The sequence below is a fragment of the Balaenoptera acutorostrata genome, chromosome 5, assembly GCF_949987535.1.
Source record: "Balaenoptera acutorostrata chromosome 5, mBalAcu1.1, whole genome shotgun sequence".
NCBI classification, from domain to species: domain Eukaryota; kingdom Metazoa; phylum Chordata; class Mammalia; order Artiodactyla; family Balaenopteridae; genus Balaenoptera; species Balaenoptera acutorostrata.
The window spans coordinates 78339138-78398663 of record NC_080068.1 but is presented as its reverse complement, the minus strand read 5'-3'; the positions used below and the strand labels follow the sequence as shown (position 1 = coordinate 78398663).

The following is a 59526-nucleotide window of genomic DNA, read 5'->3' as shown; positions in this document are numbered from 1 at the left end:
TCCCTTCCCCATCCTGCCTGTAAAAGTCTTCCATTTTGGGGCTTCCCTGGTGGTGCAGTGGTTGACAGTCCGCCTGCCAATGCAGGGGACACGGGTTCGAGCCCTGGTCTGGGAAGATCCCACATGCTGCAGAGCAGCTGGGCCCGTGAGCCACAACTGCTGAGCCTGCGCATCTGGAGCCCGTGCTCCGCAACAAGAGAGGCTGCGATAGTGAGAGGCCCATGCACCGCGATGAAGAGTGGCCCCGCTCGCCGCAACTAGAGAAAGCCCTTGCACAGAAACGAAGACCCAACACAGCCAAAAATAAATAAATAAATAAATTTATTTTTAAAAAAAGTCTTCCATTTTGTACAGCTCCTTGGAGCCGCTTTTTATTTGCTAGCTGGGATGCTGTCTGATTCATGAATTGTTGAATAAAGCTAATTTGATCTTCAAATTTACTCAGTTGAATTTTGTTTCTTAACAGTTCAAATCTCAGCTCTGGTGAAAACTCTTGAGGAAGCTATTTAACCTCAGTTCTCTCATCTATAAAATGGGCTAGGGACTTCCCTCGTGGCTCAGTGGTTAAGGATCTGTCTGCCAATGCAGGGGACATGGGTTTGAGCCCTGGACCGGGAAGATTCCACATGCCACGGAGCAACTAAGCCCATGTGCCACAACTACTGAGCCTGTGCTCTAGAGCCCGCGAGCCACAACTACTAAAGCCCGTGCGCCTAGAGCCTGTGCTCTGCAACAAGAGAAGCCACCACAATGAGAAGGCCACGCACCGCAGCGAAGAATAGCCCCCGCCCGCCACAACTGGAGAAAGCCCGCACACAGTAACAAAGACACAACGCAGCCAAAAATAAATAAATAAATAAACTTAAAAATAAAATAAAATGGGCTAATATTTGTATCTTCTTTGTTGGGTCATTGGGGAGACTGAATGCAATATTTCTCTAAGCACGATATGCATATGGTTTTTCTGGTGATACATTTTTTAATGTAATAATTAAGCCACATATAGATAACTATCACGCCAAACGTGTCATTTCACAGGTCATATTGCTTAGGGCAAGGCTAAGTTAAAAAAAAAAAAAGCAATCCAATTTAAGTCTATTTTGATAAAATATTAAACATGTGATGTGGAGATTGCAAGACATGGTAGGGAGGGAACCCTGGGCCAGTATGAAAGCTGCTGGGAAGTGACTCCTTCCCCACTCCTCCTGGTTAAGGAGGGCTACTTTGGACAAAGAAAACCTGGGAGACCCAGGTTGAATGGGAAGGCTGGGTTCCTCTGGGGCCCTGGAGTTAGCTGCCCTGTGGAGTCCCTGGAATTTCACCTCCCACTGCTGCCCTCTCTTGGTCGTGGGCTGGCTCCAGTGCCCTGAGTACAAGTCAAAGTTGACCCAGGGCGATCTAGCACCCAGCACCCATGCACTGCCCTTTCTGGCCCCTTTCTCACCTCTTCTCACACTGTTTCTGGAACTCTCCCACCCCCATCAGTCCCACCCCACCTTGGCCTACCCTCCCCAGTGTCACTGTCTCCCCCAGCTAGTCACAACAACTACCCTTCCCCAGACTCGTTACAAATCAGCAGAGGACCTTCTGATTCTCAGGTGTGAACCACCAATGAGCTTAGCTTTCCCAGGGGACATTTGTTTTAAAAGAGGAACTGGTTTAGACTAAATGAAGTCAAATTGACAAGAAGTGCAGTGGCTGTATTTTTGGGATGGGGATCCTTCTTTGGCTCTCACCTTTCTTTATGAAACATACCCTTCTCTTTAAGTAGGCATCTAGATCCAGGAAATGAAATCCTTTCATTTCTTTCCGAGAAATTCTACAACAAGCTTTCAAAATAGTTTTACTGCTGGTGTAAAAGTTACATTATTTTGCTTGAGACTAACAACCCAAAATAACACTGGTTTAAAAAAGATTTTAAAATATTTCTCTCTCATGTAAATAGAGGCAACCCAGGGCTGGTATGGTGGGTCCCTGAACACCAGGTTCCTTCTGTTTTGTTTTTTCACCCTCTTCAGTGGGTGGTTTCCACCTTGTGGCCCAAGATGGCTGCTCCAGCTCCAGACCTTGGGTCGGCATTCCAGTCACTGGTCAGGAAGGACGGTCCAGAGAAGTGTACCCTCTAGTCCTTTAAAGCACTCACCACCTTCCTTTACATCTTGCTGGCCAGGACTTGGAAGTGAATTCATTGTAAAGCATACTAGTAAATGTGACATTTTTTTCCTGAGCAGCCTATGCCCTGCTAACATTTGGTATTTTATTACTGAAGAATGGGAGACTGGGTTTTGGAGGCAATTAACATCTCTTCCATAAGCCTATTCCTAGGGTTGTGAGAAATGTTCAGACCCAAGTAGGAACGGATCCCAGGACTAAAATTAGGCTCTCATATTTCTCTTCTGCCATTGTGAAAATGCCACTGGTGCAAGGGAAAATGCTTTAGACCACAGCCAGGTAACTGAGGGTCTAGTTCCGGCTCTGCTGCTAGCCAATGTCATGGCCTTGAGAGAGAAGTCTAACATTCCAGGGCCTCAGTTTCTCTAAAATAAGGTTACATAATTTGATCTCCGGGGTGCCTTCCTGCTGTAATATTATGACTTCATGTAACAGTGTCTTGATGTCTGTAATCAAGCAGTTAAATAGAAAATAACATATGCTTTTTTCTTTCGTCTGTGATCATTAAATGCTGTGGGTAATTAAGGATAGATTACCAATTGTTGGCCCCCAGATATCCTTTTAACCTTGTCATCCTTCCACAAGACTCCTTCCTGCAGGAACTGGCTTGAGATGGAGTTGCTGGCCAGGAGACCCACTTTATTTTCCATTGAGCTTTGGAAGCTGGAGGGCTAAAGCCACCGACAAGGAAACTCATGGTTGTAAAGTTTCTGTTTATATCCGGTAGTAGTGGCTGCAATTACCCATCTCAAACCGCTGGGACAGGAAACATATGCAGCCAATTGATAAAGAGGGTATCTGCTGAAAGCACGCTGATCTTGAGGAAATGGGGATCTCAAGGCACCTGGATTAGCCACAGACCAGAAAGGGGCCCTTTTAGTGTTCCTTTCAGTTGCTAAGACATGCTATGTTTGAAAAAACACCTCCTCCGCCACCCGGATGGAGAAAAACATAAGCTGCCATTGCTTAACTTCCTTACACATAACCAACCAACACTAGCATCTGTGTCTTAATACATGGCTAATCTGCAGACAAAAATGCCGCCTTGTCTGCTTCTTGGGGCCAGAAAGTGGACCAGTTCACTGGTTGGTCACCAGGGCTATGAGATATTACTTTTCTAGCTCTATGTGACATAGTGGATGAGCTATACATGGTGGCAGGAAGAGGACAAAATTGGAGATCCAGCCAGGAAATGAGGCACCAGTCTACATGCCTGTTGGGCCCTCAGCCCCAGGGAGCCTTGCTCCTGACTTGAGAGAAACTCCCCAGAGACTGGCCTGTCTCATGAGGAGGACGGGCACTCCCACATGTAGCATCTGGAATCACATCTTCCTTTTGACTAGGATGAAGACTCAGGGTCAGGAAGACAACTTTGCATTTTTGGTGAGCAGGACTCGAAGAGGGGCCAGCAACACTTCTCTTCCATTTGGATCTACGTATCTTTGTGAAGGGTCTCTTCCTGCAATGACAACCCTTAAAATCAACCATTGAAATAAGCTGAACCCCAGAATAACTGTAATAGAAGATGTTAAGCTAATATTTTTAAATATAATGAAGCATAGTCAATGTTGCATAGCAACATTTTGCAAGCATAGCAATGTTTTGTTGCTCTTATCAAAAGAGTAAAATGCTTTTATTATTATTTATTATATATAATTTTATTATAGAAATAAATAAATAAATTTAACTTAGCTCATTAAAATGTCCATATTTAGTGTATGTTCTATCATGTAAATAATAATATATTAATAAAGTATACATGTATGTAACTAGAAATAAACAAATATACATAAATGGAAGAGGATACATGTTCAAAATTTTAATCAACATGTGTAAAGATCAGAAAAGTTGGAGACATAAAAGCAAAAATAAACAAGTGGGACTGCATCAAACTAAGAAGCTTCTGCACAGCAAAGGAAACCATCAATAAAATTAAAAGGCAAATTTTGGAATGCAAAAAAATATTTGCAAACCACGTATCTGATAAGAGGTTAACATCCAAAATATACAAAAAACTCATACAACTCAACAGCAAAAAACCAAAGAATCCAGTTAAAAAATGGGCAAAGGACTAGACATTTTTCCGAAGAAGACATACAAATGGCCAACAGCTACATGAAAATGTGCTCAACATCACTAACCATCAGGGAAATGCAAATCAAAACCACAATGAGGGACTTCCCTGGTGGTCCAGTGGGTAAGAATCCACCTTCCAATGCAGGGCACGCAGGTTTGATCCTTGGTCGGGGAACTAAGATCTCACATGCCGCGGGGCAACTAAGCCCGCCCGCCACTACTAGAGAAGCCCATGCGCCGCAACAAAGAGCACGCGTGCTGCAACGAAGCAAAGACCCAGCACAGCCAAAATAAAAGCAAACAAACAAAACAAACAAACAATAAACAACAACAAAAAAACCCACAATGACATGTCACTTCACGCCTGTTAGGATGTTATTTCAAAAAGACAATAGATAACAAATGCTGGAGTGGATGTGGAGAAAAAGGAACGCTTGGGCACTGCTGGTGGGAATATAAACTGGTGCAGCCACTATGGAAAACAGCATTGAGGTTCCTCAAGAAATTCAAAATAGAACTACTATATGATTCAGCAATCTCACTCCTGGGTATATATCCAAAGGAAATGAAATCATTATCTCAAAGAGATATCTGAACTCCCATGTTCATTGCAGTATTATTCACAATAGCCAAGTTATGGAAACAACCTAAGTGTCTGTTGATGGATGAGTGGATAAAGAAAATGTGATATATACATATATATATATATATGGATTATTATTATTATTATTATTGAATATTATTCAACCTTTAAAAAGAAGGAAATCCTGCTATTTCCAGATTCATCCCAGGTATTATGCTAAGTGAAATAAGCCAGACAGAGACAACATGGTATCACTTATATATGGAATCAAATAAATAAATAAATAAGGTCTCAGAAACAGAGAGTAGAATTGTGGTTGCCAGGGCCTGGGGAGTAGGGGAAATAGGGGAGGGATTAGTAAAAGAGTAGCAACTTTAGGTTTAAAAAAAAAAAAAGAGCAAAAACAGAAATTCTGGAGACCTCCGTAGACCATAATACTAATTCCAGGGGTAAAGCTGTTGCTTTTGTCACCATCTGTTCCCTCTGCCAGCAAAGGTATGTTGTGAGTGCAGCAGTGTAGATTCAGACCCGCCACTGGGAGCCCAGCTCACTGAATATATAAGAAGTTCTGTCCACAAGAAATAAGTGATAGTACGTCATCTAGTGGAATATTATCAACTCCTAAAAAGAACAGATCAATTTAGGTTGATGTAGAAAGATGTCCAAGATACAATAAGTGAAAAAAGCAAGTGGTAGAACCATGTATAGTGTCAAATAAACAAACAATATGTATGTTCTTCTATAGTCATAGAAAATTTCCGGTAGCAGTGGTTACCTCTAGAAGTGGTACTAGACAGAAGAGAGACGGAAATTTATGTTTTAATGTACTGTTTAAATGTTTTTAAAAAAATCATAAATAGGGAGTTGCCTGGCGGTACAGTGGTTGGGACTTTCATGGCTGAGGGTCCGGGTTCGATCCCTGGTCCGGGGAGCTGGGATCCCGCAGGCCACACAGTGGAGCCTAAATAAATAAATAAATAAATAAATAAATAAATAGGGCTTCCCTGGTGGTGCAGTGGTTAAGAATCCACCTGCCAATGCAGGAGACACAGGTTCGAGCCCTGGTCTGGGAAGATCCCACATGCCACGGAGCACACAACTACTGAAGCCCCGCGTGCCCTAGAGCCCGTGCTCCACAACAAGAGAAGCCACCGCAATGAGAAGCCGGCGCACCACAACGAAGAGTAGCCCCCGCTCGCCGCAACTAGAGAAAGCCCGCGCGCAGCAACGAAGACCCAATGCAGCCAAAAATAAATAAATAAATTTATAAAAATAAATAAATAAATAAAAAACCATAAAAGGTTCAATTTTTTTTTTTTTAGGTTCAACATTTTTAAAAAAGGTTTTAAAATGATCAGGCTTCTTGAAACTCCTTTTACGATTTTATCCTAAGGAAATATACAGTAAATGTTTTATACCAAGGTGATCATGACAACATTTATTTTAATGGTGTAAGACTGGAAATAACCTAGATGTCTAGTATGAAGAGAATGGTTAAGTAAATAATGGAAAATGGACTGTAATATAATGCAGTCATTTAAAAAATAGATTTTCTGAAAATTTTAGCCAGATGGGGAAATGCTGACACTATGTTAATTGGAAAAAAGCAAGCTCTGTGTAAATTCAGTATTGTATCAATGACGTTACAAACGCATAGGAAAAAAATAGCCTGGAAGAAAATATTCCCAAATGACAATAGTGATTGCCTCTGATAGTAAGATTATGGGAGATTTTTCTCTTTCTGGACCTTTATATTTTCATATTTTCAATTTTTGTGCAATGAGCAGGCATTATTTTGTAATGTGAGAGAAAAAGAAAGTAAAATACTGAGAAAACCATTACATGCATTCCTGGCATGAGTCAGGAGCTGAATTTTCATGTTTAAATTAGTTTCAGAAACACAGGAGTGGTTTCTAGGCAACCTGCTTGGGAAATCATGTTCCTTTCCATTGTTGCTGGAGTGTGCATGAGTGTCTCAAAGAAAATGTAAGAGATGAACCCTTGCGAAAGCAGTCTCCTGCAAGGAAAAACAAGCTTTGTCATGGAGACTTGAGTTATTGTGACCCCAGAGACACATAGGGACCCGAGATATTTTGGGGTTTTTTTCTGACGAATGAGTGCTTGATTTTAATGAGGATTGCCATAGGTAGGTAGAGTAGGATAGCTATTCAAGCCTCTGCAAATGGTGTGGGAAATTGGGGTAGGGGATGGGGGTGGGGAACAGGAGCCCAAAGCAATACCTCAGGTAGATGGCTTCCCTAAGAATCCAGGGCTGTGGATTCAGACAGTGGTGAGGCTTTACAAGAAGGATTGCAGCGCAAGATGTGAAAAGATTGCCTCGTCATCCGGTGAGCCATTTACCGTCATTATAGACAATCCTGCTGAGCCAAAGGGCTTTTAATCAGGAGGAAACACTGAAAAATGGAACCAGAGCTAAGAAACCCTTGGCCCAGTCTGATGGGCCATGGAGGATGGGCTGAGTCAAGAATGATTTTTTAGCTTTAAGGGAGCTGTGTTCTTTACAAAGAGTTTGTACAAGATGCAGAAGGTACTGTTCTCAGCCCACAGTGTATGCTTTGTGGACCTCAACCACATTTTTCAGCAAGAAAACAAAAGGCATTCTGCCTGCTAAATGGGATCAGAGCTCAGTTTCTTGCTCCTACACCCCCTAGTGGTTGCCTTTTGTAATTACAAAAATTAAGTGAGGAAGTAAATAGCAGGCATTTGGGGTAATGATAGCAGTTGACTAAGGGTTAGTGCCTTTGCCCTTGGCTCCCTCTAGACTTCATCAAAGCTCAAGGGGGAAGCTCTGGCCTCAGGAGGTACAGATCCACTTCCTAATAGAAGGTGGGCCCAGAGGGCAGGAATCCTCCGCAGTGGATGTTAAGAGCGTATTTTTGTCTCCAAACTTGTGAACCCATGTCCTGAAATCCACCTAGTTGTGGTCCACTGGGTCTGGCCACCTCTCCTTTAAAGTGACAGATACCTGGAGGGTAAAGGAAGAGGGGGACTAATATTTACCTACCCTTCCTCATGTGGTAGCCCTTGAGGGCAAGACCCTTTTCTTTCTGTCTTTGTACTCCAGGGCTTAGCACATGTGTTTGTGTGAAATGTTTGTGGTCTTGAATGCTATATGTAGCCCATGAGGTAGATAATACTACCCCTGTTTTTCCAATGAGGAAACTAAAGTGCAGAGAGGTTCAAATATGCCCAAGATATCTATCTAATAAATGGCAGAATAGAAACTCAAACCCCAAGTTCCTAGGGATCTGCTCTTTTCTTTCTACCAAGATGCCCCCTCCTGCCACCTCATGCCCTCTGTCTTGCTGGTCCAACCTGTCAGGTGAAAGCCCCACTGTCTCTGTCCTTTGAGTCAGTCCACCCCTGGGGGCCAATGTCTTCCTTCTTCTCTGAACTTCTCATTTGTCAGTGAGTCACCCCTTTAACTCTCTTACTATTATTCAACTTTCCTTAGAAGTTTGTTTTTTTCTCCAAACAGTCCATAAGCATCTTGAAGGATGGGGTAACATATTAATTTTTCTGTAAACTCTCTGCCCAGCATTCAGTAAATATTTGCAGGAAGAGTGAATTTAACAGCAGAGTGTTGGTCAAAATATACCTCCTAGGGCCTGTTTGTACTAGGAAACTAGCAAAAAATTTTAATTTTTATCTGAAAACATTTATTCTCATCAAAAACACCTAATTAAGTGACTTTTTACCCCCCACTGAGGGGCTTGCAACCTAAGATAAACTAAATGCAGATCTCTTTCTCTAGGAGCTTAGAATCTTGAGCACATACATAGCTGGGCTGTTACAACACTGGATTTGGGTCAAAGGTGGAATCTAAATTCACTTAGACTCTTCTGTTCTAACTGGAATCTTTTGGTTCCCAGGACAAATACAGGGTCCTGCTCTGACAAGCTGGGACTCTGATGGACCTGGGAACAAGTAGCTGGCTTCCCTGCCAGATGTATTTATCGCATTATGTACTGCAATATACCCAGCTTTGTTTCATCTTCCTCCTATGGCTGCCCTCCAGGGAGTCATACCTGGTACAGGTACATGCATAGTAAGATTAAGACCCAAAGCACTCAGCTCCCACTGTCCTCCCACAGGTGACATCAGACAGCGCCAGTCCTCGGGGAAGCAGGCCAAGACTGCCAGGGGCAAGTGTGATGTGGGAGGATGTCAACTGTCATATATTTCATGAACATTTATTGGGCACCTCTTTTATGCCGGACACTGGGGATATGGTGACAAATAGGGCACTTTAGAGGTGCTCAGTCTGGTTGCAGGGACAAACATGTAAACAAACAATTGGATACATATTAGAATAGAAGTGCTTACGAGAAACCTCAAGAACACAGAGGAAATAGTACAGAATTCTGCCCCAGGAGGTTGGAAAAATCTTCATTGATTAGGTGACTCTCAAAATGTCTTGAAAGAGAAGTTGTTCACTGGTTGGCAAAGGCAGGATGAGTGTTCCAGGCGCAGGGAACAGCATGTACAAGAGCACGGAGGCAGAAGGAGTGTAGGAAATCCACCTCATTATGAACGCTACACGGAGATGGCCCGAGATGAGTCTGGCGGGGAAGGCGCTGAGAATATGAAGGTTCTCATCTACTTAGGGTGGGGCTCTGGCTCCGTCCTATGGATGATGGGGGAACCTGGAAGGATTTCAAACCACAGGGGGTATAACACAGATTTCTAAATACCTACATAATGTGAGGGCAGGACTAGAGGAGGCAGAGCCTGAAGTAGAGGGACCAGCGTGAGGCTGGCAATCACAGAAATCCAGGCCATACTACCCTGTCTGTGCCAGGAGAGATAAGAGAGGCAATGTGGCCTTAGCTGATGGGACTGATGAAGCCTGGTGACAGATGGGCTGTAGTGGTTTGCTAGGGGGGAGTCTAGGACACTCCCACATTCCCAGATGGGAATGGTGGCCCCATTCACCTAAATCAGGAACACACGGCTGGGGTCGGAGAAGAAGGTGAGGGGAGCGGGTGAGTTACATTTTGGCCACGTCTAAAATTGCATGTGGGACGTCCAAGCAGAGCTGCCTAGTAAGTGGTTGGTATGTGGGAGTCTGAGCTCCAGGAAGATGCTGGTTTCTGACGGAAGAAGGCTGGATCAGGCTTCTCTCTCTGCAGACATTCAATAAACATTGTTTTGAGAAGCTAATTAATGATTACAGGGCACTGGGAAAACAGAACGATGTTGCAATGTAAATGTGGATGCTCTTACAGTAATGGACGGGTGGTTGCAGAAAAGCTCAGGCTAAATAACACTAATTTTTTCCAGCTATAAATAGACCTTCTTCTGCAGTTGGGGTTTTCAATTCCACAGTGAAAAGAAATGCAGCAGTGGAAGTGAGAAAGAGGGGCAGAGAGACAGCATCTCGTGCCTACTGGGTACACATGTTAGCAAGGTCCAGCCACAGTGGATAAGGCAGGGATCTGATCTGGTGCCAAAGAGCTTAGAGTCTAATATCCTAGGTTCAAGTACTGATTCCTCAACTAACTGGCTAGGTGTCTGTAATAGATTATCACATGTGCAGTAGATGTTTACTAACTGCTTTTAGAGATACAGTCACAGTTTTAAGCTCCTTCAAATCTCACAACAGCCTCATGGTAGGTCCTTTATTAGGTTTCTTTCGGGGATGAATAAACTGAACGCAGAGAGTTTAAGTGACTTACCCAAGGCCACTCAGCTAAAAAGTGGCATTTCCAAGATTTGAACCCAGACAATCTGGGGCCAGAGTCCTTTCAGAGGCAATTAACTACTGTGTTATGCTGCCTTGCCATGTAAAAAAGAGCTTTGCAGAGCTTTCAGTTTCTTATCACTGCATGGATTTTGTAAAGGGCAAGTTGCATAATTTACATTAAGGCCTAAATCATAGGTAAATGTTTTCATTGTGTTCTCCCATAATTGTTCCTTCAAGGAAGCAGTGTTCAATGATTTGTCCCAGATCTTCTTTTCGGAGAAAGCTCTAGGGGTTCCTGTCATTGTGTGACTTTGTGTTTGCAGACCACAGCAGGGTCCCTGAGCAGCATGACCATTCAGCAGTAGAGACCGCTGTCTATTAAATTCAGCGTAATCATAATGGCCATGGGCTCTCGAGTCAGAGACACTTTGGTGCCATCCCAGCTCTGCCACTTGGGTGTGTTACTTAAAACTCTCCAAGCCTGCTTCCTCGTCTGTTCATGGGATAATACTAATAACTCCGTAGGGCTATGAGGATTACAGACAGTGTGGTAAGGAGATCCCTATCTAGGGTAAGAGTCATTAAGTGCTCTAAGACACAAATAGACATGTGAAATGGGGGAAGCACACATTCTAGGAAAAAGGAACTGCAGAAGTCTTGCTTTGACAGGGAACTTGGAGTGGCTGATACACTAAAAGAATCAGCAAGGGGACTTCCCTGATTGCACAGTGGTTAAGAATCCACCTGCCAATGCAGGGGACACGGGTTCGATCCCTGGTCCAGGAAGATCCCACATGCCACGGAGCAACTAAGCCCTTGCCCCACAGCTACTGACCCCGCGTGCCTAGAGCCTGTGCTCTGCAACAAGAGAAGCCACTGCAATGAGAAGGCCGCGCACGGCAACGAAGTGTAGCCCCCGCTCGCCACAACTAGAGAAAGCCTGCGCACAGCAACGAAGATCCAACGCAGCCAGAGGAAAAAACAAAAAACAAAAAACGAATCAATGAGACTGTCTCGTAAATTTATTAAGCAATTAGCATTCTTTTAATTATTCAACAGTCATTATTTCTCTCTCTATAAGACGTATATAACTAACAAAGCAAAACTTATGATTTTAAGAAAATAATTTTCCCTAAACATTTAAGCGTGATTCCAAGCCTAAATTAAATTCTTTCATCCATTTAATTAAAATCACAACATGACACACTGGATTTTCATAAATGCATGAAACGCCTTAAAAAACTGACAAAACACACACTAAGTATTGTAATGGCTACAGAAATAATCATGTACAATTTATTTAAAAATTGCTACTATCAAGAATTTAAGGTTGTTTGTTCTCATCTCCATTGTTAGCCATATTTTAATTCTTATTTTTATTTTATACCTTCCTGGAATTTCTATTTCTATACCAATTTATGGTGGCAATAATCATACACATCACCCCTCCCCTACCAATACCAAAAAAATTCAGACGAGCCAAAGTTGCAGATTCTGAGTTATCACATGATCGATTCTTAGTGAGGAAACTGGACTCAATTCAAACCCTCACAATTAGTCTTTAGGTTGAGCCTTTTAAAGACAATCAAGTCTCATTTCTGATGTCATGGAACTTTTAAGTCCCTTTTAAGTTCAAAGAGATTCTGAGTTTTGGAGACCAGAAGCAGGCATTCTTTAAAATGTTCACAATCAATATTCCCCATCCCATTATTCAGACATTATAATATATTGATCTGGTCTGTTGCTGTAATTGGCAACTTAGACATGTTTTATATCTAAAGCATGTGCATTATAATGATGCTCATTATAATGATAGCGTCATCTAGAACCTTTTGCTATTTTAAGTGTGGTCCATGGCCCAGCAGCATCAGCATCATGTGGACAAAGAATCTCACTTCAGACCAGCAGGCTTAGAATCTGCATTTTAACAAGACCTCCTTCTACCTTGTGATTTGGTTGCACTTTAACATTGAGAAGCCCTAATATAAAGAATTCATCTACCTGGAGATGATGGATCAAGTCTGCAGTTGGCACTCCTCTTTGGGTCATGCAATTCATTTATCCTCCTGAAACCCACTATTGCTCCCCCTCTTTTCTTACAGTTTGAGACTTTATTTTAACTGCTAAGATTTTCTACTACATTGACCAAGAGAAGTTGGCCTGGGACTGAATCTGAGGAATCCAATATTGAAGGAGCGGGGAGATGAGGACAAGTTGCCCAGAAATCTAGGAAAAAAACCAACAGAGTCATGGAAAAGGCCTTTCAAGGTCATAATATTTGTCAGGTTCTCTTATCACACTGACGAGCACGTAGTAAGCCCTCCACAAACATCAGACATTGTTCCTGTTGTGATTATTAGTAGCAGTAATTAAAAAATGAAGAACAGAGGCTACGTTGGACAAGCTGGGGAAACCCAAGAAGCATCATCACCGAGATTTCCCATAAGAGCAATATTTCTGGACGCTTTGAGGAAGGATCTATGGTCCCTCTAGGGTGTTGAATGAAGAAGGGCTGATTTGTAGAATAAACTCAGAAAGAAATTAAGGTCAGAGGAAATAGTCTGTTCACTGGAGTGTTTACATTTCTTTCTGAGGGCAGGGTGAGTGGTGTGAAGGGAGAGAATGATAACACGTCTAAGTAAACTGATTTTTAACGAATGGCATGACTTTTCCACCACTTTGTTTTCTGGACCTTGATCATAGCATTTCATGCATTTTTTAAAAACATAAGCAAATGGTTTGAATACTGTTTTCAAAATTCCCTGCCCAAAAGAAGTGAGATATCTAGTCCTACAAACCCCGTGAAGAGTTGGTTCCTCTGAGACCTGATTGTGCTCTGTTAGAAATTGATCTGGCTAAGAGACGAGGACAGAATAACGCAGGAACATTCTAGAAAGTATATTGATTAGGACACACGAACTCTAATAGTCTATTTCATATCTTAAATCTGTTGGTAGGGTGTATTATCATAAGCATTTAGCTATTAGTCAGAAATCCTAGATAAACAGATGGATCGCTAAAGATTTGGCATTTGACACTGTTACATTTCAAGCTGTTTTTTTGTGCCATCTCTTTAGAGCTGGTTAAAAACCAGATTTCGTTTATGACGTCATCTTCAAGGCCCCGTGTCCGGACATGCGGGGAGTTTACAGCGACACCTGGTGGCTGGAAAGGTGAAGTACCCTGGCTTTGTTAGAAAAGGATAAAGGATAAATTGTGTCTAAAATTTGGTTTATTTTTGTGGTAGAGAATTTCATTCATGGTTCCAATTCTTTTTGTAGGATTGCAGTTACGTATTTAAAAAATGGACTTTGATTCTTTTAGATTATTTTTATAGCCTCCAGCCTTTCTTTCCTAAAGAAACCATCAACCAGGTGAACTGACCAGTACCATCAGCTAGTCTAGATCTACCCAAGGCCAGGACTAGGGTGATGCAAATTTAAGGAGGTGGTAAAAACGTCAGTAATGAGTATAGATCACATTCTAATGCAATAATTTAAAAAGTCAAAATTAATGCCAAAAATTCATTATAAACAAAAATATCAAAATCGTAAATACAGGATCAGTATTATTGATTTTCCCTTTTGATCCCATGCCCCAGTATGGCTCCAAAAGGCCCTGAAAAGAGGCAATGAACTCGATGGCTTAGCCCCTGACAGGGCTCACACATGTTTAATGAATGCACGGCCACCACTCCCACCCCGACCCATGGTTTCCCTGTCCTTCCTGGGTCTCTCCTTGTCTCCTCTCATCCTGGTCAAGGGTAAGGAGCCTAGGTCAAGGGCAATGATGGAGAAGAAGAAAAACCAGAAAATAGAAAACTTAAATGTGACCCTGGGGAAACAAATTGGGAATGGACTCTTCCATTTCTCCTGTTTTCCTTTCCAGCACCCTCCTTCATCTGCTTCTTCCAAAACCTGCTTCTCAGGAACAGGGCCTAAATTACTCATTCACGCCTAGTGGCTCTCTGCTAAGCGGGCCTGAGCCGATGAGACTCAGACACTGAGGGCAGGTGGGAATGGAGATGAAGGAGGACATTGCACCAGTGAGAAAGCCCCTCTCACCTCTTTTTGGGTTTAACACGCCCCCACCAGTTCCTATGCACCAGGACCAGGGCAGGACATGGGGGTGGGGTTGTTGAGGATCTGGGACCTCGGGGCCATGTTGCTTCTCAGGGGTGCACGTCTGTGGGAGATGTCGGTAGCTAGAAGAGAGTCCCCCTCCTGCATCTTCCCCGCTTGTCTTTCACGTAACTCTGCGTGGTCATCAGATAGACGGTGACTGCGAATAGCAGGAAAAGATTATGCAACTGGAAACACACAAGCCACTGTGAAAAGAGGAAATAAAGCCAATGGGCTGAGAACATATTGGGGTGAAAAAGGATCAGAAACTGAAGAACAAAGAAGAACTTCAAAAAAGCCCTGAGAAGCAAGTGGCCTTGACAAGGAGGCTCAAAGGGTCTCATGGATGGGGCTCCTCAGCACACAGTGAAGACGAACCCCCAAAATAAGAGGAAGCCAGAAGGTACTCACCTTATACAACTGTGTAAAGTGTTATGGCTTTCAAATATACCTCCCTGGGGGATTTCAGGGAGAAGAGCATGCGCCCTCTGACAAAGCACAGACACCAGAGCCGGCCCCAGTCCCCAGATCATTCACCGGGACACATCGGATACCCTAGATCAAGTATCAGCTGTTCTCCTGACCCAGAAAACTGCACATCCCTTATCACCTGCTTGCGACTCTTCGTGAACTTGGCTCCTCTGCTGGCAACGTAATGGGTCTCTTTTTACCAGTAGAGGTTTTGCTGACTGCTGGAGCCCATGTGGTTCAGCAGGGGAATCATATTGACATTTATCAAGACCCTGCTATACACCAAGTATGTGTTTGGCACTTTATCTGTTTCCTCTTTAATCCTCACAATAAACCTTTTAAGTAAATATTATAATTATCATTTTTACAAATGAGAAAACTGAGACTCAAAGAAATTCTGTGACTTGCTCAAGCTCACATAAATAGTGAGTGGTGGTCCCAAGATTTGAACCTGGGCCACAGGACTCCTTCTGTGTCTTTATGTTCTTTCTGTTGCATTAGGTCAGCAGAGACATGGGGGAGATGCCTCCCTGCCCTCCTCCTGCATCCATGGCAGATGCTGCTAATGATCTTGGTGGCCGTTCCCTCTGATCTAGGATTAGGTACGAGGCACAGGCTACATATAAAGAAGTTATGATCCATGTTCTCAAGGAGTTTGCTTTGACATAGGTTAAAATATAATACAGCAGTAGACTAGCAATGTAAGGCTGTGAATAACACAAGTGCTAAAAAGATTCTTGTAAGCTTATAAATCATAGGAAATATATCCACCATCCTTTGTCTCAAAGCTGACGTTTTCCCTGCTTTCTAATTCCTTGGATTTCTTTTCTCATTCTAGATATTACTCATTTATTCAATCAAAAAATGTCTTCTCTGGGTCTAGGAGTACAGCATAGAACAAGACCAAGTCCCCGCTCTCAGGGAGCTTAATTTCTAGTAGGAAGACAGACAATAAACAAGCGAGTGCACACAGACATGCACATACTTCAGCTGGTCATAGTGGGATGAGACAGTAAAGCAGGGAAGATGGGTAGATTGGAGTGGAGTGTTGTTTTATGTAGGGTTGTCTGGCAAGGGACTTCTGATAAGGCGGCATTTGAACTGAACCAAGAAGGAAGAGAGCGAGGGAGCCGAGAGGATATGGCCAAGGGCACCGCAGGCAGAAGGAACAGAAGGAACAAAGGCCCTGAGCAGGAGTGGCGTCGTGTTTGTGGGATGGCAGAGGCCAGCCTGACCGGAGTGCAGTAAGTGAGGGGAGAGGGTTAGAGATGGAAAGCTGGTAAGGATTTGGGCTTTTACTCTAATTGTCACTACGGGGAAGTGAGGAGACTTGTCCAGCCTCCAGACATCAAGCAGGGCTGCTGTGGACTCTCCAGTTCCCATATGCTTCTGGCTCTTCAATGGGGCTCAAAGACTCCTTTTACAGAGTGGAGAGGACTGAGCAAAGGGGTGACATGGTCAGACATGTGATTTAAAATGGTCACCTGGGGTGTGTCTCCAGCACCACATGGAGATATGGCGCTCACGCTTCCTGTTTTCCAGGAGGTCCTCCTTCCTTCCCTTCTGGAATCCCTTTTGTTCTGATTTCACCTGCATTTCCCCAAGCCAAGTGGAGTTGGGTACAGTTGAGGGATAGGGGTACCATCCTAGAAGCAGAGCAGGGCTCTGGGTCTCTACTTCGTGATGTTGCTGGAGCCCCGCCTCCAGGGTCTCTCCGTCTCAGTCCTGGGGACCCAAGGGGGTCTCACGTGTACTTCTGAAACATTGCCCTGCTGTTCACTGCTCTCAGCCCCTAGCCTGGCTGTTGGCCACAGGTTCTATCACCACTGCATATGTCACCCCTATCTGGGGACTCTGATCCCCTGCCCAGGGTCCTCTAATGGTCACTATGTGGAAGTGAGGAGACCTGTCCAGCCTCCAGGCGTCAAACAGGGCTCCTGTGGACCCTCCAGTTCCCACGTGTTTCTTCAGTGGAAAGGCTCCTTTTATGTGGGAGAGCTCCCTCTCTGGGAATCTGTACGGGGCTCCTGGGATCCTGCACTGGAAGACAGGTGGGATTTAATGGAACCAGCTGGGCTGCACTCAGTGTCGGCCCTGGCCTCCCCACGCATCTGCCCACATCAAGCTTTTGCATCGTGACTCTCTTTTCCCTTCAGGCTGTGCTCTGTCTTCATCTGGGATGCTGACCCCTATTGCAGTGCTTGAGCCTGGTTAAGTGGATTTAAGGGTTTGATGACATATATCAAGGGTCAGCAAACTCTGGCCAGCCACCTAGTTTTATAAAGAAAGTTTTATTGGAACACAGCCATGCCTATTCATTCACATATTGCCTTTGGCTGCTTTCACAACACAACAGCAGAGAAGAGTGGTTGCTACAGAGACCATGTGGCCTGCAAAGCTGAAAATATTTACTATCCGGCCCTTTACCTAAAGAGTTTGCCAACCTCTGTAATAGATTTAGATCTGCCAGCTCTCACAAAGCAGAAAAGAAGATTTTAAAAGACTGCTACAAAAACATGTAAATAATTAAATCCACAGCGGATTGACAATAATATTAATATTGCAGTGAAAAAGAAGACAACAAGACAATGGCAGGACTGATGTTCTCCCACTCATAGTACAAACTGCTTGTCAGATAAAATAATATCCTCTAATCAGTTCTGTCAAGAAGTTGGTGGAGAGAGAGAGAGAAGGGCAGGGGGCAGGGGTAGGAGAGAGAAATGGATAGATAGATAGGTGAATTGTGGCTACAGGTTACATGCTCAAGTTTTAATGCTGGGGTTGCATTTTCCCCCTTTAATCATCAACTTGTTTAGCACTTTTTATGGTCAAACACTGTTCTTAGGGTTTTACCAAGCTCAATTTGTATCTGCTTACCCAACTCAAAGCAGAGCCAATCTACTGACACAAGGTCGTGCTGAAGAAATGTATAACGTTTATTGCAAGGTGTCAAACAAGGAAAATGGGCAACTGATGCTCAAAAGACCTAAGCTCCCCAATGGCTTTCAGGGAAAGGTTTTTAAGAGCAACATGAAGGGTGAGGGTTGTGGGATGCCTAATCAGCTCATGGACATTTTTCTGATTGGTTGGTGGTGAGGTAACTGGGTGGTATTTCAGAAGTCAACATCATGAGCCTTCTGTTTCCAACCAGTCTGGGGTCTATGTGCTGGTGGTCAGCATGCAGTTAATGTCTTCCTCCTGGTAGGGGTTTTAGTACCTGCAAAACAACTCAGAGATATGGCTCAGGATGTTGCCTATAGCCCTTGAGGAGCAACTAAAGATCCTTGACTTTGTTTTATGGCTAAACTTTGTCTTGCTTGATTTCTTTCCTTTTTTTCCTCATTTTCTCACTTCTCTCATTAAATTTGCTCTTTGGAACTCATGGAAGGCCTAGGAGGCTATAGCTTTTCTACAAACAAGAGGCAGGGACATAGAGGGGGAGCGTCTATCCCTGGGAAGGCCCTGAAAGGTACCGCTTGGTTTCAAGGGTTTCACGTATGTTAACTCATTTAGTTCTCAAAACAACCCTAAGAGGCAGATACTATTATAATTGTTCCCATTTTACAGATGGAGAAACAGAGACACAGAGAGGTTAAGTAATCTGTCCAGAGTTACACAGCTAGGAAGTGGCAGGAAGGCTTGAATCCAAGCAATTTGACTCCAGACTTTATGTTCTTAAATTCTACTTTATACTGCTTTTCTTGATTATGAAAACAAAGACAAACTGGAAAATGTTCAGAGAGTATAGCCTCAGTGGGTAGTAGCCCTTCTGGCATGATTTGACATCTTAGCTACCAACCCTTATCCCAAACCTTGGTGCATGGTAAAAGAATTGGAGATTACTCCTTTAAAAAAGCTCTGATTTTTTTAATTTCGAGACACATGCCCAGGATGAGTCCATTAGAAAGTAACGTGAAATAGGGCCTCAGAGGCCCATCGGGGAACCTCCTGAGATTTCAGTGAGTTGGGAGGCATTGGTTCGCAGGTGCCACAGCTCTGAGCACCCAGGACAGCTCTCCTCTGCTAAGAGCTTGGGTTCCTAGGGAGGCTGAGGGTCTCTGGCTTGGCTCTCAGTGGAGTTGTCATCCTGTCCTGTCTACCCCCTCTCTGGGTGGACCTCAGACTTTTCATCTGTAAAATGAGGGAGATCAGCTAGATGGTCTCCATGAGCTTTTCAAGGATTAAAAATATTCTGATTCTAGATTTAATGAAATGGAGAAAATATCCATGCCATATTAATTTGTAGGGGGGAAATCCTTTACAAAGCATTATGTTTGACTTTTGCTAAAAAAATACATGTAACAGAATGAAGGTATGTGTGCTCTTCACTCCTTTGTCTTTCCCCCTCCCTCCCCCTCTGTTACTGGGGAGAGGGTCTTTTTTTTTTTTAATTTATTTATTTTTGGCTGTGTTGGGTCTTCGTTTCTGTGCGAGGGCTTTCTCCAGTTGCGGCAAGTGGGGGCCACTCCTCATCGCGGTGCGCGGGCCTCTCACTATCGCGGCCTCTCTTGTTGCAGAGCACAGGCTCCAGACGCGCAGGCTCAGTAGTTGTGGCTCATGGGCCCAGTTGCTCCGCGGCATGTGGGATCCTCCCAGACCAGGGCTCGAACCCGCGTCCCCTGCATTGGCAGGCAGATTCTCAACCACTGGGCCACCAGGGAAGCCCCAGGGGAGAGGGTCTTTTGGCAAAAATTTCACTAGGATTCTCTGTCTGGCAGGAGCTCTATTCCAAACAGCAGAAGCACTGCCATCCTTCTCCTGGAATAGAGCCAGGGATGCCCCCAGAAGGCATGACCTCGATGGGCAAAGGGTTCTCAGCAGCTTCAGCCAAAAAGGGTTGAGCTGGGACCCTGAGGGAGGGAGAAGGTAGGAAAGGATGGGAGACCATTCAAGGTAGATCCTGCATGAACTACAACGCAACACCATGAGAAGAGGAAAGGAGTATTTAGAAGCACCCTCTGCGCTTCTTTGTACTCATGATCTGCATGGAGTGAGGCAGCGTTCTGCTACTGACCTGGGTCCCTCCAGATCTCACAGGACATGACAACACAGTTCCGTGACCGTTGAAAAAGGCGGCTGCCGCATGAACACTGTCTGTCTCTGCCTGGTTGGATTCTTCTGGGTGACCTTTCTTTTCCTTCATTGTGCTTTTCTATACTTTCTAATCTTGCTACACTAAACATGTATTTCTTTTTTATTTTTTAATTAATTTATTTATTTATATTTATTTTTTGGCTGTGTTGGGTCTTCGTTTCTGTGCGAGGGCTTTCTCTAGTTGCGGCGAGCAGGGGCCACTCTTCATCGCGGTGCGCGGGCCTCTCACTGTCGCGGCCTCTCTTGTTGCGGAGCACAGGCTCCAGACGCACAGGCTCAGTGGTTGTGGCTCACGGGCCTAGTCGCTCCGCGGCATGTGGGATCTTCCCAGACCAGGGCTCGAACCTGTGTCCCCTGCATTGGCAGGCAGATTCTTAACCACTGTGCCACCAGGGAAGCCCAAACATGTATTTCTTATACAATAAAAATTGTGTTTAAAAAATATTAAGATCTTACAGAATGTCTCTAATAGCCTAATATTATATTTTGGGAATAGACAAGTCCCTCAAGATTGGTCCATAGAGGAGGATTTGGCTCCCAGCGACTCTGAAATGGCTGGAATCTTTTATTGTGGCAAGGAAGGCTGCTTCTCAAAAGGTGCAGACATTGAAAGGGTTATTGTGCTCTCTAGAAATTTTCTGAATTGTGGGTCCCTTTTTTCTGGCCAGAGTATATTCCCTCAGATGGTGATACCACACAAACTGTGGTGAAATGCTGCTCAGAATTTCTACCCACGAGCTGGGGAAAGGTAGCTGCTGGCATGAATATCATGAACTTCCCAATTTAAATAGTTTAGGGCTCTGTGAACCTGAATTAATATGCCAACAGATATGACCATTCCTGTTAATGAGCTCTCAGGAAATAGAGTGTACTCTGGAGGTTCCAAATTTCTAGATGGCTGAGGTTTATTCAGAGTATTTTCATTGTCTGAACCCATATTTTAGAAAATCAGTCTAAAGCATACCTGCCTGTTTTTTAGCCTTATTGAACTCTAAGTGGTGAACTCAATGGATTACTTCTTCCATTAGTTTCCTACAAGCTACAGGACCACTATGTTAAAGGTCTCTCTCTCTCTCTGTTTTTGTTTTTGTTTTTGTTTTTTGGTGTGTTTTGGAGCTAAGGGAAACAGTGATTGGGTAAAAGTGCACAGGTCCCAGGGAAAACACCTAGTGGTTGTTTTTAGAATGAATTTGAGAGGAGTTTGCTTTCTAGTCATTAACATCTTTGCCCTAAAAGGCAGAATATCCCCCTCAAAAGTATTGGTTTAATTTGGTTTGTGTTAACATTGACAGGTGAGCATCAAGTGTTACCATTTTTTTTTTAAATTTCAAGTGACCAACTGAATGAACTGAGTTAATCAAAAGCAATCAGACTACCAGAGATGATTACTTTCGAGGCAGGTTTCAAGCAGCAGCTGCAGTAGCTAACACCATGTGTTCACTGAGCACTTATTCCCAGGGGCTGTTCTCAGTGATGTGAGGCATCAGAGACACATAAGACAGAGCGTCTCTCACCATGAGAAGGAGGAGAGGCTGCGTTAGCGTGGGGAGCACACTGGGCTGGGGTGGGGTGGCCTGGAGTCTGTCTCCGGCCAAGTGCTGCTGGAAGGAAGCTGTTCTAATCTCTAGACATCAGTTTCCTTGGGAGAAAATGAGGCCTTCAACTCAATTTCAAAAGGACCTTCAGCCTCTGAGATTCCAGAGCCGATGGCTTTTTGGAGGAGGGAGGCCTGTGCATGGGCACCGGGAACTGTGTCATTTGATGAGTGAGTCAGACTCAGGGCGTCAGAAAAATAACGTCTTCACAATCAACACAAGGGCATAGGCAATTAGGAAATGCACTTAGCTGACGGCTTGAGTGTCTGTTCCATTCGGAGGATATATTCCTGAAGAGGGAGAGGGTGACTCATCAGACGGCTGTAACTTGATGAGGTACAGCTCTCCAATTTCCTTGCTCTGATTCCAGGCAACTGAATGATCTTAATTTGGTTTCCCAAGGCAGTTTCCCCAGGCGAGAGAAGGGACAGGCTGTGGCAACTGGAAACTGACATTCTTTTGTGTGAGCAAAATTAGATCACATATGAGAAATGACTGAAATGATAAGAAGTAGCATTCAAATGCAAAGCATCCTTAGTAATATCATCATTAGTTATGAATCATTTTCGTGCTGATTTGGTTAGCCTTTGGACTTTTTTTTTTTTAAGAGCTAGTAAACACTGGGTGACTTGGTAAATATAGAAATTCTGTATCTGCAAAGCTGATCAGAGGTGAAAATTACTAACATTTACATAGTGCTTTACAATTTACAAAGTGCTTCTCTATACAGTATCCCAGTAGCTTTGGGAGACAGGGAATATTATTTTCTCAGTTTCTAGTTCAGGAAAGCTCTGTATTATGAGGGAGGGTTTGGGCTGGCAGTCAAACCTAGGTCTTCCACTCCTAATCCAAATCATAGTGCTGCTGCTTCTGAAGCAAGTGAATGCTCTTCTGCCCCCCATCCACCGGCATACACACACACACACACACCTTCCTGTACGAGATCTGTGCTCAGTGGGACAACTGAATGAGTGGTGAGAAGCAGAGAAGAAACCCAAATGCCAGTTTATTCTGGAGACTGTGGAACTGCTTCTCTTTCCCTCTTCAGAAGCCACTCAAAGTGCATAGGGCCTTTCCAGATGGCTGTCCCATGGCTGGGTCAGTTCAGCTTTCCTTAGTCCCCAGCTGAATCTTCTTGCTGCAGGTGTAGAAAGTGTCCTGTCTGCTTAGGTGGAATCTCAGGGAGTGTCGGACTCCTACCTCTCTTCCCCTGAAAGTTTGGTTTGGATATTCCTGCTGAAGGTAGCTAGGGATGCTCAACCAGGGTGGGGCCCCCAGAACAGCACTGCCTGACCTAACCCACCTGGGGCTCCTGACTTCTCAGCTACTGGAGCTGCCAGTCTCAGATTACCAATGGGGAGGGATCTCAGGACCTAGGGCCCTCCGTGCACTGCAAGCCTGGGCTCTCTGCTGTGCAGAGACAGCGGCAGAGTGGGTGCTTTGTGACCAGACCCTTCCCATTCACAGAGAGAGCTGGAAGACTTCACTGCCTGGCTGGGAATTTACAGAGGCTTAGGAAAAAGATGAACTGGCCCCACTTCTGCATCTCCTTTTGCTGGATTTACTTTGCTGCCTCCAGACTGAGAGGTAAGAGGCTGGTGGGCGTGTAACCATTGTCGCTCATCTGGGGCCACTTCTTTGGGTTTTAGGGTGGGCCAGGAAAAAGAACAAATGTTCTAACTGCAAGGAAGTACTTTGTCTTCTTACTGACTCATACTAATCCTGTAGGGTGGGCCAGAAAAATAACTCCCATTGACCTAGAGCTTGTCCCTAGCTGATGCTAGATTACCCCCAACGCTAGTCCTTGGACTGCTGTTCTTTGCCTTGAAATATACATGACACTGAAGGTTGATCAGGTCCCTCTTTTGAGCAGCTGGAGAAACAGCAGATGGAAAATATGCTCAGAAGTTGTTTAATGACATTTTTGAAGATTATTCCAATGCTCTTCGTCCAGTAGAGGATACAGATAAAGTCCTGAATGTCACGCTCCAGATTACACTTTCTCAGATTAAGGATATGGTGAGTAATATAGTGGTAACTCTGAAATGTTTAGAATGAAACTAACAGTGCTTTTCAAAGGAAATGTCTGAACTGGGAATTGGAGAGAAAGTGAGAACAGAGAGCTCTGTGTGCAAGCTGATGGGAGAAGGGAACTCCAGGGGAAGAAAGCTTTCTACAAAATTAATTTCACTAAATTACCTAATCCTGGCCATTAACACTAACAGTCTTAGATTATCTAAAGAAAGTTGGTTACACATTACATGTTCCATCTCTATGAAATGTGCAAAATCAGCAAAAAACATAGAGACAGAAAGCAGAGTAGTAATTGCCAGGGGCTGCAGGAATGATGGGGGAATAGTGATAGACTGCTTGATGGTCATAGGCTTTCTCTTTCGGGGTGACAAAATGTTCTGGAAGTAGAGAATGGTGATGGTTCCACAACATTGTGAAAAAACTGAAAGTCGCTGAACTATACACTTTAAAATGGTTAAAGTGGTGAGTTTCATGTAATGTGAATTTTATCCCCATTTTTTAAAAGGTGGTGTTTTTTAAAAAAAATTAATTTATTTATCTTTGGTTGCATTGGGTCTTCGTTGCTGAGCGTGGGTTTTCTCTAGTTGCCGCGAGCGGGGGCTACTCTTCGTTGGGGTGCACAGGCTTCTCATTGCGGTGGCTTCTCTTGTTGCAGAGCATGGGCTCTAGGCGCGCGGGCTTCAGTAGTTGTGGCTCGTGGGCTCTAGAGCGCAGGCTCAGTGGTTGTGGCGCACGGGCTTAGTTGCTGTGCGGCATGTGGGACCTTCCCGGACCAGGGCTCAAACCCGTGTCCCCTGCATTGGCAGGCGGATTCTTAACCACTGCGCCACCAGGGGAGCCCAAAAGCTGGTGTTTTAAGATGACTTACCTTATATAATGCTTATATGTGTTTAATTACACGAAGTTATGAAACTTGAAAGACTTTTCTTTGGTACATTATCGATGTTTGCCGACTTTTTCATTCAAAAGAATCATCGGTTGATCCATTTTCAGAGAAATTTGGGCAGTTGATCCATGCAGAGATCTGATGATTTAAATATTTGTCCACTTTACATTCCGAACACTAAATCACAGAAAAAAACATGACCCTGGCAGTCAATCAAGGGGATAGACTGGAAAATTTCTCACTTACTTATTGGAAATAGACTAGTGCTCTTGGAATTCCTGTTTTGAAGATGAGTGTTCTAGAGATAAGTGCATTCGGTTGAGGTGTTGATGGGATAACGTTATATCTGGGTTCATTGTGCAGGATGAAAGAAATCAAATTCTGACTGCCTATTTGTGGATCCGCCAAATCTGGCACGATGCGTATCTCACGTGGGATCGAGACCAGTATGATGGACTGGACTCCATCAGGATCCCCAGCGACCTGGTGTGGAGGCCGGATATTGTCCTGTATAACAAGTAAGTGCAAGTCAGTAGTTTCTCAGGAATGAATTTATTGATGTAACAGAAAGTAAACATAATGGAAAAGGAATGTTTAAAACATGCATGAAGTTAAGTCTATTCATGTTCCTAGTCCCTGAAGTGAAGGTCATAAAACCTCAAATAGGGCTTCCCTGGTGGCGCAGTGGTTGAGAGTCTGCCTGCCAATGCAGGGGACACGGGTTCGAGCCCTGGTCTGGGAAGATCCCACATGCCGCGGAGGGGCTGGGCCCGTGCGCCACAACTACTGAGCCTGTGCGTCTGGAGCCTGTGCTCCGCAACAGGAGAGGCTGCGATAGTGAGAGGCCCGCGCACCGCAATGAAGAGTGGCCCCCACTTGCCACAACTAGAGAAAGCCCTCGCACAGAAACGAAGACCCAACACAGCCATAAATAAATAAATAAATAAATAAAAATTTAAAAAAAAAAAAACCTCAAATAATAAAACAATAGGTCATAAAATCTTAGAGTTACGGCCCCCTTTTCAGATGAGAGACTGTATTAGAAGCCATGTTAGTTTTCTAGGGCTACTGTAACAAAGTAGCACATACTGGGTGGCTTAAACGACAGAAATTTATTGTCTCACAGTTCTGGAGGCTAAAAGTGCAAGGTAAAGGTACTGGTAAGGTTGGTTCCTTCTGAGGGCTGTGAAGAAGACTGTTCCCTGTCTCTCCCCTAGCTTCTCGGGTGGTTGCTGGCAATCTTCAGTTTCTTGACTTGTAGAAGCATCACACAATCTCTGCCTTCTTCTTCACATGGTGTTCTCCCTATGTGTTGTCCGTGTCCATATTTTCCCTTGTATAAGGACACCAGTCTTGTTGAATTAGGTGTTTACACCACACCAGTACGACCTCTTCTAAACTAATTACATCTTCAATGACCCTGTTCCAAATTAGGTCACATTCTGAAGTGCCAGGGGCTAGGATTTCAACATACGACGTTTTCACAGATGCAATTCACCCCTTAACAGTGGTGCTCCCTTGTCTAAGATCATGTATCAAAAATACATGATACTATTAAGATTAAATCAGAATGGGCCTGCTAGAAGCTGGCCTATGGAATTTGGACTTTGTATGGAGTGGAAGATGAACTAGATCATAAGATCACCAGTTGGCCTTTTCCTGGTCCGAGAGCAAGAGGCCTTGGTGAGTGGGTAGGTAAGGTTTAAGTTTCTCAAATTGCAAAGTGTGCACGAATCATCTGAGGAGCTTGCTGAAATACAGATTCTGATTCAGGAGGTGTGGGGTAGCGTTTGACGTTCTGCATTTCTATAAGCTCCAGATGGTAATGCTGCTGTTCCACGGATCCCACTTTGAGAAGGAGCCAGATAGCTGTCTCAGCTCAGGTCCAGGCGCTCCACCTGTTGTCAAAGGGGCTCCTCTCTCTCTTTTTATTCTGGAACTCAAGTTTCTCAGGGTTGGGAAAGGTTCCTCTTTGAGCAGAGCAATATGAATGAGGAGCAGCTCGGGGGGACTCTCCTGAGAGCTCAGCCTTCTATTGGACGTGAGTTTCCCTTCAAGAAGCAACTGGTAGGTTGCAGCCTGGATTTTAGTCTCAGTCCTTACTCAGAGAGCTTGTCCAAGGGTCATGACCTCATGAATCATAGCCCTGATGCTGCTGTCCATTCCCCACTCTGGAATGGCGACTCTTCCATACCCCTTCCCAAGCAAGATCACATCCAAGTGCTGGTGCTTTATTCCTCTGGTTCACACACGCCTCAACACACACACACACACACACACACGTACATAGCAGGCAAGAGAATGAGCCAGGATGTCCGTTACCTTGTCCCACGCACAGGGTGCAGGAGAGTAATCAGAGGATGCACTTTACATAGGACAATTACAGCATTCTATAAGTTCAAAATTCTCCCTGGAGAAAAACAGAATGCTGGTTCTCCTTTTCCTCCTGCTTTGATTGACTGAAGCAGTGCCCAGCTCTTACTGAAACACTTCTTTCCGAGCTGGCATGACCTAAGTTAAGTTTACCCCAGTCCCCCTTTATCAGAGAAGCCAGTTATGCACTCATGAGCTCACAGAAACCTGCTGTGGTTTTGGTAAATTTTGTCCCCATTCTCCATCCTTTCCCCCCCAGATCGCTGGCTTTGAGAAGTGTGAGTTCTGGTCCCCTTTTCTTACACACACAGACCCTTTTCACCACACTGATTCATCAACTCTTTTCTTTTCCTCTGGATTGACTCTTTAGTCTTTTTTCCCCTCCTATCATGGACAGTTCTGTTTTGGATCCTCTATTTTCCTGTGTGTTCTCCTTCTCAGTAACATCAGAGTTTTACTATTCAGAGGAAACCCTAAATGTACTTATGGTTGGATGTCATTTGCATTCCTTTAAACAACTGAAATGAGAATAGAAGAGAGTTAGAGGATCAGGCAAAGGAGGGACCCCAGTCCTTTGGGGTCCCCAGGAAGGACCCTGACCCTGGTCCTTCTAGCTGAAACCCTGGACCTGCAGAATCTTCTGCTTCCTGATATAAGTACTTCCCAGAAACTGGTACAGAAACTTGTAGACCACAAAATGGGCTTCCTGAGTGGTGGTAGGGAGAATAAAGAGGGGTATAAGGCAGGTGATCCAGTCATGTGTGATAAAGATAGTTTGGGCAGGAAGATGCTTAACATCTAGATTCACCACTGGTGCCTGAATCCATGGGTTAGACTTGCTGAGGAGTGATCAGGATGGTCCTGGGCCTGGAAGCTATTTCATAGGAGGAGCAGTCAAATTTATTGATGCTTAGTTTGGAAGAGAGAGGTCCTTAGGAAGACTTGATGGCTGTCATAGGCAATCATAGGAAAAATAAGGTAGAGAAAAAAGAGAAAATTCCTCCAGAGGACAAAACCCAAAACAATGAGTAGAAGTTAAAGGGTTTTTTAATTGCATTTTAATGCAATTAAAAAAAAAATAACTAATAATTTGAATAATGAATTTTCCCAAGAGGTAGTGAGCTCTTTAACAATATAATGACTCAAAGCAGATATTGGCTGTTACCAAGTCAGTAAAGGAATAAAATTGGGGCTCAGAGTTCTGGTGGGGTTGTTTATTATAGGTATATAGCCAATATAATGGTTAGTATAAGAGGGTGCAAGGATTCCTGACATTTTTAGATTAGGTAAAGAGTGGATTACAGAAATTTCAGAAGTGTGTTTATTATGAGAGAGTTTTAATGGTTGGATTTTAATGGACCGGTTTAATACTTGGATTTTAGACCTAGTGAGAAATTGGGTACCCTGTTGTACTCAGAAAGATTTGTCTACAATTTAGCTTTAAGTTCTGCTTAAGTAGCTTAGAGAATTGAAAGGATGGAAAAATTGTAAGATGAGATTGGATATACATATGTCAAATTTTATCAAATTGTATACTTTAAATGTATGTAATTTATTGTATGCCAATCATACATCAATAAAGCTCCTTAAAAAGAAAAAAAAAAGATGAGATTGGATATAAAGGAGGCAGAAGAGGAACAGGTTTGGAGAAAAAGATGATGAGCTTGGTGTGAGACCTGTTCAGTTTGGGAGACCAAAGGAACAGAGGAGACAAACAACAAAGAGATTGCAAAGGCAAGTTTTAAGCCTGGAAAGAAGGTCACGGCTAGAGCTATCAAAAGCCCTTTAAGCCCTTATAGAACTGCTCAAGGAGGGAAAGAAAATAGCTGAGGATAAAGTTGGAGAATTTCTTCATTGAAGAAATTTATGGAGAACATTCAGAAGAAATGGTTAAAGGGGTAGAAGGAGAACTGAGAGAATTGCCTCATAGAAGCCAAGGGAAGAAAGGATGTCTAGGAACAACTCACAGCGTGAAGTGCTTGGGAAGGGTTGACAGACTCTTAGAAGAGTCTTTAGATTTGCCCATTTGCAAGTTATGAGTGACCTTTGAAAGAGCACACTTTGAAAGTTGGGGAGAAGCCAAATTGCAAGAATACAAGCAAGATGGGGAAGTGAAAGCAGCATGCATCAATACTCTTGAGAGCGTGTGCAGAAAGAGAGGAGAGAGGTGGGAGGGGCCTGGGAGGAAGGGAAGTTGGTAGGGAGACTTGGGAACAGAGTTGGGAAGGGATTAGAGGAGCCAGAGAGAATAAGAGAGACCAAGAGAGGCGAAATACTGAAAGAGACTTGGAAGGAAAGAAGTCACAGTACAAGAAGAGAAGTTAGCCTTGAAAAGAAAGAGAGGGACTTCTTTTTTTTTTTTTTTTTTGATAAATTTATTTATTTATTTATTTTTGGCTGCGTTGGGTCTTCATTGTGGTGCGTGGGCTTTTCATTACGGCGGCTTCTCTTGTTGCAGAGCACGGGCTCTAGGCGCACGGGCTTCAGTAGTTGTGGCGTGCGGGCTCAGCAGTTGTGGCTCACAGGCTCTAGAGAGCAGGCTCAGTAGTTGTGGTGCCCGGGCTTAGTTGCTCCGTGGCATGTGGGATCTTCCTGGACCAGGGTTCGAACCCATGTCCCTTGCATTGGCAGGTGGATTCTTAACCACTGCGCCACCAGGGAAGCCCGAGAGGGACTTCTTTTTGACATGGAAGGGAAGATAAGGGGGACACATGAAAGACGGAGACATTGGAGATGGGAAAAAGGGTGGATTGTGGGACTGAGTAAAGAGACAAGCCTACGTCGAGGTTCCAGGCACTGTCTGGTACCAGAAAAACTGGCTGATTCTCACTGTTCTCTCCTTCACCAGCCCACACTTCTCCAGTTCTGGGGATCTGGCTTCTTACAGCCCCTGCTGGGAAAGGTCTTTCTGCTCAAGTGCGAAGCTGAAGTCAGCTCAGTCTTTGATCAGGGGAGAAGGGACTGCCTGAAGGGCACTAAGTGTTGGAGGAAACGGAAGATAAGAGGAAAACAATTTAAATAATCTCTTAGGGTCATGTTATTGAATGCTGCCCTCTCGACCTCCATTTTGAAATTTTGTCCCTGTAATTTTTTTCATTTTCTAGTTGGGAAAATGGAACCCAGTTAGAAACAGAGGGAAGGGAAAGAGAAGAAATTCGTATGTATTAGACACTTACTATGTGTCAGGCAGTGAATTGGGGCTCTACATAGTGTGGTAGACAAAATAATTGCCCTCAGAGTGTCCCCATCCCAATCCCTGAAGTCTGTGAGTATGTCACCTTACATGGCAAAAGAGACTTTGCAGGTGTGATTAAGTTAAGGATCGGAGAGGAGATTACCCTGCTGGGGCCAATGGAAACAATCTTACAAGTCCTTATAAGAGAGAGATGTGGGAGAGTCAGATGCCACAAAGGAAGCAGAGATCAGAGTGATGGAAGGAAGGAGCCCTAAACCAAAGAATGCAGGCAGCCTCTAGAAGCTGGAAAAGGCAAGGAAATGGACTCTCCTTTAGAGCCTCTGGAAAGAATGCAGCCCTGCCTAAACCTTGATTTTTGGATTTTTGACCTCTAAAACTGTAGAGATGCTAAATTTGTATTATTTTAAGACACTTGGTTGGTGGTAATTTTTTACAGCAGCAATAAAAACTTAATAGATTAGTTATTTACTTAATATAACATTTAAAAAGAAACCTTAAGGTATTATAACCTCTACTTTTACAGGTGCGTGATAGAAATGTTACTTGCTCAAGGTTACAAAACCTGACCAAGATTTTAACCCAAATCTCTCTGTGATATTTCTGTGATGTCATTGCTACTTTCTAAAGGAGAATGAGCCGTACTGATTCAATCAACCCACTTACCTACCCACTTACCTTTCTTTGTTAAATCCTTCTTCTGTGCAAGGCATTCAGTCATGTGTTGAGGGGTTAGGATTTTAAGACTCAGTCTCTGACCTCAATGAACAGTCCAATAAGGAGTGTATGTAAAATGTAAGCCCCTCATAACACAGAAATAAAGTGCCAGAGCCCTTCAAAGGTGAAGGGATTTCATCAGACTGGAGGGGCAGGCGGGGCTTCTCAGAGGTGTGGGCATCTGAGCTGTCTTGAAGGATGTATTAGATTTATACTTGCAGAAAGTGGGGCGGGTATTATAGATAGAAGAAAGAGTTTGAGTAAAGGAGAGACATTCACAGGATCTGTTAGGGTTTCAGCCTTGATTGGTGGTGTGCGAGTGAAGGAGACCAGTGGGAGACATCAGAGACCAGTAGGAGGCTACAGAGTGGGATGGGAGTAGATCATGGAACATCTAGGACACTGAACTTAGGAGGTTTGGAAGTATTTGGTCGGCCATAGGAAACCAGTGCAAGAGCTGAGCTGTAAAAAGATGTGATCAGAGAAACCAGGAAGATAAAACAAGATATTGGTCATGAAGTAATTAAATAGTAATGTCTTTAAACTCCTCCTGAGTAGCTGGGGTGATGTTTTCAGACAGTGGGCTCCTTTGCCCTCTGGCTTCTGGTTGGGTTGGGCCAATGAGAAGCACCAGTGAGCAATTGGAGGGAGAAAAGGGAGTGAGGTTAGGGCATGTGTTCCCTTGCTCTCTTCCTATAGAGTTATTATCTTTGGCTTTCTGTGTCCCTTGACAGAAAGGTATAACTCCTATCATGGTGACCCTCTTATGCAAGTCTTTCCTTCCAGATCTTGGTAATTGCACCTTCCCTTCACCTTTTCGGGCCCAGGAATGGTAATAGCTCTGCTGTTATTAGCCCTGGAGTGGTTGTCCTACACCTTATCCATACCTTTGTAAATAGTCCCTGCATTAAACACTCCTCAAATTATCTAATTTGAGTGGGCCATCCACTTTCTGCAGGGACCATGACTAATACAATTGTTCTAGCTCCAGATAGATTCTCTCTGACCCCAAGATCTCTTACACCAAGGAAAGTAGGATGGGTGAGTTCCCATCCTCCAGTTCTCACTTCTCGTATAGCTAACTATATATATTTCTCATTGTTACAGAGGGTAGGTTCAGGCATTTTCAAAATATTCATTTTGTTCTCTTCACAAGACCACGTTAAAGATCCCCTCTCTAGACCTCCATTAAACATCGAGTGCCACAATTCAGCTGTAATGCTCTGATTAGAGTGGACCCAATCAGACCATTACAGTTAACACGGTGGCACCTAAATTTTAATAAGTAGGAAAAAAACTTTTAAAACATGCCCGTTCTTTGATCTAACACACCCTCTTCTAGCAATTTAACCTAAGGAAAGAGTCAGTGGATAAACGCAACAATTTGACTGCAGAGATGTTCACTGCGGCATTGCTCGTAAATGTAAAAACTGGAAACAACCATAATGTTGAAAACAGGTGAATTGGTTAAATAACTATGGCACACCTCTGCAATGGAATGTAACTGAATACCATTTAGCCACAAAAATGAAGTTGCAAAAGAATATGAACAGATGATCATACATGTTTTTAAATTGTCTCAATTTTTTTTTGTAAATTAACTTTTTCATTTTGAGATAATTGTACAGAAAAGTTGCAAAGATGGTACAGAGTTCTTGTTTATTCTTCACCCAGTTTCCCTTAATGTTACATCTTATGTAACCATAGTACATTTGTCAAGACTGATACAATACTATTAACTAAACTACAGACTATTTGGACTTCACCAGTTTTTCCACTAATGTACTTTTTCTGTTCCAGAATCGAATTCAGCAAACCACATTACATTTAGCCATAATATATTTTGTAGGGAAAAAATTGTAAGGAACACTTGGGAAAATGTGCATTAAAATATTCACAGAAACATATCAGTTAAGGCTGTAAGCATTAGAAACTGACTTTGTCTACCTTGTGACAAAAGGAATTTGTTGGAAAGATATAGTACAGCTCACTGAATTAAAGGAAAAAAAATCAATGACCAGGCCTTGGAAAGGACAAACCAGGACTACTCTACAGTTCAAGACAGTGGGGAATATTGAGCTTTTTTTAAAAAAAAATTAACTAATTGACTTTTATAGGGAGCCATCACCAAGTGTGACTCTTTTTGGTCTTTGGGTCACTCTGCTTAAGATCTAAATTGCAGGGGTAGTGAATCACTTGGATCTAGCTCAGGTCACACAGCCAGCCCCTGGCCAGGGGTGGCTGAGGAACCTTGATCATTGTTTCATCTGCCTTACAACGGTCATGGAGAAAGAGTCGTTCCCCAAAGTGAAATAGAAATTCTGTACCCCCAAGATGTCAGGCATAAATGTTGATAAAGCAAAAAGAAGTTATATCTAGAATAAATTATTATCTCTTAGATTATGGGTGAATAATTTTTTCTCTGTGTTTTTCAAATGTTCTACAGTAAACATGTACAACTCTTTCAACAGCAACAAAAAGTTACTTTAACATTCTTGTGCCCACAGTTAACAAAATCAGGTAAGCAGAGCCCCCTGTTAGACTTTAGCCTCGTTTACTTTTTGTCTGGATGTTTGAATCATTATACCTGGACCAAGAGAGTGGCACTGGGAATGGAGAGGAAGGGGCATAAAGCAGAGATGCTTTAAAGAAAGAATCCAAGAGAACTCGGCCCTAACTATTCACAGGAAATGGAGAAGAAGGGCAAATTAGAGTTGATTCCAGACTTTCAAGCCAGGGTAACAGGAATGGTGATCCATTGCCAAGACACTGAAGTGATGGGCACAGGGCGGTGAGCTATCGGGGGTAAGGAGTTTGGTGAGTTGTCCTGGTGAGCAGCTCTCATTTTCCTCCTCTGACCTGCAGGGCTGATGATGAATCTTCTGAGCCTGTGAACACCAACGTGGTCCTGCGGTACGACGGGCTCATCACCTGGGATGCACCAGCCATCACCAAAAGCTCCTGTGTGGTGGATGTCACCTACTTCCCCTTTGATAATCAGCAGTGCAACCTGACCTTTGGTTCCTGGACCTACAATGGCAATCAGGTGGACATATTCAATGCCCTGGACAGCGGAGACCTCTCTGACTTCATCGAAGATGTGGAGTGGGAGGTGCATGGCATGCCTGCTGTGAAGAATGTGATCTCCTATGGCTGCTGCTCTGAGCCTTACCCGGATGTGACATTCACTCTCCTTCTGAAGAGGCGGTCCTCTTTCTATATCGTCAACCTCCTCATCCCATGTGTCCTCATATCTTTTCTGGCTCCCTTGAGTTTTTATCTCCCAGCAGCCTCTGGGGAAAAGGTCTCCCTGGGAGTGACCATACTGTTGGCCATGACTGTATTTCAGCTCATGGTGGCAGAGATCATGCCAGCCTCAGAAAATGTCCCTCTGATAGGTGAGTTCAAGTGTCTTACACTTTGAGTCAGCACTGTGGTAACTGGGGTTGTATCTGTATCTTTAAACTCCTAACAATGACGTCAACTTCAGACTCAGCACAGGCTGTCACATACTTCATTTGGTGTCTTCAGTTGGCATCTTTGAAAAGGGACGCGGCTGTTGGAAACAAAGCTGGTCTTGCTGTCTCCAGGTTTACTCAAAGGAGGAATGAGAGCAATATGGTTTAGAGAAGTGGTTCTCACAGTATGGTCTCTGGACCCACGGCATTAGCATCATTTTAGAAATGCAAATTCTCAGGGCCCACCCTAGACCTACTTAATTAGAAACTCTGGGGGTAAAGCCTGGCAAACTGTTTTTAAAAGCTTTCTAGGTGATTTCGATGAGCTTTTTGTTTAAGTCTAAAAACCACTGGCTTAGAGATTAAGACCCTGATTTTGAAGTCAAAGAAATCTGCGTTTGAACTCTGACTTCACTGCTCATTCTTTGATCAGCCTTAAGCGAGTTACTTAATCTTTGAGTCTCTACTTCATCATCTGCAAAATTTGTGTAATTGCTACCTCATTGTGCCACTGCTTAACACAGAGCCTGGCATATGGTGAGGACTGAGAGAAAAGTGACTATTATTATCACGTCACAAGGGATTTCTTCTTGGGGAGAGTGATAAATGTGATGGAAATGATGAACTGGATTTTTAAGCCTGCCGTCTACCCCTGATAGAATAATTCTCAACCTTTACTGGGTAGAGTAGGCGTGGGAGAGCTTGTTAAAAATGCAGGTTCCTACACCCAAAGAGGTTGTTTTTCTTTTTAAGCAATCTTGGGCAAGATTTGGGAATCTGAGGTGATTCTCAAATAGAGCACATTTTCAAAAGTTTGCAATAATGAAATGTCCCTCTACGGGAAGGAGTGTAGACTGTGGCTGCCATCGCTGCTTCCCCTTTCCTTTACCTCCCTCGCTCTGAGATCCCTCCTAACACCTTTAATACCTACTTCCTGCCACCAAGGATAACACCCAGATCCATACGTCTATCTCAATGACTTGCTGTTGTAATAGATGCTTATGAGAATCAGAAGCTAGACCTAATTTTTAGTTCTTTAATGTAATCAATGAGGAGAAATTTCAGAACACCAGGAGACTTAGAAAGCAATATAAAAGGGATATTGTACTGCCCTTTTACCCTCTCCTGTATCCAGTATTACCCAGGATTTAGACGTTACTACATTGGTTTCTCTGTTTGGAGATCTCTTCCTTGTTACGTCTCTCCCAGCAACACCTCCCCCCCCCCCACACACACACACTCATGTACACCTTTTTGATAAATAGACACAGAAGGTTCTCTCCTTTCTCATCACCACTAATAAAGAGGAAGACGTGTATTGGTACTTTTATCACCTCTCTTGAGGCAGAAATGATTGACAGTGGCAACATCTAATAATAACCCTGTTTGAGGCAAGATCAATTGACAGATCCCTCTCTCTTCTTTAGCAGTAAGATTCAAAAGCAAGCTGGATCAATTTCTGAAGAAAGATGTCTCAGAACATGTCTCAAGAATTTTACAAGCATTACTTTTTCTGTTTCTGTGATAATATGAAATGTATCTTTTTCGGAAGGGTGCACACAGATCTTGAGAACTTTATTAATAGTCACAATTTGTTATTTGTAGCACCTATGAAATAGAGTTCCAATCTCACAGAAGTGTGTTTAAGTTTCCTGCATCAAGTGTAACATTTGATCCAGGCTTTTGGCCCACAGCCTTGACAATGTTAAGAAAGATTCCATTTATTTTTAGTTTACTCAAAGCTTTTAACAAATAATAAACAGATGATAATCATTATCAAATGCATTGTCTTCAACTGTTAAGATGATTGTGTGAGTTTTTTTCTTTTCCCCCATTAAGTTAGTGAATTATATTACAGTTTTCTGATGTTGAACTAAACTCTTCTTTATCATGATGAATTATCAATTAAAGACACCGTAGGATTTAGTTAGCCAATGATTTTTATAGGACTTTCTCAAATATGTCTATAAGTGAAATGGCCTTAATATTTCCTTTCTTGCTACTTTTGGAACCAAGCCTGAATTTACTTCATAAAATGAGATTTTCTAGGCAGTTTTCCCTCTTTTCTATTTTTGGAACAACTTGTATAAGATATGAGTTATCTGTTCCTTAAAAATACGGTGAAACTCACCTGTAAAACCTTTTGGCTCTAGCGCTTTTTGGAAGGTGGGTGGGTAGAGGTATTTGGTTAATTCCTATTTCTATTCAAGTGTTCTTTCTTCTTACACTAAATTTGACATCTTATATATTCGTAGAAATTTCATCTAGGTTTTCAAATGTATTATCATACAGCTATTTGTAATATTATTTTATTGTTTTCTAAATTTCTATTCTCTTATTTTTTTCTTTTGCATCCCTTTTTGTTTCTTTCTCCCACCTCTATTCCATAAGTGGCCTCATCAAAGGTTTATCAATTTTATTACACTTTTCAAAAAGCTTGCTTTTGGTTTTGTTCATCTTCTAGGTTCTTTGTTCTACATTTCAGAAATTTGTACCCTCATCTTTATTGTTTCCTTCCTTAATTTTCCTTTTTCATGAATATTTGCTTTACGTAATCACATGTTAAAGACGGATAGTGACACAGTGTCTCCTTTCTTCCCCAATGGTAATGAGCTTTCATATTAACAAGGTCCAAAGACAATTCTGAGAACTGACCAAGATCATTCATTGTTTATTTATTTGTTCGTTGAAAGTGGAAGTTTTTCACAACATGACCTCAGCAAAAATTTACAAACCTTTTAACTCAGGGCAAGGGACAGTGCTGAAAACTTTTCCTGTATTTTCTCAGTTAAGCCTCATCATAGTCCTATGAATTAGATACTAATATTACAGTCATTTTATTAAGAAGGAAGCTGAGGGTTACCAGAATTATATAACTTGCTCTAGGTCACAAGTCTAGTGAGTGACAGAGCTGGGATTTGAAACCAGTTTTATTCAAAAGTCTATAATAGCAACCATTAGTGTATACAGCTTCCTTAGAAAAGGTGTTTGTTTCTTTTTGAGCTAAACACAAGGACAGTTTTACGCTAACTTGGTTGTTGTTATTTTCCAGGCAAATACTACATAGCCACAATGGCCTTGATCACAGCCTCCACTGCCTTGACCATTATGGTGATGAATATCCACTTCTGCGGGGCTGAGGCCCGGCCAGTGCCACACTGGGCCAGGGTAGTCATCCTGAAATACATGTCTAGGATCTTGTTTGTCTACGATGTGGGTGAGAGCTGCCTTAGCCCCCGCCAAGACAGGGAGCAGGACCAGCTCACGAAGGTTTACGGCAACCTTCCAGAGGCTAATCTGAAGACGACCAGAAATAAAGACCTTCCCAGAAAGAAGGAAATGAACAAACTCTTAAAGGATGACTTGAGGTACCAGGGTGAAAACCCGCAGGATGTTGACAGTGACTGTGCACAGTACAAAGTGCTGACGAGAAATATCGAATACATTGCCAAATGCCTCAAAGACCATAAGGCCACCAATACCAAGGGCAGCGAATGGAAAAAGGTTGCAAAAGTCATAGACCGATTCTTCATGTGGATTTTTTTTATTATGGTGTTTGTGATGACTATTTTGATCATAGCAAGAGCAGATTAGTGAGCATTTGGTGTGTGGGAATAAATCAATAAAATTCCCCTGTGATCTACTCTAATGTTCTTCCAAATTAGAAATACCTATATCTATATATACACAAATATATATAAATTAGGATTTATGTTGTCTTTACTTTTTGTTTTCAACTTCAGATCAATATTATAGCTATCTGTCAGGTTAAATCAAGCAGGAGGTCCAAAATTTCAAGGGCAGGAAAACGGAGGAAATAGAGAAGGACCCCTTTTATAACCTACCAGAGTGGTAGGTGTCTGGCTTCTAGATCACACAATTATTCTCTCCTTTAGCAGTACAGATAAAAAAGCACACTACATTCCATTTAAAATTCAAAGCAAAACAAAAGAAACTCATTTTCCCTTTAGTCCCTATTAGAACATGCTTTTTAAAAAAGGAAAATAGGGCTTCCCTGGTGGCGCAGTGGTTGAGAATCTGCCTGCCAATGCAGGGGACGCGGGTTCGAGCCCTGGTCTGGGAAGATCCCACATGCCGCGGAGCAACTCGGCCCGTGAGCCACAATTACTGAGCCTGCGCGTCTGGAGCCTGTGCTCGGCAACGAGAGGCCGCGATAGTGAGAGGCCCGTGCACCGTGATGAAGAGTGGCCCCCGCACCGCGATGAAGAGTGGCCCCCGCTTGCCACAACTAGAGAAAGCCCTCGCACAGAAACGAAGACCCAACACAGCCATATATACATACATACATACATACATACATAAAAAGAATGTAAGCAAACAAGAATAGCATTAAAAAAATAAAAAATTAAAAAAATAAAATAAAAATAAATAAAAATAAAAAAAAATAAAAAAGGAAAATAGTGATATATTCCTTAGGGTAATTTAAGTCTCACTGTTACCTTTCTCAGGCTTGGTGCATTTCAAGCCATATCTCAAATGATGGAATAAAAAATTTTGTCCCATATAAAGGTCTAAGGATCGGTGACTTAATGGGGAAGAGAGTTTTCTTTGTAATGATGATGTCATATATGTCAGTTATATTTTATATAAACCTTAAAGATGAAGTCATGTCGGCATTTACTCTTGGATTTAAATAAGATCATCAGCAAACTGGGCTTATTTATTCATTCATTCAATTATTCACCAAACATTTATTTTCTCCTACATATAATAAAGCTGCATGATTCACATCTGCAATGGGTGTCATAGCAAATCTTATGCATAAGTCTGACCCTTTTTGATCTTCACTACAATTCTACGAGCTAGGTGGGCAGGTATTTCTAGTCATCCTTCTCAGAGGAAGAAGCTGTGTCAGAGGAAGGTGGGTGTAAGTGACCTGCCTCCACATCCAACTAAGTGGCGTATAGAGCTGGGAAATAAACCCTTAGCACTGTGAGTTCAGGCCACGTCTGCTAAAACCACACTGCTTTTGGCCATGACAGATCATGATTTAGGATAGTTGTGACTGAGGGATCCTCATTCGTAATTCTGAATTTCTGCCCTAGATTTCTTCCTGTGCTTCTCCACTTTTTTCCTACTTCCAGTCAAATGTCTTCAAATTCCCTTACTCCCATCTTGATTAAAATGATCTGAGTACTACTACCCATTCCCTAACTTCCAACTCCTCAACTATTCTTTTACCAATTAAAACAAATAAACAAATGAACAGAAGTGGAGAGAGGACAAGCATTAACCTAGAAAAGAGAGGATGATATTTGTTTTAAACATATAGACTTTTTTTTCTACTCTTTTGTCTACTTATTCATAAAATATTTATTGTGTACCTACTATATACTGAGTGCTAAGTCAGCCTTGAAGGAAACAAATACAAAACATGGTTTCAACCCTCTGGTTTCTCATATGGTACTTGTAGTTCACTAGAGGAGACAGTCAAGAAAATAGAAGAATATAGCATTAAAGTGCTATCATAGAAGCATGGACAAAATGCCACAGGAACAATGATGATTAATCTGTTTGAGGGAAAGCTTGGGAAAGACTTTGTACAGATGTAACATTTGAGCTGGGCTTTGATGGATGAGTAGGTGTTTGCTAGACAGAGAAAGAAGTGAGTATTTAAAGGGATGAGAAGGAATTGGGGAAATGTAACTTAGAATCAGACAATTTTTTCTTTATTTTAATTATAGAAGTACTCTTATAAATTACAGTTGCATTTGGCAGCAAATAATAGAAAACCCAATGGACCATGACTTAAGCAGATAGAGGTTATTCATCTACACAAAAATAAATCCAGAGTTACAAAGTCCAGGGATCTTCCCATCTTTCCTTTGTGTTGTTTTAAGGCACTAAATTCTAAGTTTGCAGTAGTTTGTTACAGTAGCAATAGAAAACTAATATAGTTTCCAATGAGCGATTTTACATATAGAACATTTTCCATATTTTAGATTATTTGTCTGAGATAGATTTGTCTATAGCCAGAGAGAGGCAATCCTATTGAGCCATGTCAAAAATTTGGAATTTTATCCTAAAAATATTTGGTAGCACAAAAGGGTTTCAAGTAAGGGAGTGATAGATTCAGATTTGTGTTTCAGAAATAACACTGTGGTGGCAGTTAGAAGATTGTAGAGAAAAAAGAGAAGAGGCAGAGAGATCTATTGGAATTTTTTTTTTTAAACCAATTCAGGGAATTGATAATGAAGGCTTGACCCAAGACGGTGGGAATAAGCAAATGGATCACGTAGTATTTATGACCTAGACTAGACAGGACTTGGTGACCAGATGGATGTAGGGTTAGGGAGAGGGTGGCATTGAGAATGATTCTGAGCTTTCCATCTCAGACAACTGAGGCAAAGAGTAAAGGAGGACCAGGTTTTGGAGGAAAGAATTTAGGACATCTGAGTTGGAAATGCTTATGGGACATCCTGGTGGAGAAATCTAGGAAGTAACTGAACACGTATTTGGAACTTTGAAGAAAAGTGAAAGTTTAAAAAATGTACACTCAGGTTAATTTTTAAAGTATTTATTAAATGATTTCAGTGGGTAAGACATATGTTACAAACAGTGCAAGACTTAAATGAACAGAAATGCATTCTTTGCCAGAATTCCATTAGTTTATAATCATCCTGCATCACTAAAGCAGTTACCTTGTTATGTTGTCATTTTTCCATTCACAAGTCTGCTTCCCCAAACATACTGAGGTCCTCTCTAGTCCTAAGGCCCAGAAGCTCTGTCATTATTCTCTTTGCATCCTTTGTGATAAGGATATTCTCTTTTATTTTCTGTGTGCAATAAAGGGCATAGTATGAGGTCATTAGCCATTAAATGCTTATTGAAAGAATGAGTGAGTGAAAGGAAGTGCTTAAGAGGGTCCAGCAAAATGCTAAGAAGTTTAGACTGTGAAAGAGGCCTCATCCTATACAATACACAAAAATAAATTCCAGATGAATTCAAGACTTAGATGTAAAAACAAACACAAACTGGGACTTCCCTGGTGGCGCAGTGGTTAAGAATCCGCCTGCCAATGCAGGGGACACGGGTTCGAGCCCTGATCCGGGAAGATCCCACATGCTACGGAGCAACTAAGCCCGTGTGCCACAACTACTGAGCCTGCGCTCTAGAGCCTGCAAGCCACAGCTACTGAGCCCACGTGCCACAACTACTGAAGCCAACGCGCCTAGAGCCCGTGCTCTGCAACAGAAGCCACTGCAATGAGAAGCCCGCGCACCGCAACGAAGAGTAGCCCCCGCTCGCTGCAACTAGAGAAAGCCCGAGAGCAGCAACAAAGACCCAAAAGCCAAAAAATAAATAAATAAAAATTTAAAAAAACAAACAGAAACAAAAACAAAAGGCTTGTAATAAAATCTAGTTGACTTTCTGAATAAAATTCTCCACCTCCATAAATTTTAAGGTGTGGCGACTGCTTTGAAAGAGGAGTCCAGGGCTGCCTGAAGGGGAGGAACCAAGGGGATGGGTTTGAATTGGGGTGGTCGGCCTGCTGAGGAAGTGGCCTTGAAGATGAGCTCTGAGCATGAGAAGGAGTCAGCCAGGATGAGACTTGGGGAGAGTGACAGGTTGCAGGCAGTGGAAAGGTCAGAATTCAAGCTCAAGGGCAGAACAGAGCTTATTATTATTTAAGAAAGAGAAAGGAGGCCCTCGGGGCAGAGGTGGAATCAGCGACCTGCAAAAGACACAAAAGAGGAGACTGGCAAGGTAAGCAAGGCTGGGTCACGCAGAGCCTGGCAAAGTTTAAAAAACACCAACAACTTTGTTCATTGTCTGACTGCCTTGGTGCAATGAGGGGTGCCTGGGTTTGCTGAGGTCCCGATCTTTGTTCATTTTCCTTCTTTAGCCTTTGCGTCTACTTTTCTATCAGCTCATTGCTCAGACCAACACTTGCCAGCACAACCATGGGCAAACCTGTCAAATGGACTGTCTTGGTCAAACTGGAAACACAGGTTCCAGAATGTCTCAAGCAACATTGGTGAGGCCACTTGTACTGTCATCAACTCCAGAGGCTAGCAAAGAGCTCTCTGCCTATTTCTTCCTTCCTCTCAGATCACTCCTTTGAAATAGGCCCTGGCTGTTAAAACTCCATGAGCTTGTCAGTATATCCAAGGCTCTCTAACCCTTAAAAAATAAACCCTGTGACAAAACCTCCCTTGTCTTTGCATATTTCTATCTTTCTACTCTTCCCAGCCAAGGTTCCCCCCTCATCATTCAGGGTTCCAGCAGAACACAGATGGTGTGCTCAAATTTGGATAATTTGAGGAAGGTTTAATAGAGGACTGTTTACAAAGGTGTGAGCAGGATGTAGAGAAACACAAGGGGTGGTAGAAAACCCTAAGACCCGTAAAGCAGAGTTATTACCACTCAGGCCTGAGAAGAGGCAGGAGGGAGTGGTTACCTGAACCCAGCTGGAGAAGGCTATGAACTATGGTTGAGTGAATGCAGCAGACCCCGTAGGGAGGGAGCTGGGGGAATACATATCCCCACCTCACTCTCCTTCTTCCCTTCAATCTCCTCCCAAAGCTCACCATTGGTCAAACTCAAGAGAGTCATGGGAACATATTGATGTTACTGTATATCTGGGACAAAGAGCACAGTGGTGAAGGGTAGAGTGTGGATCTGGACAGACAAAGGGGAGACATCTGGCATATTCTCTCACTCTTTGACTTCACTCTACATTTAAAAACTGACTTCTTTACACCCCACTCAACTGACACTGCTTTCACCAAGTTCACCATTTGGTAATTGCCAAATCCACTGGATACTTCTGAGGCCTCTCTGCTGCCGTCAGCACAACTGACCACTTCCTCCTTCTTTGTATTTATTTATTTATTTATTTATTTTTGGCTGCGTTGGGTCTTCGTTGCTGCAGGCTGGCTTTCTCTAGTTGTGGCAAGTGGGGGCTACTCTTCCTTGTGGTGCACGGGCTTCTCATTGCAGTGGCTTCTCTTGTTGAGGAGCACAGGCTCTAGGCGTACAGCCTTCAGTAGTTGTGACACCTGGGCTCAATAGTTGTAGCTCACAGGCTCTAGAGTGCAGGCTCAGTAGTTGTGGTGCATGGGCTTAGTTGCTCCGCGGCATGTGAGATCTTCCTGGACCAGAGCTCAAACCCGTGTCCCCTGCATTGGCAGGCTGATTCTTTTCTTTTTTTTAAATTTTTATTTATTTATTTAGGCTGCGTTGGGTCTTTGTTGCTGTGCATGGGCTTTCTCTAATTGCGGCGAGCGGGGGCTACCCTTCATTGTGGTGCATGGGCTTCTCATTGTGGTGGCTTCTCTTGTTGCAGAGTGTGGGCTCTAGGGTGCTCAGGCTTCACTAGTTGTGGCATGCGGGCTTCAGTAATTGTGGCATGCAGGCTCAGTAGTTGTGGCGCACGGGCTTAGTTGCTCCGTAGCACGTGGGATCTTCCCGGACCAGGGCTCGAACCCGTGTCCCCTGCATTGGCAGGCGGATTCGTAACCACTGCGCCACCAGGGAAGCCCGGCAGGCTGATTCTTAACCACTGTGCCACCAGGGAAGCCCCACTTCCTCCTTCTTGAAGCTGTTCTCTCTGATCTTTTGTGCTATCACTTTCTGCTTCTTAAATGGCTGGTTCTCAGAACCCCTTGCTGTCTCCAGTCCCCCCTCCTCTGGTAAATATTGGTGTCCCTCACTGTTCCATCCTCAGCTCTCCTCCCCATGGCTTTTACTACCACATATATCCTGGTGATTCTCAAAGTCACTTGTCCAGTCTTGCTCTCCCTTTAGCTCCAAATCCACTATACTCTTCATGTCAACCAAGTATTGCCACTTGAATGTCTCACAGACTTTCAAACTCAATGTGCCCCCAAACTAAGCTCATAATCTACATTGTCATCCAAGTCTACTCCTCCTCCTGTGTTGCTGTGTCATTTAGCTGTACATCTTCAACTCTGCCACCCAGGCTAGAAATCCAGCAGTCATTCTGGATTCTTATCTAACCCAACATCAAACCAATCACTGATCCTGCCAATTCTACCTGCTGAATGGTTTTCACATCTGTCCTCTTCTCTCTATGTCCCTGGCAATTGCCTTATTTCAGGTCTTTGTCATCTTTGCCTGGGCTGTTGCAGTAGTACCTTAACTGGGCCTCCTGTCTCTGGTTTCTTTTCCTTCTATTCTATCTTCTTCACTGCTGCCAAACTGATCTTGTGACTCTTGCACCTAAAACTTTTAAATGGCTAACTAAATACCTACAAGTTGAGTAAACTCCATCTTCCTTAATATGATATAGCAGAGATTTAAAATGTGTGTTTTTTCTTTTTTGTTGCTCTAGTAATAGATGTTCCTTTGTTCACCCCAGGAGTGTAAATTATCTTCTTGGCATAGAAAGTAACCACCCTGCTATCTCTTGCAAGAGAAGTTATCAGACTTTTTCTGTTGTGAGAGTCTGAGACCCCTGGGAGCAATCAAAATAAGACCTTTGGTGTTTGATGGTTAGAAAAGAAGCAGCCAGACTGGCTTCCCACCCTGGGCATGTGACTCAGGCTGAGCTAGACATGTACCCCACCTGAGACCTTGATTCTTAAAAGTTTATATGGAAGAATGAATACTAAATATCAATAGCCAAGAAAAATATGCAAAAGGAGACTGAAGAGTGCTTGCCTGAGAAGATATTGAAGGCAAATAAAATTGGGATTAAGCTAGGAATAGACAAAAACAAGCAAACAAACAAACAAAATCAGTAGAAATGAGCTGAGAATCCAGAAATGGATCTCAGTGTGTGTAAGAATGTAACATATGATAATGAGGGTAGTTCAAATCAGTGGGGAAAGACTATCCATTAAAAAAAATCTTAAATAAGATTAAAGACTTACGTGTAAAAAGCAAAATAAAAAAATATAAATTCTGTAAGAAACTCTGGAAGGACATCAGCAAAATGGTGAAATAGGAGGTCCCCCACTTATATTCCCCCTCAGTAACAATAATTTGGCAGCTTTTCACAGACAAAAGTGCCTGTGTGGGAGCCCTGTGGGATCCAGATAGGAGACTGTGAAACCCTGGTGGAGGCCGAGGCGGAGGAGACCCATTTGAGAAGGCAGGCACGTGTCCAGGTGGCGGATCCACCAACTGTGGTCCTGGTTACAGACCTGGAAACAACCTGTGGACTCAGCTACAGCCCCATTTGGCCTTGATCCTGCCATCAGCACCATCTGACAAGGGACCTGGCAGGAGACATGCCCATCTGTGTCCCTGTAGGTAGGCCTATCCACCTCATTTCAGATGCTGAAATGGCCGGTATCTGGGCTACAGCCCCTCTCAGCCACGGGCCAGGAATACTGCTGTCTGCCCAGAGGCCCACCAGGAGACATGCCCCTCTGTGTCTTGGAGGTAGGCCTGCTGACCTCAGTCTGACTATGAGCCTGAAGCAGCCCTATGACTCGGTTCTTGCCCCTTTCAGCTGCAGTCAGGAGCAGTCCTGCCCACTCAAGGACCCGGTGGGAGACACGGTTCTCCTTGTCCCCAAAGGTAGGCCCACCAACTCTGGTCTGACTGCAGCTTCTGAAGCAGCCCTGTGACTTGGTTCAGCTCCTATCAGCCATTCTCAGGGGCCAACCCTGTCCTCCCAGGGACTTTACACCTTCAAGGAACTAGAAAAAGAAGAAGAAACTAAGCTCAAAGTTAGCAAAAGGAAGGCAATAAGAAAGAGTAGAGCAGAAATAAGGGAAATAGAGACTTGGAAAGCAAAAGCAAAGATCAGTAAAATTCAGGATTGGTTTTTTGAAAAAAGAAACAAAGTTGACAGACTGTTAATTAATCAAGAAAGAAAAAGACAGAGGACTCAAATAAATAAAATTATAAATGAAGGAAGAGACATTACAACTGATACCGCAGAAATACACAGGATCATAAGAGACTACAATGAAAAATTATATGCCAACAAATTGGATACCTTAGAAGAAACAGAAAAATTCCTAGAAACATACAACCTACCAAGATTGAATCCTAAAAAAATAATCTGAAATGACCAATAACAAGTAAGGGGATTAAGTCGGGTAATCAAAATACTTCCAACAAAGAAAAGCCCAGGGGGCCAGCTGGCTTCACTGGTGAATTCTACCAAACATTTAAAGAATTAATACCGATTCTTCTCAAATTCTTCCAAAAAACTGAAGAGGAGAGAACACTTCCAAACTCATTTTATGAGACCATCATTACCTTCACACCAAAGCCAGATAAGGACACTACAAGAAAATAAAATTACAGGCCAATATCCCTGATGAACATGAATGCAAAAATCCTCAACAAAATATTAGCAAACTGCATTCAACAACACATTAAAAGGATCACACACTATGATCAAGTGGGATTTATTCCTGGGATGCACATCAATAAACATGATACACCACCTTAACAGAATGAAGGATTAAAATCGTTATCTTAAGTGTTCTAGTCACACACGCAAAAAAATAGTAACTATGTGAGGGGATGGATGTGTTAATTAACTTGATTGTGGTAATCATTTCACAATGTGTGCATATATTAAATCATCACCTCGTACACCTTAAAAAATCACATTGTACTACCTAAATATATATAATTTTCATTTTTTAACTATAATAAAGCTGGGAAAAAAAGAAAATTTAGGAGGCTACATGTAAGTGGCAGAGGAGGTTTTTTTAAAATTGAGTTATAATTGATATACAGTACTATATTAGTTTTGGGTGTACAACATAATGATTCTAGAATTGTATATATTGTGAAATGATCACCACAATAAATCTAGTTTAACATCTGTCACCACATGTTGTTACAAATTTTTTTCTTGAGATGCAAACTTTTAAGATCTACTCTCTTAGCAACTTTCAAATATACAATAGCGCATTATTAACTCTAGTCACTATGTTGTACATTACATCCCCATGACTTATTTATTGAGATCTTTCTAACATAAACTAGAAATCAGGAGCTATTAAAAAAAAGATAGACATAGTTGATGATATAACCAAAAATTTTATGACAAAGGTATGATAAATATAGTGAAGGAAAAAATCAAATGATAAATGGTAGACTTGGATATACCATTAATACTGGTAATAATCAAAACACTCTTAAAAACTGATTAGAAAGAGTAAGCAACCCAATCAAAACAATGAACAAACAATATGAAAAGACAATTCAAGAAAGCCAAACTGATATGGCTAAAAAACATATAAAAAGTTGCTAAAATACACAAATAGTCCAGAAATGCAAATTAAAGTAATGCTATGTCATTTTTTACCAAGCTGGCTGGCATATATTAAAAAAGAATGGTATACTTACAGGATGGAATATTATACACTCAATAAAAAGAATGACTTAGAGCTATATCCATTGAAATGGAGGAGTTTCTACAAGGTTTTGTTGAGAAAAGAAAGATACATAAAATATCTACAATATGATCACATTTTTATAAAATAAACAGTGACAACATATATGTGTGTAAGAATACGATTGATTACCTAAGCTTGGAGAAAAATATGAAAAAATTAATACCAGAGTATTAACAAGGTTAACTAGAGTAAGGGAGTGCTTATTGATACGGGTTGAAAGGGGAGGGTAAAAGGAAAGGAACCAAACAAAAAAGAGAAAAAGGATTCACTAAAAAGGCCAGTGCTTTTGCATATAAAAAAAAATTTAAGAATTTTTAAAATTCACATTTTTTTACAAAGCTTCTCCTGTATTTCCTCCTTTGTGTTGTCTCTATAGCATGTACAGATTTCTATATTCACACTATGAAACACTAACATTTTGTAATTTAAAAATGTCCACAGCTGTGTCTTCTCTTAGATTGTGAGGACCTTGAGGAGAGGAATTGTACCTTATTTATCTTTATATATCTCATCATCAAGTTGGATGTTGTATTAGTGTCCAAGGGCTGCTGTAACAAAGTACTACAAACTGGGTGGCTTAAAACAAATGAAATTTACTGTCCTACAGTTCTAGAAGCTAGACGTAAAAAATCAAGGTGTCGGCAGGACCATGTTTTACCTGAAGTTTCAAGGGGAGAATGCTTTCTTGCCTCTTCGAGCTTCTGGTGTTTGCCCACAATCCTTGGCATTCCTTGGCTTGCAGTTGTAGCATTCCAGTCTCTGCCTCTGTCTTCACATGGTGTTCTCCCTCTGTGTCTCTGTCTCTGTATCAAAACTTCTCTCCTCTCGTAAGAACACCAGTCATGGGATTTAAGACCCACCCTAATCCAGTATAACTTCATCTTAACTTGATTACATCTGCAAAGACCCTATTGCCAAATAAGGTCACACTCATGCGTATGGGGGTTAGGACTTCTACATATCTTTTTGGGGACACGATTCAACCTATAACAGGCATGTAGTACATACTTGATAGAATAATGTTTTAATTTAATTGAAGTCACAGGCTCTTCATATTAAAAGAAATAGTCATAGCACAAGCAATAAAGTTCTAGTGATCTAAGAGAAAGTGTAATAAAAGCAAAATGTGCACTGATGTGTAACCAATAATTCATGCCAACTGGGGGAAGTGAAGTAATAAAAATAAAATAAGTAGATATGAGAAAAGCAAGGGTGGAGATTATGAAAGATCTCTTTCTTTTGTACACGTTTTCTTATCCAGGTCACAGAAATTCAAATATAATAAAATTTCCACTTTACACAGTACGTACCTTATTCACATTTAGAAATAAATGACTCACCACAGGCTGAAAGTGCAAGGATTAGGATTATTCAAGACCGGAATACACATTCTCAAGTCAGGGATGGGGCACTATCTCCAGGGCACATAGCAGAATGGAGAAGTGTCTTTGGTTCAAAAAAGATTATGCCGTATAGTTATTGTTTTCATTCATCACACTACAGGAAGCAAAACTGACTAAATCTTGGCTGGTAGGGATATAAAAATTTAGTGTGAGAAAGCTCTGAAGGGGGCCTGATTTAATTTTTTAAAAAGTTGAGAAACACTGGGCAAGAATAATTCAGAATCATAAACTATAAAACAGTTCAGTATTTTCATGGAGACAATGAAAGTCTAGTTCTTCTTTGAGTTTGGGGGCAACAGCATTTTGCCAGACTCTGGCAGTGACGTCTCCTTTCTGGCTATAAACCAAAGAAAAGTTTTTTTGCCCTGTGTCTGGCCTGAAGCCTGTCATTGGAGCCTGATTATTTTAGTCATTTATAGGCTAACTCCACTTGCAGTTCCCAAGTTTAGAAGGTTGATATTTAAACCCAAAGCAAGTGAATTGCCTTGTTTCAAGATCTTGGAGAGTTGAAACAGGGCTCTTCGCCCACCCCTGAGAGTCTTGGGCTGGGTTGAAATGAATTCCAGGCCCAAATTTTTTATGTCCATCTTGATCTCTCCCCTGAACTTCAGATTCGTAGATCCAACTACCTTTTGGATGTCTAATAGGGATTTCACATTTAACATGTCCAAATACCAAACAGAGATTCTGATGTCATCCCTCCCCCTCTGCTACAAAACCTACGTCTTCTTCCCCGATCAATAACCAGGAGCTGTTTTCCTAGTTGTTCAAGCTAAAATCTTTGGAGTCATCATTGACTCCTGTCTTGTTCCTCCCACCCAGGATTCAGTCCATCAGTCGATTCAGTCAGCTCTCTCTATCCTCAAAATGATCAGAATGCAATCCCTTTTACTACCTCTACCACTATTACCTGGTCCCAGCCACTATTATCTCTTATCTGGGTTGTTGAGATAACCTCCTAACTGGTCTCCTGGCTTCTGCCCTTGGGAACCTAGATCTATTCGTAGCCCAACAGTGAGAAAGATGCTGTTAAAATGTAAATCAGTTGTTGGGGGCTGAACTGTGTCCCTCCAAATTCATATGTTGAAGATCTAACTCCCAGTACCTCAGAATATAACTATACTTAGAGATAGAGCCTTAAAAGAAATGATTAAGTTAAAACAAGGCATCCAGGGGGGCCCTAATCCAATTTGATTGGTGTCCTTATAAGAAGAGGAAACCTGGACACACAGAGAGACACTAGGGATGCACACACACAGAGGAAAGACCATGTGAGGACACAGCAAGAAGGCAGCCTTCTGCAAGCCAAGGAGAGAGGCCTCAGCAAAAACCAAGCCTGCCCACACCTTGATCTTAGACTTTCAGCCTCCAGAACTGAGAAAATAAATTTCTCTTGTGTAAGCCACTCAGTCTGCGGTATTTTGTTATGGCAGTCGTAGCAAACTGAAACATCTGATTACACCCTCCTCTCCCCAGACCTTCCCGTGGCTTCCCATCTTATTACAAGTTAAAGCTGAAGTTCTGGGCTTCCCTGGTGGCGCAGTGGTTGAGAATCTGCCTGCTAATGCAGGGGACATGGGTTCGAGCCCTGGTCTGGGAAGATCCCACATGCCATGGGGCGACTAGGCCCGTGAGCCACAATTGCTGAGCCTGCGCGTCTGGAGCCTGTGCTCCGCAACAAGAGAGGCCACGATAGTGAGAGGCCCGCGCACCGCGATGAAGAGCGGCCCCCGCTTGCCGCAACTAGAGAAAGCCCTCGCACAGAAACAAAGACCCAACACAGCCAAAAATAAATAAATAAATAAATAAATAAATTAAAAAATAAAATAAAATAAAGCTGAAGTTCTTACAATGACCTACAGGGTCATGTATCGTCGGGCCTTCACCCCCTTTCTCTAACCTTACTCCTATTACCCTCTCCCTTGCTCATTCTATTCTAGCCACTCAGGCTTCCTGCTGTTCCTTGAACACAGCTGCCACATTTTGGCCTCAGGGCCTTTGAGCTTTCTGACATCTCTACTGAGAAGCCCTTTCCCTAGATAGCTGCATGCCTCACTCCTTCATCTCATTCAGTTACTTACTCATCCCTGGCCACCCTGTCAAAAGGAGCACTTGTCCCTCCCCACGGTTAAGGCCCTCCTCTCCCTGGCTTTACTTTTCTTTTGAGCACTTACCACCATCTAACATACTATACATTTTATTTTATTTCTTTGTTTATTTTCGTCTGTCCCCCACATTAGCATGAAATCTCCAAGAGGGTGGGATTTGTGTATAGCTTGTTCACTGCTGAAGCTCCAGAACCTGAACAGTGTCTTGTATGTAACGTGTGCTCAATATTTATTTTTTGAATAAATAAAGTATTTTATTGTGATATAATTGACATATAACGGTATATTAGTTTCAGGTATACAACAGAATGGTTTGATATTTGCATATGTTGCAAAATGATCACCACAGTAAGTCTAGTTAACATCTATCATCTCACATAGTTACAATTTTTTTTTTAATGGAGAAAATTATAAAACTTTATTGAAAGACATTTAGAAAGCCTAAATAAATGGAGAATTACACCATGTTCATGGATTGGAAGACTCAATATTATAATTAATCTATAAATTCAATACAAATCCAATAAAAATTCCACCTTTTGTTAGTTTGATTTGGAACTTGTCAATCTAATTCTAGAAATTGTATGGAAAAGCAGTTGGCTAAGAATATAGCCAAGATACTCCAACAAAAAAAAGTTTGGTGGTGATGTTAAAGGTGGAGGTGGTATTTGTCCTGAGATATCAGGACCTTTTTCTAAAGTTGTAGTACTCAGGATTGTATAGTATTGCCACAAGGTTAGACAAATTGACCAGTGAGTCAGAATCGAAACCATCAACAGACCCCCACCCCCACAGAAGAAACTTGATTTATGAAAAGAGCCAGTATTACAGATCAGCGGGGAAAGGATGAACTTTTCAGAAAAGTTGGGACAACCAAGTGGTTGGGACAACCACTTACCATACGGAAAAAATATTATTTTGAATTACTATCTCATATTTTTGCAAAAATCAGTTCAGGGAAGACTAAAGACAAATGTGAAAAGCAAAACTATAAAACTTTTACAAGGCAGTAAAGGATATCTTTATGACTTGGAGTAGGAAATGATCCCTCCCCTCCCATGAAGCCAACTTGTATCCAGCTTTATAAGATACTTTTCAAAAATAGTTACTTCCAGCAGGACATGGGTGACAGTCCATAATATCTTACAACTGTCAAACTCCCCTCTCCAAAAAGTCAGCAAAGTCTGTTGCCGCAATGAACAGGAAAAGTTTTCAGAAAGGGTGAATATTTCACATGAGGCATACAAGAGCTTTTCACAGGTCACCTCTGACATGGAGGAAAGGAACTAAAAACTCCAGGATTATTAACGAGATGATCCACAAACTACACACAGGAATCCTGGCTCTTTTGAGCAACACCATCTTGATGTCATCACCAGAAATCCTGAGTATTGTTACCTGACGCGGCTGATTCTAGGGGTGCCAAGGCCCCACCATGACTCTTGGTTTCAGGAAGTCAAGGATGTGTTGATGGCATCAGGAAAGGAGAAGACATGAAGTTTTGCTTCCCCACACGATAAGGCTTCTGAGCCATAGTGGCTGTCATGTGTGAATGTCAGAGAATCTCTCCTGGGAACCAAGAATAATCTTCAAATATGAGGATAGAAAATTCTGTTTTCCCCCATTTCAATCCAGCTTTTCTACTAGTGGTTATTTTGCCCTTTCCACAAAAGATAACAGCAAAGCGTCTTGTGTGCTAATAACATAACTTAAAAAAAAATCTATGTTTTTACAAAATTTGATTTAAAAAAAAATAGTATTTCAAACAGTAGAGTCGAGTTTCCCTGGTGGCGCAGTGGTTGAGAGTCTGCCTGCCAATGCAGGGGACACGGGTTCGAGCCCTGGTCTGGGAAGATCCCACATGCCGCGGAGCAACTGGGCCCATGAGCCGCAACTACTGAGCCTGCGCGTCTGGAGCCTGTGCTCCGCAACAAGAGAGGCCGCGATAGTGAAAGGCCCGCGCACCGCGATGAAGAGTGGCCCCCGCTTGCCGCAACTGGAGAAAACCCTCGCACAGAAACGAAAACCCAACACAGCCAAAATAAATAAATAAATAAATAAAAATCCATGATTGTCTGCTTTCATGCTCTTGACCATCTCTCCATTAAAAAAAAAAAGAAAGAGATGCTTTAAAAAACAAAACAGTGGAGTCCCTAGAAGTACAGAGCTATCAAAAAAGTACACTTCACTTGGCATCCCCAGTGCCTTCTGCTTTCTGTGACTGGACTGCGGAGGCATCTCGGTTTTTTGCAGGGTTGGTCCCATCTTTGTTGCCTTCTGCTTTTCCCTTTCTCCCTTTGGCCAGCTTCTCTCCCTTCCTTGCAGGGGCCTTTTTTGCCCTGGGCTCTGGTTTTGGAGGGGCAGGTTTAGCAGACAACCGTGCCGATCTCCTCTATGGCTCTTCCTTCACCTTTGCTTTGTCACCTTTAGCATCTCCTTTTGCCTTTCTCTTGGGCATGGTGGCAGTAGTGCCTGGCAGATGGCTTTACCAGCCCAAGCGGTTCTTCTGTCTTGCTCACTGCACCTAGAAAGATTTCCGAGTCTCGCGGCCGTGTGAGGGGCGCGAGGCTGCCAGCTGCGGGCCTGCCGCGCAGGTGCTCTCGGCTGGGGCAGGATCGGCGCGGACAGTGGGCCAGCGAAGAGACGCCCGGAGCCGGGCGCTGCCGGGGACAGGAAGGCAAGGGGAGGATGCGCTTCCGGGGCTGCGGGCGTCGGGCCGCCTTGCAGAGCCTGGGACAGCCCGGTTCTCCCCCTCGCGATGCGTGTGTCCGCCTCCGGGGCCGCGGGCTCCGGACCCGCCTTGAGCCACAATTTTTTTTCATGTGATGAAAACTTTTAAGGTCTACTTTTTTAGCAACTTCTAAATATATAATGAATATGAATAAATTATTTGACAGGAAAAGAATCTTTTTTTTTTAATTTAAATGTGTTTAGTTACCAATGATGCAGAATTTTTTTTCAAAAAATTTTTAAGTCATTTACATTTACTCTCTCTGTTTTGTTTACTCATGTTCCTTGGCCATTTAAAAACATTAGGGTCCAGGGCTTCACTGGTGGCTCAGTGGTTAAGAATCCGCCTGCCAACGCAGGGGACACGGGTTCGAACCCTGCTCCGGGAAGATCCCACATGCCGCAGAGCAACTAAGCCCGTGCACCACGACTGCTGGATCTGTGCTCTAGAGCCTGTGAGCCACAACTACTGAAGCCCGTGTGCCACAACTACTAAAGCCCGCGTGCCTAGAGCCCGTGCACCACAACGAGCTCCCGCTCGCCGCAACTAGAGAAAGCCTGCACGCAGCAACAGAGACCCAATGCAGCCAAAAATAAATAAATAAAATAAATAAATTTATTAAAACAAAAAAAATTAGGGTCCAAAGACAATGTTTTCTCTATATTGTTACACAGCCTCTCCCCAAACATTACTAACAGGTATGTTATACATTAAAGAGATTAAGCTCTTTGTCTGCCATATACTGTAACATATATATATTTTTGGTTTGTAGTTAGCATTTTTATAATTTTTTAAACAAAATAATTTACATTTTTATATAGTTAAATCTATTGTGAGTTCTTCCTCTGAGGCAAGCTTAATCTTAAAGTAGCAGCTTTGTATAATTCTATCAATTTCCCAGGAAATCTCTTATGTTATTTCCAGAGACTCCTCTGGTGCTCATTCATCTGAAATTCACTCACCTGGGGCAGGTGACAGTAAGCTGTTTTCCTGCAAGGAGTGACTTTAGGAGTTTTTTTATAGCATTGACCACAAATGGCTTTTGCCCTCATGAAATTGTAATTGTCAGCAAATGGTCATATGAATTTAGGACTTTTTTATGGTGCCACTCAGGGTCCAGTCTCACCGGACAAGCTGATGGTCTACTTCAGCATCAATGTGCAGAGCTGTCTCATTTTCTAAGCTTCCTCCTATCCATCTTCAGATGCCAGTCACCACAATAAGTAGCCTCCACTACTCCAACCCCAAAGGGCTTTGTGGCCTCTGGCAAAAAGACGAGGAAATGGAGGCACAAAAATGCTTAAGTAATATGCTACAATTTCAATACTAAGAAGGTGATATTCAAAAAGTTTAATAACCTGCACGGTGCTGATAGCAAACAAAATAGACACCAGCAGAAACTGACCAATCAGAACAGATGCGGGCATGAATTCTAACCAATCAGAACAGAGGCCACTGTTAACAACCAGGATCCCGCCTCCCCCCACCACGAAAAGGCTCTTTTTTGGTAGGGCCAGAACTTGGGCTCCAGAGTTTCTGCTCTTGAATGCACTCCACTATACTGGCTCATCACCAGACTTTGCAGCATTGAAATCTGATTGCCGGTTTCAAGCCCTCCTGTCCTGTAATAATCTCCTCCTGTTCCTCTTAAGTCTTCAGCAAAGCTATCTGTATCCAACTCTGGGTATAGCAGTGTCACGAAGGGAGAGAGCAGAGTGAAGCTATGTGTACACTGGGACAGAGGTAGTGTTGGGGTGTTTGGGATGAACCGCCGCTTGGAGAAAAGTTATAAGAAGGGGGGAACGATCCATAAAGTAGCCTAGAGCAGCTGTCCACAGTGAGGGATGATAGCATTCCCCCTTCCCCAAGATCTTGAGAAATCTTTGGAAGGAAAATACATTTTCTGCAGATATATAAGATATGATTTCAAAATTTGACGATGATGGCAGTGTTATTAAAAGAATGGGTGAGTGGAAACATTGGGAATGCTTGGCATGGATATGAGGAGAATCCAGGGGAAGGTTTAAGAACACCATCTTTGGAGTCGGATAGAGCTCTAGGCATGGCACTGCTATTTACAGGTCAAGCGACCTAAATCCAACCTCCTTCCCTAAAGCTCCTTAATCTATAAAATGGGTGTAATAACAGTGCCCCGCCCATAGGGCAGCTGTGAGGGTTAAAAGGACACGTGTTTCCAGTTGCTGAGTACTGGAATGTTCAGTCAATGCCAGGCATCGCTGCAGAGGGCAGTGACATCATCACCTTTGTCATCACCACACTCTGAAGTATTTTGAGTCCTTAAACACACACACACATACACAGCCACAGAAGAAAAACCCAAGATAGGATGCTTGCATATTTCCTCCTAATCTCCAAATGACAGAGGATGGGAAAGCAATGCGGCAAATCAGGAATGGGAGAGGCCAAATTCGAGAGCAATTGAGAAAGCTGCTGTGGGCAGGGCAGTGGGCTCTGAGCTCAGGAGATTCCTAAGGAGTTAATGCAGGGAAATTATCAAAAAAAGACAGAGATAGCTTAATTTGGCTTTAGGGAAGAAGAGAAGCCCTTGGGACAAGGGTTTGATTGGCCACAGATCTGATAAGAGAAGTAGGGAGGTGGTCAATGGTGGTTATAAAAGACAAGGCAGGTGATGAGAAGCACTTTTTTTTTAGACTAAGAGGGCATCTCAATCTGTCAAACTTTTCCCCTTGCTTTTTCATTGCCTCTCTGGGAGGTTTAAGGTAGTCAGATGGTAATGCCTGTTGACTGCATCTTTTTACACAGTGTTTTGATTCAAATGTTTTCAAGGTGATTTTGGTCGGCACTGATGAGGTGAGGGCAGGTGAGGTAAGGTGAAGTGAGGTCAGGTCAGGTGAGACCAGGTGAGGCCAAGTGAGGTATGTATTTTCATGCCCTGCTGGAGGGAATGTAAATTAGTATGACCTCTCTGTAAAGCAATAGAGCAGTGTATCTCAAAATGCCTTAAAATTATCATCCATTTGAGTGCAAACTTTGGAGCAGTATCCTACAGAAATGATCAGAAATTTCGCCAAGGGAGGCCATTGTGTTGTTTACATCAGTAACAAAAAAAAAAAAGAAAAAGAAAAAGAAAAAAAAAGCTCATAGGACAAAGACTATAAAGAAACTCATAAAAATCTGAGCAGTTGTTATATCTGGGTAGTGGGATCATGAAAAATTATTTGTTTCAGTTTACTTAAAAGATTTTCCTAAATTTCTCCAATACGTTACTTATAAGAAAAATATATTTTAAAATAAATGCATTAAACAAAAATCCACTTCCTCCTTTCTGTTCCTCCTCTGCCTCCCTCCCTTGGCAAACCCAGGACCTAGGTATTCTGGTAATGACAGGCACAGGATGATCCATTGTGGATTCTGTCCTTGATCCTCTCTTCCTTTGTTGATTTGGCTGCAGGCTGTGGACTGGGATTGTATGACTTCCTCCAGTGTGGACGGACCCCTGCAGGACATGCTCTCAGTGGCAGTGATCCATGAACACCCTGCCACATTGCTTCTCATCAAAGCCAAACTGGTCAGGGCACCTCGACCGTGGGGACACTCAGGCTTTGTTCAGCATATGCGGCTTAGAGTTCATCTTGTTTCAGAGGAACTGGGAAGGGCTTGGGAAGAGGGAAGGAGAGGGGTGAGAGGGTAGTTTTCCTATCCAATAATATTTCTCTTTAGGAAGTTAACAGTCATACCTGGTGTCCTCGGTTGGATAAATCTTGGTTGATGATAACCTGCTTTTTGAGTCTTGTAGATCAAGAAGAAGGCAGCGTGGTTGAGCTGCCATTTTGCAAAGGAGAGGCTCATTCATTCATTCATCCATTGACAGCTATTTATTAAGTTCCCCTTCTGTGTCAAGCACTGTTCTAGGCACTGAGAATATAGCTGTGAACAAACCAGGAAAAATCTCTGCCTTGATGGAGCTTCTGTTCTAGTGGGGGTGGGAGTCAATGACAGTCAACAGTGCAATGAAGAAAAATTCAGCAGAGTAATAGAAGTAGAACAGGAATGGGGGGGGTGTGTGCGTGCACGTGCTCCTTTGGACAGAATACTTGGAAAAGGCCTCTTAATAAAGAGATATTTGAACAGAGATCTGAAGGAAGTGGGGGAGTGAGGAAAGGCTTGAGAAAAGGCTTTCTAGACAGAGGGAAGAGCACATAAAAGCCCCAAGGAAGAGCTGGCTTAGTGTGTTTAAGGAACAGCGAGGAGGCCAGTGTGGCTGGACGTGAGGTTGGGAGTTACGGAGGGTCCCATGAGGCTCTGCAGGCCTTTTAAAGGGCTTTTCCCTCTATTCTGAGCAAAATGGGAGGTCATGGGTTGGGAGCGGGGGGTGAGCAGAGGAGTGACACATCTGACTGCTGAGGTTCTCAACTTTAGCTACACAGGCTGAGGACTACTGATTTAAAAGGCTCACTCTGGGCTTCCCTGGTGGCACAGTGGTTAAGAATCTGCCTGACAATGCAGGGGACATGGGTTTGAGCCCCGGTCCGGGAAGATCCCACATGCCACGGAGCAACTAAGCCCGTGCACCACAACTACTGAGCCTGCGCTCTAGAGCCTGTGAGCCACAACTACTGAAGTCCGCACACCTAGAGCCCGTGCTCCGCAACAAGAGAAGCCACCGCAATGAGAAGCCCATGCACCGCAGCGAAGAGTAGCCCACACTCGCCGCAACTAGAGAAAGCCCGCGCCCAGCAACAAAGACCCAACTCAGCCAAAAATAAATAAATAAATGCATTAAAAATAAATAAATAAATAAATAAAAGGCTCACTCTGGCTGTTGTGAGGAGACAGGAGGAGTTGGGGCAGGGGTGGGTGTATGCAGACAATCAGGAGGTTACTGCTGTATTCCAGGGATGATGGTGGCTTGGACCGAAGTGGGAGTGATAAAGATGGTGAGGAGTGGTTGAATTATGGAAGTCATTGAAGGTAGAGCTCTAGTTCAGTGCTGCTGCCACTGCTACTCGGGCTCGGTGGGTCCTGGGGCTTAGTATCAGCAAGCCTTTGACCAACACACCTAAAGCCTGTTCTCTAATCTGGTCTCTATCCGTCATAAAGGTGATTTTGGCCTCCGTATTTATTCTACATTATTTCTCAACTTGTTGAGAACATGAATGGGGAAGAAGGATGCTGTTTATTGAAGGAAACCCTCAGAGACTGATAATGAGTCTGTGGGGTGTGTATGTGTGTATCGGTGTTTCTCAGCCACGTTCGGCTGCCAACTGCCATTCGGCTGCCAACTGCCATATTGCAAAATTGGTGGCAAATTAGATTTCACCAGAGTTGGAGATTTATGAAGAAAGAGATGGGGGCAAGGGAGCTGAAGATGTATGTATGGGAACGATGACAATTTTATACTGTAGAATCTGAGCTGGGAAAGTCAGAAGGTCAGAATATGGGGTCAAGAGGTAGGATTATAGGTCCT

The 59526-nt window shown here is 42.9% G+C and overlaps 1 protein-coding gene and 1 pseudogene across 1 annotated transcript; one reads left to right on the top strand and one right to left on the bottom strand.

The window, feature by feature from the left end:
• Positions 1-23342: 23342 nt before the first annotated feature.
• On the top strand, positions 23343-38074 carry CHRNA9 (cholinergic receptor nicotinic alpha 9 subunit). The gene is made up of 5 exons (XM_007178797.2): positions 23343-23406; positions 23693-23838; positions 25103-25257; positions 33888-34420; positions 37533-38074. Exons 1-5 carry the CDS (start codon positions 23343-23345, stop codon positions 38072-38074), a joined length of 1440 nt encoding a protein of 479 aa, XP_007178859.2.
• A 15457-nt stretch (positions 38075-53531) lies between these two features.
• Positions 53532-53970, bottom strand: LOC130708279 (high mobility group nucleosome-binding domain-containing protein 4-like; annotated as a pseudogene).
• Positions 53971-59526: the final 5556 nt, after the last annotated feature.

Excerpts from the sequence above, each read along its gene's own strand:
- CHRNA9 (XM_007178797.2), top strand. The coding sequence starts at position 23,343 with ATGAACTGGCCCCACTTCTGCATCTCCTTTTGCTGGATTTACTTTGCT. Across the intron at positions 25,258-33,887 it reads GATATTGTCCTGTATAACAA|GGCTGATGATGAATCTTCTG; the intron begins GTAAGTGCAAGT and ends TCTGACCTGCAG. Across the intron at positions 34,421-37,532 it reads AGAAAATGTCCCTCTGATAG|GCAAATACTACATAGCCACA; the intron begins GTGAGTTCAAGT and ends GTTATTTTCCAG.